At 44.0% G+C, this 72,089-nt stretch overlaps 2 protein-coding genes across 5 annotated transcripts; one reads left to right on the top strand and one right to left on the bottom strand.

Moving 5' to 3' along the window:
• Window positions 1-26,950: 26,950 nt before the first annotated feature.
• On the top strand, window positions 26,951-60,064 carry LOC127319552 (probable protein transport Sec1a). Of its 4 annotated transcripts, XM_071822622.1 has the most exons (21): window positions 26,951-27,142; window positions 28,495-28,550; window positions 30,280-30,361; window positions 30,816-30,894; window positions 34,436-34,486; window positions 34,606-34,702; window positions 34,807-34,839; window positions 40,313-40,441; window positions 41,702-41,893; window positions 42,001-42,084; window positions 42,175-42,273; window positions 42,349-42,422; window positions 48,101-48,197; window positions 52,865-52,990; window positions 53,073-53,168; window positions 55,018-55,131; window positions 55,216-55,293; window positions 56,225-56,421; window positions 59,396-59,486; window positions 59,641-59,730; window positions 59,808-60,064. In XM_071822622.1, the coding sequence occupies exons 1-21, from the start codon at window positions 27,073-27,075 to the stop codon at window positions 59,859-59,861; spliced, it is 1,989 nt and encodes a 662-aa protein (XP_071678723.1). In that variant the 5' UTR covers window positions 26,951-27,072; the 3' UTR covers window positions 59,862-60,064. The 4 variants fall into 4 exon arrangements, with proteins under 4 accessions (XP_071678723.1, XP_051205484.1, XP_071678724.1 ...); XM_051349524.2 differs by lacking the exons at window positions 55,018-55,131; window positions 55,216-55,293; XM_071822623.1 differs by lacking the exons at window positions 26,951-27,142; window positions 28,495-28,550 and having other exon boundaries at window positions 30,276-30,361; window positions 30,805-30,894.
• Window positions 60,065-69,343: 9,279 nt separating this feature from the next.
• LOC127319517 (mitochondrial outer membrane porin) lies at window positions 69,344-71,543 on the bottom strand. The gene is made up of 5 exons (XM_051349491.2): window positions 71,539-71,543; window positions 71,316-71,469; window positions 69,936-70,046; window positions 69,658-69,747; window positions 69,344-69,577 (listed from the first exon to the last, which is right to left on the bottom strand). Exons 1-5 carry the CDS (start codon window positions 71,541-71,543, stop codon window positions 69,365-69,367), a joined length of 573 nt encoding a protein of 190 aa, XP_051205451.2. The 3' UTR covers window positions 69,344-69,364.
• Window positions 71,544-72,089: the final 546 nt, after the last annotated feature.

Here is a 72,089-nt window from a genome sequence, read left to right as displayed (position 1 = left end):
GGTGGCGGTGGCGGTGGAGATCTCCGGCAGAGCTTCGCTAAGCGTGCGGGAGAAGAGGAGGAGAGAGGGGGCGGCTAGGGTTTGGGAGAGGGGATGGCCGGCCACCTATGGGTGCGGCCAAGCTATGGGCTTGTGGTGGTCAGCCCCCTCTCCTATGCCCCTCATTATATAGGTGGAAGCCCCAAGTGTTGGACTACAAGTCTTCGAATAAGACCCGAACCAAAAACCTTCCATGTGTAGGGAAACCTACCCAAGGTGGGAATCCTACTTGGGGTGGGATTCCCCCCTTCCATGAGGGGGGTTGGCCGGCCACCCTTGGGGAGTCCACCTTGGACTCCTCCCCTTTAGGGTTGGCTAGCCATGCAAGGTGGAGTCCCTCCGGGACTCTACTTTCCATGGTGATTTCTTCCGGACTTTTCTAGAACCTTCTAGAACCTGCCATAAATGCACCGGATCATTTCCAAACTTGGAATATGACTTCCTATATATGAATCTTATTCTCCGGACCATTCCGGAACTCCTCGTGATGTCCGGGATCTCATCCGGGACTCCGAACAAATATTCGAACTCCATTCCATATTCAAGTTCTACCATTTCAACATCAAACCTTAAGTGTGTCACCCTACGGTTCGCGAACTATGCGGACATGGTTGAGTACTCACTCCGACCAATAACCAATAGCGGGATCTGGAGATCCATAATGGCTCCCACATATTCAACGATGACTTCAGTGATCGAATGAACCATTCACATACGATACCAATTCCCTTTGTCACGCGATATTTTACTTGTCCGAGGTTTGATCATCGGTATCACTCTATACCTTGTTCAACCTCGTCTCCTGACAAGTACTCTTTACTCGTACCGTGGTATGTGGTCTCTTATGAACTTATTCATATGCTTGCAAGACATTAGACGACATTCCACCGAGAGGGCCCAGAGTATATCTATCCGTCATCGGGATGGACAAATCCCACTGTTGATCCATATGCCTCAACTCATACTTTCCGGATACTTAATCCCACCTTTATAACCACCCATTTACGCAGTGGCGTTTGGTGTAATCAAAGTACCTTTCCGGTATAAGTGATTTACATGATCTCATGGTCATAAGGACTAGGTAACTATGTATCGAAAGCTTATAGCAAATAACTCAATGACGTGATCTTATGCTATGCTTAATTGGGTGTGTCCATTACATCATTCATATAATGATATAACCTTGTTATTAATAACATCCAATGTTCATGATTATGAAACTAATCATCCATTAATCAACAAGCTAGTTAAGAGGCATACTAGGGACTCTTTGTTGTCTACATATCACACATGTACTAATGTTTCGGTTAATACAATTATAGCATGATATATAAACATTTATCATAAACATAAAGATATATAATAACCACTTTTATTATTGCCTCTTGGGCATATCTCCTTCAGTCTCCCACTTGCACTAGAGTCAATAATCTAGTTTACATTTGTAAAGATATAACACCTTGGCCTTCTGGTGTTTTATCATGTTTTGCTCACGGGAGAGGTTTTAGTCAACGGATCTGACATGCTCAGAAACGTATGTATTTTGTAATTCATTTGCGTCTCAACGCATCACTCATTTCCAAATGAGTCGGCATTAAATATGTTTGTTCTTCTGGTGTAACCTTAATTCCGCGGTCTGAAATATGTTACTAATATTGTCACACACAATATAGCTTCAAAGTTCTGACTCTGTCGGAACTACACCAAGTTCTCAAAGAACCTCTTGACTTTAACATCCTTTGTCATTGTCAAAACAATGACATATTCTGCCTTCTTTTGTAGAATCCGTCATAATATTTAGAACTCTTCTAAATCTAGCATAGACAACTTCTAGCTCATCGTGCTACCTTTTAAACAACACTTAGTCTAATTTGAGATTGAAATTTTATTTTCATATGTGACAAAACAAATATCGGTGCAACATCTTACAGCGATTTGTTTGTCATTTCCCATACAAAACTATATATATATATATATATATCCTTAGTTCTTCTAAAGTACTCAAGAATATTCTTACTGTCGTCCAATGATCATCATATGAATCATTCTGGTATATGCTCATAACACTTTATAGCACATGACATCTGATTGTGTACATATTATTCGTGATCTATAATCACTCATGTGTTTTTACTCATTGAGTGTCAGATACACTCAAGTCTTGTTAAAACTTAACATGACAAGAATATTTTCTTAATATTTTTATATTGAACTATTTCAATATCCATTCTATGTACTTTGACTTGAACATATTATGTGTTTCAATCTATCTTCATAGATCTTGACACAAAATTTGTTTCAGTCCATATCACTTTCATTGAAGTTAATTTTTCAATGAAACTTTTTAATCAAGTATGTAATTACATTATTTATAACCAACTATATGTCTTCTACATAAGTATTTTAAATATGTCTCAGCGCTCCCACTTAATTTCTTGCAAATGCAAGCCTCTTCATCGTCTCTGATGAAATCAAAAACTCTTTGACTATTTTTCATCCAGTGAAGATTCAAACTCCGTTATACTTACTTCATCAAATTGAAGTTTGTATACCTATCTAGTATTCCACGGACCAGCAAAACTCTTGGTTGTATCTTGTATACACCTTTTAATACATACTTCTGATAAGTAATGTATTTTGCCATCCTACTAGCATATCTCATAAAAGAAATATGTAGTGATTACTAGAATAATCCACATAGACTATAAGCATTGCTACGGAAGATCTAATCTTATCGTAGTCAACTCTTTGAACTTTGTCGTAAACAATTTTTCGACAAGTCGAGCTTCTTTAAGGATATTCCATCCAAGTCCATCAATTTTATAGATCCATTTACTTTCAAAAAGTATTTATCTATCTTGGATTTCATGGCATATAGCCATTTTAACGGAGTCAGGGCCCATCATAACTTCTTTGTTTGTAGTTGGTTTATCATTGTTCAAAATCAATCCTTTGTTCACAAATCATTTATTTGATCACAAAGTAAACCATACCTACAAGGTTCAATATGTACTTCGATCTCCATGGCTAAAACACTTTGTAGTCATGGGAGCCATGTTCGTCATGGTCGCTTCCGGAACCAATTTCCGATGCTGCGCTACTCTGATCATTATGCTCAGGTTCATAAACCTTATCAAGTTCTATTGTCCTCCCACTCAAATACTTCGCTAGAAAACAATTTCTTGGAAATAAGCAAGTAACATTAACAAACACTTTTGTCGTTTACTTCATAGTGGAAAGAATTCCCAATCAATTCTTTGGGATAACCAACAAAGACATTCATCCGATTTTGGTTGTTAACTTTTAGACCAAAATTTAAAGAAAGGACTATTAGGGTTTATACCCATGCCATAACTCGTATGGTGTCATTTCTATGGATCATGATGATGCTCTATTCAGTGTAAAAGCGGTAGTCACTAAAGCATAATCCACAAAAATATAATGGCGTCATAATATTTTATCTCATCATTAATCCAACAAGGCTTGGATACATCTCTCGGATACTATATCATCATTATGATGCTCCAAGAAATGTGAGTTGTAGAACAATTTCATGACTCTCTTAGATGTTCGCTAAAACTTGTAATTCAAATATTTTCACCATGATCCAATCATAGATATTTGACTTTTCTATTACGATGATTTCCACTTCATGCTGAAATTTATTTGAATCCATTCAAATGTTTCAAACTTCTTCCTTATTGAATATATCCACATATATATACTCAATTCATTGTTGAAAGTTTTCATGAAGTAGAAGAATCTCCCGCACACAACTATGCCCACTGAACCACATACATCATCATGTATTTTTCACTAAGTTAGTTGCCGTTCAACTCTTGGCCTATGAACGGTATTTTAATCATTCTCTTTAGAAAAGATTTGCAAGCGCCAAATGATTCAAAAATCAAATGACTCCAAAATCCATTTGCATGGAGTTCCTTCATGCGTTCCTTTCTAACATGACCTAAATGGCGGTTCCACAAATACGTGGAATTCAAATCATTTGCCTTATGGCATTTTAGCGTCAGTGTTATGTATGTGTGTTTCACCATTAAGATTTATAATAACTTATCCATTGTACATGGAGTAATGTCATAATTTGAACAACTCATTGTTTTCATTTGACCAGAGCAAAATAACAATTATTAAGTTCTTTATTATAAATTCTAAGGGCTAGATAGAATGCCAACGACGAACATAATAACACTTTATTTTGTTCCAGACGTGTATTCCTATCATATTCCTTGTCAGTCACTTAGGCCATTGTATTCTTGTATTGTGTTGTTTTGTATGACACTTCATACCAACCAATATAGTACTAATACCCAAGAATTTCATAGTGTGACCTAACTAGGAATACAACCATAACATGTATATCATTTATATACACCTGAGCTAGACTTTCTAGTCTTTTCTTTCTTTCTGCCAAAATATCTTTTGCAGTTTCTCTTTTAGCTTTCCTCATTATTCAGAAAAACACTTCAACATCAATAACTTCTAGGTTTGTTGGTCAAATACCAATAACCTTGAGGTTCTTACTTTGAAGTTGATCATCATATGACAAGTGTTCCGGATTTCTCTATTAATAACCTTTTAATATGATGAACAATTTCACTCATAATTTTATCCATCATATCATGACGAATTTTCGAGACCATGTCTGTACATGCTAGGCTCGTAAAGTTTAACCTTAGTATTCACATGTGCAAATCTGGCTTGTACCCGTTGTAAGCACACGTAGAATCTATAACACCCGATCATCACGTGATGCTTCGAAACGACGAGTCTTAGCAACGGTGCATACTAAGGACAATCACTTCATGGATATGCGAATATCGTTAGTGCCCCAATAGTTGGAGGATTGGGACGCCTTGTGTCTTCAACCTTCGTACATTCCCATAAAACTTATGAGTTTATGTAGTCTCACCAAAATATATTCTATCATCTTGCAATAAGGTCTTAGATATCACATATATCTCATACCTTGATTATTTCTGAAAACTAAATTTTCAAATTTCTCCTTATTTTTCAAACAGATTTGAACTTCAAGTTTTACGGAGACAAGATAACTTTAGGTACTAATTGAAACCACAACTCTTTGAATCAACAATGTGAGGTTTACTAAAAGTTTGCAATAGGACTTAATCATTTCTTGATTCTTTAACAATACGGTACCAGTCCATAAAGTTTCTTATCAGACTTAACAGTATTTCTATCTCAATTACGACTAGCGCATGGTAGAAAACGGATGCCAATACTACAAAATTAATTCAAAATACTACTCAGACTATGTTTATGATAATTAGTTCATGTTTTAATCTAATTACTAATGAACTCCCACTTAATACAACATCCCTCATAGTTGTTAAGTGGTACACGATCCAAATCCACTACACCAAAACCGATCATCACGTGAGATGTTGTAGCTTCAATGGTGAACATCAGCATGTTGATCATATCGTCCATATGACTCATGTTCAACCTTTCGGTTTCCGTTGTCCCGAGGCCATGTCTGTACATGCTAGGCTCGTCAAGCAAACCCAAGTATTCCGCGTGTGCAACATGGCTTACACCCATTGTATGTTGAGTTTATCACACCCGATCATCACGAGATGCTTCAAAATGTCAAACAATGCAACGGTGCATACGAGGGGAGAACACTTTATTATCTTGATATTAATGTGAGGGATCATCTTATAATGCTACCGTCGCGTTCTAAGCAAAATAAGATGCATAAAGGATTAACATCACATGCAATTCATATGTGATATGATATGGCCCTTTAGTCTTTGCGCCTTCGATCTTCATCACCAAAGCACGGACATGATCTCCATCATCAACGGGCATGATCTCCATCATCGTCAGCGTAGCGTCAAGGTTCATGGCGCCGTCTTCATGGTTGTTCACCTCATGTAGCAACTATTACAACTAATTTGAAATACTACTCAACATGAAAATTAAAGACAACCATAAGGCTCCTGCCGGTTGCCACAATACAATAATGATCATCTCATACATATTCATCATCACATTATGGCCATATCACATCACCAAACCCTGCAAAAACAAGTTAGACGTCTCTAATTTGGTTTGCATATTTTACGTGGTTTAGGGTTTTCGATAGAGATCTAATCTACCTACGAACATGAACCACAACGGTGATACTAGTGTTGTCAATAGAAGAGTAAATTGAATCTTCACTATAGTAGGAGAGACAGACACCCGCAAAGCCTCTTATGCAATACAAGTTGCATGTCGAACGAGGAACAAGTCTCATGAACGCGGTCATGTAAAGTTAGTCCGAGCCGCTTCATCCCACTATGCCACAAAGATGCAAAGTACTCAAACTAAAGACAACAAGAGCATCAACGCCCACAAAACCATTGTGTTCTACTCGTGCAACCATCTATGCATAGACACGGCTCTGATACCACTGTAGGGATACGTTGCATAGAAAACAAAAAATTTCCTACCGCGAGAACGCAATCCAAGCCAAGATGCAATCTAGAAGACGGGAGCAACGAGGGGATGATCAAGACTAACCCTTGAAGATTTCCAAAGCCTATAAGAGTAGGCTCTTATTGCTGCGGTAGACGATCACTTGCCGCTTGCAAAAGCGCGTAGAAGATCTTGATCACGGTGCCACAATCGGGCAGCACCTCCGTACTCGGTCACACGTTCGGTGTTGATGAAGACGACGTCCTTCTCCCTGTTCCAGCGGGCAGCGGAAGTAGTAGCTCCTCCTTGAATCCGGTGATGCGCACAGCAGCAAGTTTTCCCTCAGAAAGAAACCAAGGTTTATCGAACCAGGAGGAGCCAAGAAGCACGTTGAAGGTTGATGGCGGCGGGATGTAGTGCGGCGCAACACCAGGGATTCCGGCGCCAACGTGGAACCTGCACAACACAACCAAAGTACTTTGCCCCAACGAAACAGTGAGGTTGTCAATCTCACCGGCTTGCTGTAACAAAGAGTTAACCGTATTGTGTGGAAGATGATTGTTTGCAGAAAACAGTAGAACAAGTATTGCAGTAGATTGTATTTCAGTAAAGAGAATTGGACCGGGGTCCACAGTTCACTAGAGGTGTCTCTCCCATAAGACGAACAGCATGTTGGGTGAACAAATTACAGTTGGGCAATTGACAAATAAAGAGAGCATGACCATGCACATACATATTATGATGAGTATTGTGAGATTTAATTGGGCATTACGACAAAGTACATAGACCGTCATCCAACTGCATCTATGCCTAAAAAGTCCACCTTCAGGTTATCATCCGAACCCCCTCCAGTATTAAGTTGCAAACAACAGACAATTGCATTAAGTATGGTGCGTAATGTAACTAGTGACTACATCCTTGAACATAGCACTAATGTTTTATCCCTAGTGGCAACAGCACAACACAACCTTAGAACTTTCTCACATCGTCCTGTGTCAATGCGAGGCATGAACCCACTATCGAGCATAAGGACTCCCTCTTGGAGTTACAAGCATCTACTTGGCCAGAGCATCTACTAGTAACGGAGAGCATGCAAGATCATAAACAACACATAAGCATAACTTTGATAATCAACATAACAAGTATTCTCTATTCATCGGATCCCAACAAACGCAACATATAGAATTACAGATAGATGATCTTGATCATGTTAGGCAGCTCACAAGATCCGACAATGATAGCACAATGGGGAGAAGACAACCATCTAGCTACTGCTATGGACCCATAGTCCAGGGGTAGACTACTCACACATCACACCGGGAGGCGACCATGGCGGCGTAGAGTCCTCCGGAGATGATTCCCCTCTCCGGCAGTGGTGCCGGAGGCGATCGCCTGCATCCCCCGAGATGGGATCGGCGGCGGCGGCGTCTCTGGAAGGTTTTCCGTATCGTGGTTCTCGATGCGGGGGTTTCGTCACGGAGACTTTTTATAGGCGGAAGGGCAGGTCAAGAGGCGGCACGGGGCCCCACACCACAGGGCCGCGCGCCAAGGGGGCCGCGCCGCCTATGGTGTGGCCCCTCCGTGGCCCCTCTTCGTCTCTCCTTCGGACTTCTGGAAGCTTCGTGAGAAAATAGGCCCTGGGCTTTGATTTCGTCCAATTCGAGAATATTTCCTTACTAGGATTTCTGAAACCAAAAACAGCAGAAAACAAGAATCGGCACTTCGGCATCTTGTTAATAGGTTAGTTCCGAAAATGCACGAATATGACATAAAGTGTGCATAAAACATGTAGATAACATCAATAATGTGGCATGGAACATAAGAAATTATCGATACGTCGGAGACGTATCAGCATCCCCAAGCTTAGTTCTGCTCGTCCCGAGCGGTAAAACGATAACACGATAATTTCTGGAGTGACATGCCATCATAATCTTGATCATACTATTTGTAAAGCATATGTAGTGAATGCAGCGATCAAAACAATGTATATGACATGAGTAAACAAGTGAATCATATAGCAAAGACTTTTCATGAATAGCACTTCAAGACAAGCATCAATAAGTCTTGCATAAGAGTTAACTCATAAAGCAACAATTCAAAGTAAAGATATTGAAGCAACACAAAAGAAGATTAAGTTTCAGCGGTTGCTTTCAACTTGTAACATGTATATCTCATGGATATTGTCAACATAGAGTAATATAATAAGTGCAATAAGCAAGTATGTAGGAATCAATGCACAGTTCACACAAGTGTTTGCTTCTTGAGGTGGAGAGAGATAGGTGAACTGACTCAACATTGAAAGTAAAAGAATGGTCCTCCATAGAGGAAAAGCATCGATTGCTATATTTGTGCTAGAGCTTTGATTTTGAAAACATGAAACAATTTTGTCAACGGTAGTAATAAAGCATATGCATCATGTAAATTATATCTTATAAGTTGCAAGCCTCATGCATAGCGTACTAATAGTGCCCGCACCTTGTCCTAATTAGCTTGGACTACCGGGTCATCACAATGCACTGTTTTTACCAAGTGTCACAAAGGGGTACCTCTATGCCGCCTGTACAAAGGTCTAAGGAGAAAGCTCGCATTGGATTTCTCGCTATTGATTATTCTTCAACTTAGACATCCATACCGGGACAACATAGACAACAGATAATGGACTCCTCTTTTATGCATAAGCATATAACAACAATTAATAATTTTCTCATTTGAGATTTGAGGATTGTTGTCCAAAACTGAAACTTCCACCATGGATCATGGCTTTAGTTAGCGGCCCAATGTTCTTCTCTAACATATGCATGCTTAACCATATGGTGGTAGATCTCTCTTACTTCAGACAAGACGAACATGCATAGCAACTCACATGAAATTCAACAATGAAAAGTTGATGGCGTCCCCAGTGAACATGGTTATCGCACAACAAGCAACTTAATAAGAGATAAAGTGCATAATTACATATTCAATACCACAATAGTTTTTAAGCTATTTGTCCCATGAGCTATATATTGCAAAGGTGAATGATGGAATTTTAAAGGTAGCACTCAAGCAATTTACTTTGGAATGGCGGAAAATACCATGTAGTATAGGTAGGTATGGTGGACACAAATGGCATAGTGGTTGGCTCAAGTATTTTGGATGTATGAGAAGTATTCCCTCTCGATACAAGGTTTAGGCTAGCAAGGCTTATTTGAAACAAACACAAGGATGAACCGGTGCAGCAAAACTCACATAAAAGACATATTGAAAACATTATAAGACTCTACACCGTCTTCCTTGTTGTTCAAACTCAATACTAGAAATTATCTAGACCTTAGAGAAACCAAATATGCAAACCAAATTTTAGCATGCTCTATGTATTTCTTCATTAATGGGTGCAAAGCATATGATGCAAGAGCTTAAACATGAGCACAACAATTGCCAAGTATCACATTACCCAAGACATTTATAGCAATTACTACATGTATCATTTTCCAATTCCAACCATATAACAATTTAACGAAGGAGAAACTTCGCCATGAATACTATGAGTAGAAACCAAGGACATACTTGTCCATATGCTACAGCGGAGCGTGTCTCTCTCCCATAAAGTGAATGCTAGGATCCATTTTATTCAAACAAAACAAAAAACAAAAACAAACCGACGCTCCAAGCAAAAGCACATAAGATGTGATGGAATAAAAATATAGTTTCAGGGAGGAACCTGATAATGTTGTCGATGAAGAAGGGGATGCCTTGGGCATCCCCAAGCTTAGACGCTTGAGTCTTCTTGATATATGCAGGGGTGAACCACCGGGTGCATCCCCAAGCTTAGAGCTTTCACTCTCCTTGATCATGTTGCATCATACTCCTCTCTTGATCCTTGAAAACTTCCTCCACACCAAACTCGAAACAACTCATTAGAGGGTTAGTGCACAATATAAATTGACATATTCAGAGGTGACACAATCATTCTTAACACTTCTGAACATTGCATAATGCTACTGGACATTAATGGATCAAAGAAATTCATCCAACATAGCGAAAGAGGCAATGCGAAATAAAAGGCAGAATCTGTCAAAACAGAACAGTTCGTATTGACGAATTTTAAAATGGCACCAGACTTGCTCAAATGAAAATGCTCAAATTGAATGAAAGTTGCGTACATATCTGAGGATCATGCACGTAAATTGGCTTAATTTTCTGAGCTACCTACAGGGAGGTGGACCCAGATTCGTGATAGCAAAGAAATCTGGAACTGTGCAGTAATCCAAATCTAGTACTTACTTTTCTATCAACGGCTTAACTTGGCACAACAAAACACAAAACTAAGATAAGGAGAGGTTGCTACAGTAGTAAACAACTTCCAAGACACAAAATAAAAACAAAGTACTGTAGGTAAAAACATGGGTTGTCTCCCATAAGCGCTTTTCTTTAACGCCTTTCACCTAGGCGCAGAAAGTGTGTATCAAGTATTATCAAGAGACGAAGTGTCAACATCATAATTTGTTCTCATAATAGAGTCAAAAGGTACCTTCATTCTCTTTCTAGGGAAGTGTTCCATACCTTTCTTGAGAGGAAATTGATATTTTATATTACCTTCCTTCATATCAATAACAGACCAATGATTCGAAGAAAAGGTCTTCCCAATATAATGGGACAAGATGCATTGCATTCAATATCCAAGACAACAAAATCAACGGGAACAAGGTTATTGTTAACGGTAATGCGAACATTATCAACTTTCCCCAAAGGTTTCTTTGTAGAATGATCAGCAAGATTAACATCCAAATAACAATTTTTCAGCGGTGGCAAGTCAAGCATATTATAAATTTTCTTAGGCATAACAGAAATACTTGCACCAAGATCACATAAAGCATTACAATCAAAATCTTTAATCTTCATCTTAATGATGGGCTCCCAACCATCCTCTAACTTTTTAGGAATAGAGGCTTCGCGCTCTAGTTTCTCTTCTCTAGCTTTTATAAGAGCATTTGTAATATGATGTGTAAAAGCCAAATTTATAGCACTAGCATTAGGACTTTTAGCAAGTTTTTGCAAGAACTTTATAACTTCAGAGATGTGGCAATCATCAAAATTCAAACCATTATAATCTAAAGCAATGGGATCATCATCCCCAATGTTGGAAAAAATTTCAGCAGCTTTATCACAGCGCTTCAAATAGCTTTAGCAAGCCAGTGCTTTTTCGCGCTTTGCATTAGAAGTGGAAACATTGCTAACACCAATTCTTTTATTAGTATTAGTAGGAGGTGCAGCAACATGTGTAGCATTAGCATTACTAGTGGTGGTAATAGTCCAAACTTTAGCTATATTCTTCTTTTTAGCTAGTTTTTCATTTTCTTCTCTATCCCACCTAGCACGCAGTTCAGCCATTAATCTTATATTCTCATTAATTCTAACTTGAATGGCATTTGCTGTAGTAGTAATTTTATTATGATGATTCTCATTAGGCAAAACTTTTGATTTCAAAAGATCAACATCAAAGCAAGACTATCGACTTTAGAAGCAAGTATATCAATTTTCCCAAGCTTTTCTTCAACAGATTTGTTAAAAGCAGTTTGTGTACTAATAAATTATTTAAGCATGGCTTCAAGTCCAGGGGTGAATTCCTATTATTGTTGTAAGAATTCCCATAAGAATTACCATAGCCGTTGCCATTATTATAAGGATATGGTCTATAGTTGTTACTAGAATTGTTTAGGTAAGCATTGTTGTTGAAATTATTATTTTTAATGAAGTTTACATCAACATGTTCTTCTTGTGCAACCAATGAAGCTAACGGAACATTATTAGGATCAATATTAGTCCTATCATTCACAAGCATAGACATAATAGCATCAATCTTATCACTCAAGGAAGAGGTTTCTTCGACAGAATTTACCTTCTTACCTTGTGGAGCCCTTTCCGTGTGCCATTCAGAGTAGTTGATCATCATATTATCAAGAAGCTTTGTTGCTTCACCAAGAGTGATGGACATAAAGGTACCTCCAGCAGCTGAATCCAATAAATTCCGTGAAGAAAAATTTAGTCCTGCATAGAAGGTTTGGATGATCATCCAAGTAGTCACTCCATGGGTTGGGCAATTTTTAACCAGAGATTTCATTCTTTCCCAAGCTTGAGCAACATGTTCAGTATCTAATTGTTTAAAATTCATTATGCTACTCCTCAAAGATATAATTTTAGCAGGGGGATAATATCTACCAATAAAAGCATCCTTGCATTTAGTCCATGAATCAATACTATTCTTAGGCAGAGATAGCAACCAATCTTTAGCTCTTCCTCTTAATGAGAAAGGGAACAATTTTAGTTTAATAATATCACCATCTACATCTTTATATTTTTGCATTTCACATAATTCAACAAAATTATTAAGATGGGCAGCAGCATCATCGTAACTAACACTGCAAAATTGCTCTCGCATAACAAGATTCAAGAAAGCGGTTTAATTTCAAAGAATTCTGCTGTAGTAGCAGGTGGAGCAATAGGTGTGCATAAGAAATCATTATTATTTGTGGTTGTGAAGTCACACAACTTAGTATTTTCAGGGTTGGCCATTTTAGCAACAGTAAATAAAGCAAACTAGATAAAGTAAATGCAAGTAAACTAATTTTTTTGTGTTTTAGATATAGCAAACAAGATAGCAAATAAAGTAAAACTAGCAACTAATTTTTTTGTATTTTGATTTAGTGCAGCAAACAAAGTAGTAAATAAAACTAAGCAAGACAAAAACAAAGTAAAGAGATTGAGAAGTGGAGACTCCCCTTGCAGCGTGTCTTGATCTCCCCGGCAACGGCGCCAGAAATCTATGCTTGATGGAGTGTCTTTCACACGTTCGGTGGGCAACCCCAAGCGGAAGGTATGATGCGCACAGCAGCAAGTTTTCCCTCGAAAGAAACCAAGGTTTATCGAACCAGGAGGAGCCAAGAAGCACGTTGAAGGTTGATGGCGGCGGGATGTAGTGCGGCGCAACACCAGGGATTCCGGCGCCAACGTGGAACCCGCACAACACAACCAAAGTACTTTGCCCCAACGAAACAATTGAGGTTGTCAATCTCACCGGCTTGCTGTAACAAAGAGTTAACCGTATTGTGTGGAAGATGATTGTTTGCAGAAAACAGTAGAACAAGTATTGCAGTAGATTGTATTTCAAGAAAGAGAATTGGACCGGGGTCCACACTTCACTAGAGGGGACTCTCCCATAAGACGAAGCATCGAGGCAGAACAAATTACAGTTGGGCAATTGACAAATAAAGAGAGCATGACCATGCACATACATATTATGATGAGTATTGTGAGATTTAATTGGGCATTACGACAAAGTACATAGACCGCCATCCAACTGCATCTATGCCTAAAAAGTCCACCTTCAGGTTATCATCCGAACCCCCTCCAGTATTAAGTTGCAAACAACAGACAATTGCATTAAGTATGGTGCGTAATGTAACTAGTGACTACATCCTTGAACATAGCACTAATGTTTTATCCCTAGTGGCAACAGCACAACACAACCTTAGAACTTTTCATCCTTTGTCCCAGGTGTCAATGCAGGCATGAACCCACTATCGAGCATAAGTACTCCCTCTTGGAGTTACAAGCATCTACTTGGCCAGAGCATCTACTAGTAACGGAGAGCATGCAAGATCATAAACAACACATAAGCATAACTTTGATAATCAACATAACAAGTATTCTCTATTCATCGGATCCCAACAAACGCAACATATAGAATTACAGATAGATGATCTTGATCATGTTAGGCAGCTCACAAGATCCGACAATGATAGCACAATGGGGAGAAGACAACCATCTAGCTACTGCTATGGACCCATAGTCCAGGGGTAGACTACTCACACATCACACCGGAGGCGACCATGGCGGCGTAGAGTCCTCAGGAGATGATTCCCCTCTCAGGCGGGGTGCGGAGGCGATCTCTGGATCCCGAGATGGGATCGGGGGCGGGGGCGTCTCTGGAAGGTTTTCGGTATGGTGGTTCGCGGTACTGGGGGTTTCGTCACGGCGGATATTTGTCGGCGGAAGGGCAGGACAAGAGGCGGCCCGGGGGCCCCACACCACCGGGCCGCGCGGCCAAGGGGGGGGGGCCGCGCCGCCCTATGGTGTGGCCCCTCCGTGGCCCCTCTTCGTCTCTCCTTCGGACTTCTGGAAGCTTCGTGAGAAAATAGGCCCCTGGGCTTTGATTTCGTCCAATTCCGAGAATATTTCCTTACTAGGATTTCTGAAACCAAAAACAGCAGAAAACAGAATCGGCACTTCGGCATCTTGTTAATAGGTTAGTTCCAGAAAATGCACGAATATGACATAAAGTGTGCATAAAACATGTAGATAACATCAATAATGTGGCATGGAACATAAGAAATTATCGATACGTCGGAGACGTATCATCCGGCAGCACGACGGCATGGCGGCGGTGGAGATCTCCGGCGGAGCTTCGCTAAGCGTGCGGGAGAAGAGGAGGAGAGAGGGGGCGGCTAGGGTTTGGGAGAGGGGGTGGCCGGCCACCTATGGGTGCGGCCAAGCTATGGGCTTGTGGTGGTCAGCCCCCTCTCCTATGCCCCTCATTATATAGGTGGAAGCCCCAAGTGTTGGACTACAAGTCTTCGAATAAGACCCGAACCAAAAACCTTCCATGTGTAGGGAAACCTACCCAAGGTGGGAATCCTACTTGGGGTGGGATTCCCCCCCTTCCATGAGGGGGGCTGGCCGGCCACCCTTGGGGAGTCCACCTTGGACTCCTCCCCTTTAGGGTTGGCTGGCCATGCAAGGTGGAGTCCCTCCGGGACTCTACTTTCCATGGTGATTTCTTCCGGACTTTTCTAGAACCTTCTAGAACCTGCCATAAATGCACCGGATCATTTCCAAACTTGGAATATGACTTCCTATATATGAATCTTATTCTCCGGACCATTCCGGAACTCCTCGTGATGTCCGGGATCTCATCCGGGACTCCGAATAAATATTCGAACTCCATTCCATATTCAAGTTCTACCATTTCAACATCAAACCTTAAGTGTGTCACCCTACGGTTCGCGAACTATGCGGACATGGTTGAGTACTCACTCCGACCAATAACCAATAGCGGGATCTGGAGATCCATAATGGCTCCCACATATTCAACGATGACTTCAGTGATCGAATGAACCATTCACATACGATACCAATTCCCTTTGTCACGCGATATTTTACTTGTCCGAGGTTTGATCATCGGTATCACTCTATACCTTGTTCAACCTCGTCTCCTGACAAGTACTCTTTACTCGTACCGTGGTATGTGGTCTCTTATGAACTTATTCATATGCTTGCAAGACATTAGACGACATTCCACCGAGAGGGCCCAGAGTATATCTATCCGTCATCGGGATGGACAAATCCCACTGTTGATCCATATGCCTCAACTCATACTTTCCGGATACTTAATCCCACCTTTATAACCACCCATTTACGCAGTGGCGTTTGGTGTAATCAAAGTACATTTCCGGTATAAGTGATTTACATGATCTCATGGTCATAAGGACTAGGTAACTATGTATCGAAAGCTTATAGCAAATAACTCAATGACGTGATCTTATGCTATGCTTAATTGGGTGTGTCCATTACATCATTCATATAATGATATAACCTTGTTATTAATAACATCCAATGTTCATGATTATGAAACTAATCATCCATTAATCAACAAGCTAGTTAAGAGGCATACTAGGGACTCTTTGTTGTCTACATATCACACATGTACTAATGTTTCGGTTAATACAATTATAGCATGATATATAAACATTTATCATAAACATAAAGATATATAATAACCACTTTTATTATTGCCTCTTGGGCATATCTCCTTCAGATGATCCGCGTACTGAGTTACGATTATTCAGGGTTGTCCCTGGCGGATGTAATCAAATATTGTGGCACAAGTGTGCAACCTCTGCAAAGTGTAAATCTATTCGAATAGCCGTGTCCACGGTTACAGACGGTTGGGATGGCCATACTGTTCCATTGTCAGATGTTTTCTTGGAAAGGGTTGATGAATTGAAGTGTGACTCGACTTGAATCACCACTGAGTTGTGGGAATGACACTAATGTTCCCACTTGAGTTAGTTAGCACATGAAGAGTCTTTTATTAAATGCTTATGAACTAAAATTGGCTTTATGCAAATAAAACTAGAGCTTAGCACCCCCTTAATAGAATTGATAGTACTTACACTAGTATTAGTTTGCGAGTACATTAAAGTACTCACGGCTGTGTCCCTGGCTATTCCAATGGTCAGACTATGAAGATGAGCCCCAGTACCAAGATGAAGGACAGCAGGACGTCTACGACAACTAGGACCACTCCTGACGTCAGCAGTTGCCTGTGGAACAGATGGACCACAACCGCTACTTCGCTTCCGCTATGTGTTTTGTAATTGGATCTCTAGATCCACTATGTTGTAAGACTGGATCATGTGATCCTTTTATTGTAAGACAATTATGAGTTGTAATGAATGATGTTCTGTGATATCAATCTGTTATGCCTCGCAAAAATAATATTCCTGGGATTGCGATGTATGGCATAATAGGCATTTGGACTTAAGAATCCGGGTGTTGACAATGCAACACTTCAGGGATTGAAGGAAATACTCGTCTCCACACCTATTCTAGCAGCTCCGAAAGAGTCTGAGCCTATGCTCCTCTACCTGGTAGCTTCCAACAAAGTTATTAGCCTCGTCATCGTGGTGGAGCGAAAGGAAGAAGGTCACGAATATGGAGTCCAGAGGCCAGTCTATTACATTAGCGAGGTACTGATGGAATCCAAACAAAGATATCCTCACTTTCAGAAGCTAGCCTACGGCGTATTCCTAGGTAGTAGGAAGCTGAGACACTATTTTCAAGAGCACCCCATGACGGTCGTGAGCAAGGCTCCACTGTCAACGATTCTTAACAACGCTGACGCAACAGGACGCACAACAAAGTGGGGCATAGAATTATCTACCTTCGACATCAATTACAAAGCTAGGACTGCGATCAAGTCCCAGATTTTGGCGGATTTCGTCGCAGATTGGACAGAAGCTCCAGATGCCGAACTGGAGCCGGAACCTGAAACTTGGGTCATGAACTTTGACGGATCCAAGCAGCATCAAGGCTCAGGAGCCGGAGTCACCCTGAAGTCCCCAACCGGAGAAGAACTGCAATATGTTCTCCAGATTCACTTCAAAGCTACAAACAACATGGAGAAATACGAGGCTCTACTACACGGTCTGCGCATCGCTAAGGAAAATGGGATCAAACACATCATATGTTGTGGAGATTCCGACCTGGTGGCACAACAAGTAGCCGAAACCTGGAATGCCAGAAACTCCGTTATGGCGGCTTACAGAGACGAAGTTGATGAGATCGCCAAATGCTTCCTCGGATACGAAGTCAAGTACGTCCTGAGAGATGATAACATAGCGGCTGATATGCTATCCAAGCTCGGATCCGGCAGGAAACCCATTCCTCCCGGAATTTTCCTTGAGCACCTACGGATACCCTCGGTAAAGGACGCTAACCCAGAAAACCCAGATATGGCAGTATCTTCGGCTAAGGAGGTCATGGTAATCACTCCGGCTTGGACTAAGCCTTTCCTGGATTACCTTTTGGACCGCAATAAGTTGCCAGAGGATGAGGTCCTCGCGCGACAGGTCGTCAGACGAGCAAGATCCTACACAATAGTTGATGGACAACTCTACAAATGAAGCGCAAACGGGGTATTTATGAAATACGTCTCAAATCAGGATGGCATCAAAATCCTCCGAGTGATTCATGCTGGTGATTGCGGGCATCACGACGCTCCCAGATCCCTCGTTGCAAAAGCTTTTCGGCAAGCATTTTACTGGCTCAAAGCTAAAGAAGATGATGAGAAACTAGCGAAAACCTGCCGAGGCTGTCAGTATTACGCCACTCAACCAAATGCTCCAGCTCAGGAGCTCAAGACCATCCCTATCACATGGCCGTTCGCGGTCTCGGGCTTGATATGGTTGGGAAGCTGAAAAAATCATCTCCTGGCGGTTTTGAGTACCTCTTGGTCGCTATTGACAAGTTCAGTAAGTGGATCGAGGCAAAGCCAGTGAGAAAAGCTGATGGTGCTATGACACTAAAATTTGTCTGCAGCCTCGTAGTGAGATACAACATCCCGCACAACATAATCACAGACAATGGCACGAACTTTGCTCAAGGAGAACTGAACGATGATTGTCATGACATAGGGATCCGGCTTGACTTAGCATTTGTGGCGCATCCGCAGTCCAACGGGCAGGTCGAGCGAGCCAATGGCCTCATACTAGCCGGAGTCAAGCCTCGCCTTGAAGAACCGCTGTGTCGCGCAGCTGGAGCTTGGGCAGAAGAGCTAGATGTTGTTCTGTGGAGTTTACGAACTACCCCTAATAGATCAACAGGGTTTACCCCTTTGTTCCTAGTATACGGATCTGAAGCAGTGCTTCCCTCTGACATCATCCACGACTCGCCGCGAGTTTCCGCCCACATCGAAGATACAACTGACGATGCCAGACAGCTATCTGTGGACCTAATCGAAGAAGCTCAGAATTTAGCTGACCAGCGCTCCACCATTTACCAGCAGAAACTCCGACGCTATCACAGCCGTCGAGTTCGGAATCGCTCGTTTAGGGTGGGTGACCTAGTCCTCCACCTTCGACATGTGAAAGAGCATAAGCTGTAATCTCCATGGGAAGGACCCTTTGTCATCAGCAAAACGCTACACAACAGATCATACTACCTCGTCGATTTCCACGAGAAAAAGGATAGACCCACAAATTGGTACTGGAAACGAAAACGAAAGGATCCGGATGACATCTATGATAAGACAGATCGTCCCTGGAATATAGCACAGCTACGTCCTTTCCACACTTAGCAATTTTTTCGAATTACATACTCTGTAATAGTTATACATGATCAATGAAATAAAGCATATGGTTCACTCTTCGAGTCTTTTACCTCCTTTACTTTTTCATTTTTAGATCGTGTATGTTTTCCGACTAAAACCGCAGAGCTGGATATTTCCGCCTAGGCGTGTATGAAAGTTATGATTTTTAAAATCTTCCTTTAGGACGTAAGCTTAAGTTTTCTGGTGGATAAATTTTCCGTTGCAAACTCATGGATTCCTGGTAACGACTTCCGGCACCTTGACTGGGGGCTTGTTTCCGCGTTTATTGAACGATTTCCATTGGGCTTCGTCGCCGCAGGCTACCGTTTCCGGCTAAAGGTCTTCCGGCTCGTGGAAGGTCAAGTGAGCAAGTCGGAAAACTTAAAAACTAGCACTTGCTTTTTCAAAGAACGAAACATGCATTCATATAATAAAAAGGATCACAGGATAAGTTTTCCGCCCACATGCAGTTGTTTCATCCCTAGGTACTTAAGAATATTTAAGTTATATTACAAACCCTCGATGGGGCCAAAATGATGCATTGTTTTATCTTCCCACATGAATAAATTTTTCACTGGCCCTTGGCCGGAGAGGAATCGCCCTAAACATCTGGTTCAGTTTCGTTCTTTTTTTCAGTTTGATGCTGAGAACATACGTCATCGTCATCACTCTCTTCATCCTCTTCACTCAGAGACGCTGCACCGTCTTTTGACTTGCCCTTCCTGGCCTCCTTGGAGCTAGTCCAGGTGTACTGGCTTCCATCGCCGGATCCGGTAGGTCGCATCTCCGCCTCACGATTCCTTATGAAGCTTCGCTTCAAGAGGCTCATCGGCAGGAAGTATCACCTTGTCATAAAATTCTTCATGGTGGATCCTTCTGGCAATGCGGTGTCAGAGCCGCTTACTACATTCAGCAGCGTGTTGACATCCGAAGCTGGAGGTACACCGGAGGTAACCCTGTCAATATCAAGATCCGGATGGTGAGCCAGGCACATGGCCAGGGACATCGCAGCAGCGCCTCGAGCTGATGAAGCTTGAAGATCTACAACCAGCTCCGGAAAAATATCCATTCTATGAATAAGCTTGCGGATGTCGCAAGTACGACTCTTCTTCATCGCCAGATTATGGCAAATCTTCCGGCAGATGGAGATAAGATCCTTGAAGTCATCTCCGGCAAGCTGGAGAAGATCATCACAAGGAAACTGGCTCCGACGCTCTTCGTTATATCCGAGAGGCTCTGCATGAGATAATCAGAGATAAGCATAAGATTGAGTGCAACGGATAAGTTCTATTTGGTAAGGTCCGGATACGTACCCATGACATCTGCGTTGAGTAAGTCCCAGTGTTTCTCCGCAGTGTCCATGTACTTCCGGAGCCCGCTGATTTCTTTCCGCTGCTTATGGATAGTGTCGCTGTCAACTTTTCTCTTCATGGCGAATTCGCCCTCTTTCTTGATAAGTTCGGAGTTTTTCTCCGCCAGCTGCTTTTCCGCCTGTTCCCGTTTTTGTTCCGTCTCCGCGAGCTTCGTCTCTAGAGCTTGATAAGAGGAGCGCAGGTTCTTGAGTTCAGACGAAGCTGTGGCGAGGGAAGAAGATGCGCCTATTCAAAGTTAAGTTAAAAATCAATGTGACAGTCGGAACTTGAATTAATGGTAAGAGTGGCTAGAAACCAACCTTGAGCTTTTGCCAGTTGTTTCTTCAATTCCGCGTTCTCTTCCTTAGCAGCTTGGATTTTCTCCGCCTGGCTCAGTGTGACGTGACATTGTAGTGCAATGTTCTTGTGCAGCTCATAGTGCAACGCCTGCTGTTCCTGTAAATAGAAACATAGCAGGAGTAAATTCCGGTTACATTATACAACAGTGGATCCTTTCGAAGCATTATTGCCGGAAAATTTTCCGCCATAACGCTTGGGGGTACTACGACACTTTAAAATCTTTTCCAGTTTGAGTTTTTCTAAGTATTTAGGTGCTAACTATTGACTAGTTTCCACCTACATACTTGGGGGCTACTGGGAAGTACCTTCTGCTTGCAGAGGAGATGGTCGCAGAATTGGCCGACCTCCTTTTTGAAGTTCTGAATCTCCGACGATTCAGCATCAGGCTTCCCCCAGGCATTGCTCAGCATGGCGTTGAGTAGATCTTGTTCCAGATCCCACTTTTCCGCCTCAGTAAGCTTGTTGAAAAACTTGGTTGCGTAAGCCTTGGGGGTGAAGGTAAGGTCGGTCGGATCACCGAAGTTCTTTGGAAAATCGACGGCATCACTAGTCGCAGCTTCAGCCTTTCCTGAAGAGTTAACTTTCGCTTCTTCCTGGCCTTGTGCCTGAGCTTCTTCGGGAGCAGGTCGCTTGGTTCCGGAGCTTTCTCCGCCCACCTTTTCGCTACTCACTGGAATTATTTACACTTGAGTTTCGGTAGCAGGAGGGGGAGAAGGATCAGCTCGGGGCGGAGACAGTTGGGGAGTGGCGTGTGAAGTGCTTGGCGGAGCTGGCGTAGGAGGACCAACAGCTGGAGACTTTTGGATGGATTTGGTGATAGATTTTTGGATGTTGGTCCGCGTGGTGGTGGTAGTCGGGTTCCTATAAGCAAGTGAAGGAAATAAGTAACAAGTTGTACAAGTTAAAAAAGAAGCATCAAGCTCGGAAACTTACGCAGCGCCGGGAATGATCGGACGCGACCTTTTCCCTCCCGTGGACAACAGTTTAAGGCGCTCGCGCTCCACCTTCCTGGAGTCGAGTGGAGGGGGCTTGGTCTTGGCTTTTTTGGCGGAGCCTCGCCACTAGCTCCGGCTTCGGAGCCGGAAAGCCTGGTGCGGGGACGCTTGGTGGGTCGAGGGGCAGCCTTCTTGGGTGCTTGCTCCTCTTCCTCATCATCGTCCTCCGGATCCTCTTCTGCCGCTTCGCCGCTGACGGGGACTCGGAGTATGGTGCAGAAATCCTCCTCCGCCAAAGAATCGAGCTAGAGAGGAAAACAAGAAAAAGTTAGAACACTTCACGACATGAGAAGTTAAAAATAGCAAAGTACAAATGTTTACCGGAGGGCACTGGTCGTTGGTCTTGATATCCTTCACTAATTCCGCGACCGGCTGGCCCTATCCAATCTTCACAAGTGTCTTGATTCTCCTCTTGAGAGAATCCGCTGGCAAGTCGTGGCGGGTAACTCGGAGAAGATCATCCGCCCCGGTGTACGTGCAGATTAAGCGTGCATTATACCGCAGCGGCTGGATCCGGCGAGAAAACCAGCTCAATGTAAGCTCAGTTCTGGTTAGCCCATCATGGACTAACCAAGAAATCCTTCGCGCAGCCTTCTCTAAGATTGGGAAGTGGGCGAGGGTGGGGACGAAGCTCCAGCTGTCACGCCCTTCCAGAGGCTTGTTGATGAATTTGGGCAGCCCTTCGTGGACACCCGGAACTGTGATATTCTTCACGTAGAACCATCCGACGTTCCAGTACCGGACGGACTCGTGGGAGGAGTGAGGCAGATACATTCGGCCAGGGTGGAGCATGAAGGTCATGCTCCCGCAGTTCACCATGGCTTTGTCTTTTGTTTCCTTCTTTACTCGGAAGAAAAACTGCCATAAGCGGACGTCCGGACGGATTCCGAGATGCCCTTTGTAGAGCATCACGAAGTTCGAGAGGAGCAAGTATGAGTTCGGGTAGATGTTGTGAGGCTGAAGTCCGTAAGTGGAAATGATGGAGAGGAAGAATTCCGAGCAGGGGAGCGATAGACCGCGCTCTACCCAGGCTTTCGTCAGGACTCGTTCGTTCGCGTCTGGCTTGGGGGTGACGGAGTCTCGCATGAAACTCTTGTGCGGAGATATCATGCCCTCGCTTTGGAGGTCCCTGAGTTCCGAATCCTTGGTCTCGCAAGGCCACCACTGCCCTTTCTCGCCCTCTCGGATCCGGGCCTTGGAAGCCTTCTTCATTTCCGCTTCCCGCACTTTGGCTGCCATCCTTGCTTGGCCCTCGATTTCTTCTTGGATCTCTTTGAGGGTGGGGATCCGGCCTAGTGCGCTGCTGGAAGATGCGGAGAAAGGTTGAGCTAAGTGTGTGTCCGGAAACATGCGGTGGTAGGAACGCTAATGGTTCCGGGAAACTTGGTTCTTTTGAGCTTGAGTCCGGACTATTTGGTGAACTATCGGTATATCTAGGTGGACCAGTGGTCATGTTTCCAGCTGCATGCATATGATAAAACTATTTGAGTAGCCGGAAACTAAGCTAATCTATGCTACTTCATCTTCTACGAGTCCGGCGAACGTACCTTCAATGGCGTGGCGGTTCCCCGTCGTGCCGGCGAAGATGAGCTCGTCGGACTTGGAGCGCTGGGCTTCAGATGACCACGGATCGGAGGCGGAGACGATTTCTCGGTCAAACGCGCGCGGGTCGGGTCGAGGGCGACACTGGAGCGGCGGCGGGTGATGCTTCTCGAGGCCGAGTTCGCTGGAGTTCAGATTTGAGGGGCGGCGCAGTGTGGAGGAAGAATACGATGTGAAACTGCGGTGAAACGAATGAGAAGTTACCGACGCGGCGGGTATTTACAGGCCACGCGCGAAGATTCGTGAGCCGGATCCAACGGTGGAAACGACATGGTCACACCGTTGGATGACCGCCACATGTCTTAGGTTAAAATGGTGAAATCGAGGCAGCGGTAACTAGAACTGGGCAAGCTCCGAAATTTCCGGCAGAAGATTTGCATCTCCGAAAATTTAGCGCGGGAAAAAAGGAAGTTCAGTTCAACGCGCGCGAAAGATCCGCTGAAGATATCGTTATAGAAGGACAGTGATTTCCGGTTGAATGAAGTCGAAAACAAGGAAGTTTTGGAAGCTCTTCAAGATTCTCTTCGGATCCGAGTTGAATGAAGTCGGAGGAATGATGAATCTTGGAGAACTTCGGGGGCTACTGTTGTGGGTATACTTTATGGGTATATCAACGGCATGGCCTAGATCCGGCAAGCCCGGGTGGCCCACATATGGTGATGTGGCATGTGGCCCATCGGGCAGCCCAATTGCTGTAGATCACGATGGATGAAGTCCAGCCCAGGAGCAAGGAGCCGGATCTCGACCGACCTACGAAGGAGGCCGGATCCGTGAAGGCCATGAAGTATCCGGATCCAGTACGGCCTTGATAGAAGGCGGATCCTTGACGTACACGACAAGATATTGTACCGTAGTTAGGTAACTTGTATTCCGGCTAGGACTCTTCAATGTAAACTCTAGATCCGTGTGCCTTTATAAGCTGGATCCTGGGAGCCCAAGCGGCACAACCACAACTCATTGTAACAACGCGAAAGCTCCCAGATAATTCTAGACAAGCAGCATTAGGCCCTGTCTTCGAGCAGGTGTTCCGAAGCTGGGTAAATGGCGTACCACCATCCCGAGGACTCTCCGCCCTATGGCTCCTACTTCTTCTCCCCCTCGTGAGGATCCCTCCTACGAGGTACCGTCGATTAGGCAACGCCATACAGTGAGGTTGTCAATCTCACCGGTTTTGCTGAAAACAAAAGGATTAAACGTACAATGTGGAAATAGAAGTTTGTTTGCAGTGAAATAAAGAGAACAATGTTTGAATGTGAAAAAAAGAGCTATTGTCGTAGGATTTGGCAATTAAAAGAACAAGTATTTAAAGTGTAAAAGAAAGGACCGGGGTTCACAGTTCACTAGAGGTGTCTCTCCATAAAGATAAATAACATGTTAGGTAAACAAATTACAACTGGGCAATTGACATAATAAAGACCATACATGACAAGATGATCACTATGAGATTCATTTGGACATTACAATAAGATTCATAGACCGTAATCTTACTACGTGTATAACTAATAATCCACCTTCCGGTTAGCATCCGCAACTCTTTCAGTATTAAGTTGCAAGCAACAGATTATTGCATTAAGTAAAGTGTGTAAAGTAAACAAGAGAATTATCCTTGGATAGAACATTGCTGTTTTCTCCCTAGTAGCAACAACACATCTACAACCTTAGAAGTTATTGCCACTCTCCTAGATTACTAGAGGTATGAGCCCACTATCGAGCATAAATACTCCCTCTTGGAGTCACAAGCACATACTTGGCCAGAGCATCTACTAGCAACGGAGAGCATGCAAGATCACAAATAACATATGACAAATATACAATCAATCTCAACCATAGTATTCAATATTCATCGGATCCCAGCAAACACAACATGTAGCATTACATAAAAATAATCTTGATCATGATAGGCAGCTCACAAGATCTAAACATGAAGCATAAATTGGAGAAGACAACCATCTAGCTACTACTATGGACTTGTAGTCCAGAGATGAAATACTCACGCATCATTTCGGAGGCGTGCATGGCGATGTAGAGGCCTCCGGTGACGATCTTCCTCTCCGGCAGGGTGCCGGGAAGAGCTTGAGAACCCTCCCAAGCTAGGGTCGACGATGGCGGCGATGACGAAACTTTTCGTGGATGTAGGCTCGGTTATTTAGGTTTTTCCCGATCAGATGAATTTATAGGCGGAAGGGCGAGGTCGATGGGCGCCCGAGGGGCCCACACCACCCTAGGTCTGGCGTGGCCGCCTCCTGGCTCGTCTCTGTCTCTCATTTGGACTCCGTCTTCGTTACAGTAAAATAGGAACTTCGGCTTTCGTTTCGTCCAATTCCGAGAATATTTCCTGTACAACTTTTCTGAAATACAAAACAACAAAAAATAGGAACTGACACTATAGCATCTTGTCAATAGGTTAGTTCCAGAAAGTGCATAAAAGTAACACGAAGTGTAAACAAAACACATAGCATGGAGCACCAAAAATTGTCACGGCCCAACTTTGAGAGCCATGGCGTTTGAGCGAGGAAAGAAAAGGAAGGGGAGCATCTCGAGCTCCAGAACTACAACTTCTTGAAAAAGGAAGGAAATGTTTAATATGGATTGATCCTCCCGTCCACCCACCTGTTCCTTATAACATGAGATAGGTTCAGGCCTAATACTTCACCTCCGTTTCAAGTAATAAGGCGCACACATATTTTAAGACGAATTTTGACCATAAAAGTTAAGCAACAAAACCTTAATTATATTATATGTATATAGCATCATTGGATTCGTATTGAAAAACACTTTTTAGTGATTCTAATTTCATACAAACAATCTTTATCTATTTAAAGTAATTCTTGATCAGACAAAAAACTCGTAAAACGAGGGCACCTTATTTCCTTGAAACGGAGTTAGTACAATAATAGTAGCAATTCATCAATTAACTCATATACTATTACTTAAAGCTAAGATATCACTTGGACTGCTTCATGTGGCCGTTGGGTCCTCACAGGTCCACTGTGAATGGCGCTAGAAAAAAAGGCCTAGTTTTTAAATTTTCAAAACAAGGTTAAATCGTGCTGAAGTTTTAAAAAAGGGTTAAATTTGTCTAAATCGACCCAACACGCGTCTAAACAAGCGCTCAGCGTTGTACTTGGGTCAAATGCAGCGTTGGGTAGTCTGGTAATTTCCTGGGCTGGTGGCGGCCGACGACCTCTTCGTCTCGGGAGACTCCTCTACTCCCGATTTCTTCTTCCTCTCGCACGAGGTCGCTGCACGTTCTACCTCGTCGGTGACCTCCGATCGCGGCCTACTCCAACAAAGTTAAACCCGACGGTTGTCTCTACCTACGATCACCAATAGAGGCGGCGTCGACGGAGGGACTCGGTGAGATCCTCCCGGCGCCATGTCGTTGGATTCGGACTCCTCGTCGCAGGGCGGCGACCACCGGAGCTTCCGCCAGATCACGCGGGACCGTAACCACCCCTTTCCGCTCTTTCCCCTCCCACTTTTGCTTTTGCTTTAGATTTGCTTGCTTCCTGTTACTGTTACGGCTGTACTGCTGGATCTGGTAAACTGCTTGTGGGATTCGAGAAAATCGGCATGGTCGTGCGAGCTTGTTGTAGCCTAACCTTCCTTTTCCAGTTGTAGCCTAACCTTTTGATATGTTTATGTATAACGATGATAAAATTTACTAAGAGTTAGTCAGAAATGGTAGCACTAATATAGGCTGCACCCTATGCCAAAAGACTCATTATGGGGTATGGATAAGGAATTGTCGGCAGCCTTTCCTTTCATCTTTTTGCAAAGAAGGCTGGTTTTAACCAGGACCCCAGGCTACAAGTGGAATATTCTACAGCGTGCTTACATATCACTACACATTATGATTGTTTCTGCCATTTCACCACGAATTTCCAAATTGGATATATGTATGTACTAGCAAGGAACTCGTGCATTGCAGAAAGGGGGTGGGGTGCTGGTGGAGGAGGTAAAATTGAGCATTCTGCATAGGAGCGTTGGTGTTACATGCAGGGAATGATAACCCAAGATTCTGGTGGGGGCAGGAGGAACTGCTGTTAGCAGAGAAGATCACCGTTCCTGCTTGGTTCCCACTGACGCGGCCCTTCGGTTGCGGCGGAGAGGAGGGAGTATGTTGAGACTTGTGGCCTTGGGTGCGTCATTTGGAAACCCATACACTCACCCCACCCCTCTTGTACAACAATGTGCACTGAGGCGCTAATCCCTTTACCACTGATTAGGCAGGCCTTGGGAATATATCTGCCATGCAGATGAGGTGGATGGTGGACAGTTGTGCCTAGGTGTGGGTTACATGGCCAGCCCATTGTCTCTACCCTAACGCTTGATTTCATGTTCACCCTCGCCTTTACTTGTCAGCTGCCCGGATCTGCTTCCCTTTTTTCTTGTCGCCTGACTCTTCCTTTGCTATTCTCTTCTCACTTCCTCTCTGCTTCAGTTGTCCGTCTAAGAGAGATGGTTATGATAGCGAATCCTAAATGTCTACTAAGGTTGATGTTTAGTACACAGATCTTGTTGTTTTCCATATTGTGTTGAAACGGTCATGCATTGTTGACGCGGCCACAAAGGAAACTTCCTCTCAATTTTGGATAGTGGGAACCTGCAATTTTCCTGTCAACGACCACCACTTCAATTTATGTATATATCCCCCGAATTCTGATCACTATTGCTCAAAACATCATTTATTCTTTGTTATTTCTATTCCTGGTTTTGCATTTGTAGGTGCACCTTTAGAACCTGGTGCTGTGGTCTATTATATTCATTCAAATGGTTTAGTTTTTTGATTATGCAGGTTTGTTATTTGAAATGCTCAGGTCGACTAGGAAGGATTCAAAATCAGCATGGAAGGTATCATTTTCCATTGTACATGTTAATCTATCTTTTCTATGGTTTCCTGCTCTATCAAGTATTTATCCCTGAGTTTTTTCCTGATATTTTAGTAACTACACTTATTATTGTTTACTGTTCATTATACTTTTGTATCACTGTTATGATAATTATTTTAATGGAAATGTTTCAATGTTATTTGCTTGTTATGCTTAAACCTTTGGCAATTACTTCTTCAAATGGATGGCTTAGGTGTAATTGAGCCATTTGAAATTTAGTTTCTCATAGCGATTCAAATAGGAAAACTATAGGTACTGCTCTCAATTTATTAATGACTTCTTCAACATCAACCTAACTAGGTTTAGCCAGATCTGCTAAAAATTCAAAGGCCACTAGAAATACAAATAACGAGGAACATACTCTGATGAGTACGGGAAGCTATACAAATTTTAATGAACTGCATCGTCCACTATTCATATGCAGTGCATGTGCTGCTTATCATTTGACATTGATAATTGGCAGGTAGGCAAGTGCAACATTCACTATTCTGTCATTTCGTACTGGGACAAACAGGGCATGAACACCTATTGGCACCAAAATCATATTCCAATACAATTGTTCACATGTGCTAAATACATTATATATGTTGATGCAATGCATATATGCACCTATATAATAAGGTTTTTTTGTATGGAACCTATATAAAAAGTTTAGAGACTAGATATATGTTTTTTTTAGTGAAATACATCGGACGTGCTCGAACTATTCAGAAAGTAACACTTGGCCCTAAACTTTAAAACTTAACACTTTCGTCCTGATAATTCATCAAACGATTATCTTAGGTTCTTTTCGCATCTGACTGGTGCCATGTCGGACCAGAGTCTTTGGCGGCATTTATTCCTGCCAGGATCAGTGGGGCCTTTTACAAAATACCCCTTCAATCTGTATAAGGCCCCAAATGGCTTCCTACCTGCATTTGGCCCCTCATAGTTTTTTCTCCAGATCCCAGCTGCCAAGTTGTAAGAGATTGCTTTCGCTTGAAACTAGCACATTGCTTTAGTGAAATTAACTGTGCGGAGAACAATGAGTCAAATTTGGATGCAATGGAGAGAAATAATTTGTTCTAGGATTTTGCAAGGCATAACAAGTCAAATTTGATAGAAGCAATCTCATTGGTTCATGACAACAATAATTCTTAAGAAACAGCATAATATCCATCACGAAATTGCATCACATTGTGCATCCTATCACTTTGCCTCTTTGCCCCCTCCGATTGTTTTCACTTTCGAGGGGTAATAACTTTGGAAAGCTGTGGAGTGTCAGTAATAGCTATATAATCCAGATCAATATTTTTAACGCAATCCTTGTTGTGCATAACTGCATATAGAATGTGAAACACCTGAACTTGGGCACTAGGCCACTAGTGTTGTCATGCAGTTTGTCACAGCATCACAGTCAACAATTCTTGACCAATCACGTAGTTCCTTGCTGGGCAGAAGCAAATACACCTCAATCACCCCAGTTTTCTTAAAGTTTAGGGACATAGGTGCTGCTTTCTTAACAGTTCGGGGACCTCCGATGCATTTCAACTTTTTTTTTTTTGAGGAATCAGACCAGATATATGTTGACATTTGGTAATGATCTTGATAACATCGGATCGTTTTCCCATATTGTTTTTGTACGTTCTCTAGAAAATAACCTAATAAATCTGTGTACTACTGTATACATAAATATTTATGATGTCTTCTAGGTTCTTATCATGGACAAGTTCACAGTCAAGATAATGTCATACTCATGTAAGATGGCAGATATTACAGAAGAAGGAGTTTCATGTAAGTTGGCATATGCTTTTTTTTTTTTTGCTGCCAATTTATTATTTGCAAAGGCAAACATTTCTTATTTTGTCGCTTCTTCGAAGGTAGGGGAAGTATGGGCAACATATTTCAACACTCCCCACTTACATCTTGGGTACTTCAGGCCTTATATGTGGGATCGATGTAGGTCACAGCTATTTTATTAGTAGCGCCTATGTTATGTTCTGAACTTGGGACCTCTTTGGCTTTGTTACCATATTGAAGTACATGCACCTAACTAGTTCACCCAGAATCTGAAGCTAATGGGAAAGGATGGGCACTATATTTCAACAATTTTGAGCTTGAACCTTGAAACCTTTATATTATGTCAAAATGTGGTTTCTTGAGTCATTATTCACTGTACATGAACTTTCCATTAGATGCATGTTCTATCATCTAATACCAAGTCTAAGCAATGGCAGTTCTCTTCCAGTGGTTGAAGATTTATACAAACGGAGGCAGCCATTGCCTTCCATGGACGCTATATATTTCATCCAACCAACCAAAGAAAAGTAAGTTTTTATTTGTACAACTATTTATCTTGCTTGAAGTAATATTTGTTCGGTACAATCCTATCTATTGAAATACTAGAACATATTGTTATCTTCAGAAAATGTTGGCAAATTAGTATTAGGGTATAATAAGGTCAGGTTGTATCATCTAATTCAGTGCAAGTGAATACTCTCTTATGAGTCTATGTTGGACATCGATTGGCAAGTTTGTATTAGGGTATGTACAATTTGCCTAAACTTATTTCCTCCTATCCACACATATGCTTGTATAAAAAGAAATAAAATAGTACTTCCGTTGCCTGCTATTACAGTGAGGCGCCCTGAAGAGCAGCATGACAGGCTAATCGTGAAAAGGAACGCAATGACGTAGTAGCCATACCGCAGGATCCACAATAACCTTGGTGGTCCCTTTACATAGCTTGGCCTTTCCCTAATCGTACCAGGAAGAATGCTTCGGATGATATTTCACGAATGAAATTACGAAAGATAATGCAACCTGCGATGTAACCCTAGGTCTTAGGCTATGAGTTTGTCCCAATCCGACCAATAATCGGCCTCAGCATTTTTGTACAAAATCAGACTGATCATGACAGTGTATCAGTCTAAAACTCACTGACGGCCCTGGAAAAAGGACTGCAACCATTTAGAAACTAGATGATTTCCCGCGCATTGCAGCGGTGATATCTGGAGACATTTAGCCATAGAAAAATGTTAATACACAGTATAAAAATTACATTATTGATAGCCAACAACTTAACTGCATTTAGTTGAAATGTGAGCTAAAAAACAATTAGAATATGTAACATTGATGAAACACATCCATATTCCAAAAAAAGACATGTGGAGCAAGTAAGGGAAAACAAAATATGCCATCCCGATATTTGATTATCATATATGGATCAAACGTAGAAAATTATTTAAGTTGGCTAAGCCAGAAGCTTGCATAACATTGACCATTACACCAAAATCTGGCAAACTAAGATAGACTAACACATTGAAGAAATTTGACCCATCGAAATATTGTTTCAATCACAATGGCTGATATAGTCACTATAGTTCAGTAGCAACTGATGCAAAGCATGATAAATTTGATAAAATCAACCATTCCTAGCATGAACGCGTTGTGGTGGAACAATATCAGTCAAGATTTGCAAAAGGGGTGCACAATAAGATAAATAGAGCCATTTATGTGGAAATCATACAAAAAAGGCCATTTATGTGGTAAGTTGTCATACTCAACAGGTTCAGTGCATCTAAGTACAACCAACATTACTAAGTAAAAAACAACTGACATTGTTAAGCAATGTTAAGCACAATCACTGGTATAAATAATGCAGAAAATTACATTAGTCAAAAGCACGCTAGATGCAATTCATAAATAATCAACAGAGCTACATAAGTATCTGGTCCGTAGGCATCACAATGGCTAATGGAAGAATGCAAAAGAATTATCATATTTGGAATGGATAAACACACAACTTCTGCAAAAAAAACCTGTAGTACATGGTTTTAAAGGCGTCGCCTTGGCGCTGCCTCAGCGTCCAGGCACTCCCCCTCCGCCTTAGAAAAACGCTCGCCTTAGGCGCCTAGGCGCGCAAGACGTCTGCCTAGGCATCGCCTAAGCGTCAGAGTGCCCCCCTTCGCCTTGGGACGCCTTGGCGCCTTTAAAACCATGCTGTAGTATGTAGACTGTGAGAACATGACTGAACATTCAGAGCATATTGCAAGATGAGATTGTCGAAGTGAGAAATTGGATGTTGAGTTGAAGCACTTAATGGAATTGATGTTGCAGTAGAAGAGCCAAGATAGACATCATAATGTAGCTCTCAGTTGGAGAAAATGTTCCGCTAACAATACTTCCTCTGCCATACAGTTATGAACTTCTGAGTACTTTTTTGCGATGGTTGGTTATACACTACCCTGGCCTGCTTCTGATTAATTATTTTTCTATATTTCGTAATGCTCATAGCCCGGTCTGCTAATGGAGAAGGAATGGATAAACTCACAACTTTTCTTGTTGCAGCATAAAAGTTGATGCTTCAACCAAATTGGTCACAATTAACATTAGAGCGAGAGAACCTGATGTCCTGATGCATACATTCTTGGCAGGGAGGAGGATACGTGGTTCAGAAAAGAATCCCCATTGACGATTTCTCACAAACTTGGATGCATTGCTGTGGGTTATATTCTGAAAATTCGAACTCACTCTCTTGTGGCCAACAAAGATGATATATAATAGAGGAGAATGTGTACTGCTGGTAATTACTTACTGTCATATAGATCAAAGAAAACCTATCACAAATCAAAATACACTGCTTGTCGTGCTCATCGTCTATAAACCAAATCCAAATCTGTGTCATCATTTAACACCCCAACCATCGGCAATAAACTGAACCCAAGACCCCTGTAGATGTGAGTGATCCTTGCTTAGGAGTTAAGCTAGTACTAGTAGTACTAGTATGTTCTAGTAGTACTATTCATATGTAAGCCTTAGGCAGCAGTAGAAAGCTGTAGATGGTTTGTAGAAGAAAGCTCTAGAAGGCTTTAGAAATCTAGCTGTTGTACCTAGCTTGTATCGTATAAATAGCACTACGAAATACAAGCTGCAGTAGCTTTTTGCAGCCACAACTAGACTACTTCCTACACAATACATGTGAACTAACAAGACTAATAGTTGGTATCATAGCATTGGTGAAGATAGGATCATGAGAGATGTCAGCTCTGGTTCAAGGTGTTGCCGGAAGTCCGCCTCGCTAGCGGTGGCGCCGTTCCCCTTCACCGCCACCGAGACGACCACCCCACCGCGATGCAGGAAGGCACAAGGTCGTGGTTGAGCGTGTCGTGAAGGCGCAAGGTAGCACCATATTAAGCTATGGATGCATATTAAGCTATGGATGAAATTATGAAGTATAATCTTGAATATTTTGTTCAAGTCTTCAATCATCATTATGGTGGCTTCAAAGTTCGGAAATCTCCACTTTTGGCGTCCTCTTCATTCCTCACATGCTTGCTGCCATCTCCATGCACGATCATGCTCCAATGCTTGTCCCTCTTGTCCATGTTAGGTCCATCATTCCTAAGAGTAACAAACACATCTAATTTAGGCGGCATCGTCAGGAATAGTTCTGAGAAACGAAAGTACCTAATAGTTAAGTTGTTTGGCACGAGCTCGAGTGATAGGTCTTTGTATTTGTATAGTTGTCGGTACAGCGGGTGTACCAATAGATGGAATGTCTACATAAAAAAGTAAAGAAGATCCGCACCTTGTCTTGCGTGTGATACACCATGGAACGTATACATAAGAAAGTGAAGTGCGGAAACTTTGGCTGCACCCTAACACTTGACCTTGGAAACTTTGGCTGGCGCTAACGGATTTTGATCACATGCTGTGTACGTTCTTATGTAGACATTCCATCTATTGATACACCCGCTGTGCTGCTTTGTTATTTATTCGTACCTGGTTATCATAGTTTCACTCTGAATTTTTTTTCATGCATTATTGTTGATTCATTGTCTAATCATCATGTTGTTGTGATTGCAGCATTGTTATGTTCCTCTCTGACATGTCAGGAAGAAGCCCGTTATATAAGAAGTACGCCTCAAACTAACATGAACTACTACCCACAATCTTTATGGGAACTACCACCCACATCGTTTATGTACAATTCCTTTTGTGGTTTATTTATTGACACATTGTTGCTTGTGTTGTAGGGCGTATGTGTTTTTCAGCTCTCCAATACAGAAAGACTTGGTTTCTCAAATAAAGAAAGATTTAAGTGTGTTACCTCGTATTGGTGCACTTAGTGAGGTTACCTTAGTTTTCTTGTTCATTTCTGTCTTATACTTAAGTATTTTAAAGATGAAAAAGTGTTATGTTGACCAATCACTCTTTGTTCTCCTTGGCATTTCCAGATGAATTTGGAGTACTTTCCTATTGATTCCCAGGTATCAATAGTTCTTCTAAAAGATTATGGGTTTCAGATAGAATATGTTGCTTGATACATGTTCCAGAAATGTTGTTTCTAATAAGTATTTCCCAATAGGTATTATTTCACACATGATGGACTATACTCCCTCCGTCCCAAAATATAAGGCGTCTAAGGTTTGGTCAAAAGTCAACGTGTTTAAAGTTTGACCAAGTTTATGCACAAAAATATGAACATTTACAATACTAAATCATTATCGATAGATTCACCCTAAAGTATATTTTATTAATATGTAAATTCGATATTGTAGATGTAAATATTTTTTCCTAAATATTTGATCAAAGTTTGTAAAGTTTGACTTTTGACCAAACCTTAGACGCCTTATATTTTGGAACGGAGGGAGTAATTAATAAATTAACATCAGATGGTGGTCTGACTTTGATGCTTCAAGCTTGCTCTTTGAGTCTTGAAATTGTCACAAATAAAAAGGGGAAAATATTGCTCTTTAGATTATGGCGGAATTCGATTAGTAGTCTTGGATAGCTCACACATTTTCCTTTTAATTCTTTGGTCCTGCTTTGTCAGTTGCATGAAATCATCAGTGCTTGTGAAATGACCCATAAGCATATCTCTAGGTGTGTTTATGATTTTCCTACTATTTGTTCTAGCATTAAATTGGAGATGCTCCAACAGGATCACTAGGATCAAATGATGGAGTCAAAAGACCTTTGATTAACATAATTTCTATAGCTTTGTTGGGAGTGTAGCGACGTCGCCCACACCCCTAAACCCTTGAGTCCTTGAGCTCGCGGTCCTATAGCGACGTCGCCCGCACACCTCCCCCTCTCCGGCAGACGCGCCGTCCCACGCCGCCCCCAGTTCCGCCGCGGCACCTCGCGATGTGCCTCGTGCCGCGCCCAGCTCTACGGCGGACATGCGCCACGCGCCGACCAAGGAACGCATTGCCTTCCCTCCGAGGTGCACCGCGTATCTTGGGCGGATGAGGTTGATACGCTTGTTCCGCTGCCTCACTCGCCGCGTCCTGCTTCCGTTGCCTCGACCCCGGCCACGCCGTCCGCGGCTGCACCAACCATGTGCGCTGCCGCATCTGCCTCATCTTTGGGGATGAGTCTAAGGATTGCGAGGATCGCAAACGTGGCTGGAGCCACGCGCTGGACATGAAGAGTTCTGTGCCTCGCCAGGGCACCCCGCCACGTGCTGCACCAAGGGAGCCGCCCAGGCCCGCTCCTCGTTGCGAGGCCACTCCGCCACCTTCACCGCCGCACCGCGCCGTCGCGGACACGCTTGACCTCGACGCCTCCAAGCCGGACCAAGTTGCCGACACACTCCAACTTCACAAAGGACTTCCTTATCGTCTTCACCTCCAAAGCCACCATGGACAGGCTCAATGGCGAGCACTTCATCAATGGGCGCGGCTTCCCGCTCATGGTGCAAGTTGGCGCACGCCGACACCTGCAGGTTCGGTCACCACGTCGAGCTCGAGCTCCTTGGCATCCCTGTGTAGGCCTGTCACTTGTCCACATCGGAGCACATCTTGGGTTCGAGCTGCTGCTGACGCGGTCGCGTGCTGACCTCGCTGTCTTCTGGCTCTCGACGGGCAGTCGAAACCTTGCTTGTATTCGCCCACGTTGGAGACTGTTAAGCTCGGGGCGTCCCATCACGCCTCCGAGCCACACTCACCACGCTCACCTACCCCATCTCTGTTCGGCTTATCTCGGCCGAGCTGGATGGAGAGCTGCCTGGTGCCGTAGGACCTCCCGCTGATCGCGACGAGCACGGCAACTGCAATTCTTAGGACGGGGCACAAAGGGATCGCCCTCGCCGACGTGGCCGTGGTCGCAAGCGGCGGCGCAGCGACCCGGCGCCAGAGGGACATGCAGACCACATGGCCGTCGATGCTAGCCGCACGGATGGCCTCCCTGATGATTCTTCCAGCTGGTCGTGCACACACCGTGCTCCGCGTGCTGATGGTGTGGCCGTGGACGCCGGCTGGACCTTGGCCTGTGCTCCCCGCTGGCGGCGCCACATGCGCCACTGCCCTTGCCATGGACCTTTCCATGGTCCCCTGGCCCATTCCATGGTCCCCTGGCCCAGTCAAAGCAGGTCCACCTGTGGGGCCCACCACTCACGCCGTCACTCTCCCAAAGTGAGGGGACAATGGGTCATGCAGCAAAAAAGAGCTGCTGCTGATGAAGCTGATATCCTAGGCAGACAAACCTTGCTTCAAAGACGTTGGCTTCCGATCCAGCCGTAGCTGGCAACAACTCGTTGGTTGGTAACGAACTACCACCAGTCCATGATAGCGCCGATGGCGCCGCAGGTTTGAACTAGCCACCCTTATGTGCACGACAACGAAGACCCGAGGTGGTCCACCTTTAGCCGATGCAGCTGCGGCGACCGTTGTCGCGACCTGGCTGATCCACTTTTGGAAAGTGAGGTTCCCGATTTCTAACCTATCCCGTGAGATGCTGTGCCTGAGGCGGATCCGCTGTTTGGACAATACTCGACGCTGCCATTCTCTGACTTCGCTGCTTCTGGAACTCCTGCTGAGTCGCCCATGCAGAGCACTGGATCCGAGGCTGATCACGCCAACATGGCACGCCACAATGCTGGGCCTTCCTTCTCCGAGACCAATCCCACTATCCAGGTCGCCAAGCCCAGGAAACGACACGGCATGCCGGCACACGAGCCTTCGCTATGAGATCGCCAAACAGATTTGTGTCACCTCTTGACGCCGCTCGCCTACATCGTGGACACTAGGTGACTTCTTGATCGCGTCAAGGAGGAGGCCAAACTGTGGGCGCAAGCAGGTGTAAAAGGGCTCCGGGTGATCCTGCCAACAAGATGGGACATTCATTAATAATTTGGTACTTGTAACTCTCACCTCCTAGGGAGGCTTGTAACAAACTCTTTCTATGCAATGCAATGAAATGCAAAGGTCCTTTGCGTTTTCTCGAAATAAAATAAAATAAGAGTCTAAGCTCGTACCTGATTCTATCAGTGATACATATTTTCTACAATTTACTGTGTATTTCAAGAGTGATACAATTTAATGTGTATTTTAAGAGCCTCAATTTAAAAGTTATAAATTATATGTGTATTCTAAGAGCCCCGATTTAAAAATTATAGCCCAAATGAAATATATGCTGTTATTTATACAATATTCTAAATAATTGGACTTGATATAAATTGATGAAAGATGAACTTTCCACTCAAGAAGACATGTGCCAGTAATTATTAATAGTTAAATATGCTGGGGTTGGTAGGGCTGGATAGGATCATATGTGAATTAAATTAAATGTTAGGGTAGGTAGAGTTGGATAAGATCATATGTAAATCACATATGTGATTTTGCAGTTTTTTTTTTTTGCTAGAATCACCAGAATATTAAGATTCTACATAATTAAGATACTACCTTGGTTCGAATTGGTCCAGTGAACCTCAGATCATAGATTTTAGTTATGTATCTTGTGTCATTTGTCATAGCTGTGCTGTACTTCTCTTATATGGGGTGTTATTTGCTTATTGCTATATTTTTTTCGAGAATACACCCTGGGAGGTGTATTGATCACATAGAAGAAAAAAAAGCCAGATGGCTCACACCACATTGTTCATGCTGTCAACAAGGGTGACAGCTCCCTAGCAAAGACTAATCTCCATCCCTCCACGAGAAAGGAAAGGGGTCAGGAAAACCAAAGGACTCGGAGCGGAACAACCTAGCTAGACGCCAACTAAGGGACTCCTCCTTGATCCTACTCCTCCGGTGCCGCGCCGTTGAACACCACATCGTTCCGGTGCCTCCAGATACACCAGAAAACAAGGATAACCGCCGTCCAAAGATCCCGCCTGGATCCCGGAGGACAGGTCAAGGAGGACCACCACTGGAGGAGGTCGGTGTCTACTGAAGGAAGCCACTCCATCTTCCCCCACTGAGCTAAGGCCCAAGCCCAGACCTCGCGCGTGACCACACAACCTAACAGAAGGTGCTGGATGGACTCCGGCTCCTGGTCGCACAGAGGGCAGGCTGCGGGATGAGGAAGACCACGTCGCTGCAGTCTATCTGCCATCCAGCACCTGTTCCGGGAAGCTAGCCAAGCAAAGAACTTGCAGCTGTAGGGGGCCCGCGACCGCCAAATCTGGGAAGCCACCGGCGCCACAGTGGTCCCGGCGAAGAATGCGCCGTAGGCCGACTTGGCGGTGTAGCCGCCATCCGCCGTCCATCGCCAGCGAAAGGTGTCCTCCTGGTCAGGCAACAACACGACGTCGGAGATGGCGTTCCACAGGAGGAAGAACTCCGGGACCGCGGCCGCCCCCAAATTAGGGCCACAGTCGCGCAACCACTCTCCACCGAGCCCTTCCTTGACTGAGCGGGAGTTAGCGTGGCGCTTGCTGACCAAAGCCAGCAAGTTAGGAGCAAGGTCCTCCACCCGCGCCCCGTCAATCCAGCGGTCCCTCCAGAACAGGGCGCGCTCCCCGTTGCCCACGGTGACCACCATGGCAGCATCTACCAGCGCACGGGCCAGAGGGGTACCTTCAGGTCAAACTCGGCCCACGCCTTCGTCGGGTCCGTCCGCTGCAACCAAGCCCACCGACACCGCAGCGCCACGTTGAAGAGATGAAGGTTAGGGATGCCTAAACCGCCACACCTCTTGGGAGAGGTCACCTTATCCCATGCCACCAGACAGTGACCACCACTGATGTCAGCCCGCCCCTTCCACATGAAACCTCGGCACAGCTTAGCAAGAGCTTGCAGAGTCTTGGGGGGCACGTCCAGGGACATCATGGCATGGATAGGCAAAGCACTAAGCGTGGTCTGAACGAGGGTGGTCCTCCCACCGCGGTTCAGCAGCCGGGCACCCCACTGGGGCAGCCGCTTGGCCGCACTCTCCACAACCGACTGAAGCTGGGCTGCCGAAGGCTTATTGCTATATGGTGTTATTTGCTTATTGCCCCCATTGCCCATCGCAAATGCATACACCTGCCTGTTCTGCCCATTAAAAAATTCATGGTCCACTGTACAGTAGAATCACTAGACTTCCAGATTCCTCCGTAGATTCTGACAACATTGGTGTTGGACAAGAATGGTCATTTTTATACTAGATTGAAGTCACTTACAGAGTTACTGTAAAATTGAATGCTTAAGAGTGTTCAACATTGGTCAAGTGGTTGGTTACCAGTAGTAGAAAACATCACCAGTGTTCAATATTGGTCAAGTTGGTTGGTTACCAATAGTAGCTACACTTATTTTGGAACGGAGGGAGTAGAAAACAGTGACTAACCAACTTTTAAATTGCTGCATGTTAATTATTGGCCATTTTGTAGTAACAGTCAGGAGTTAGTACAAGTTATGTGTTGCTAGTTGTGTACTATGCGATTATGCATTAAAATTATTCTTACTTGGATGGATGTGTCAACTGTTTTGTGTTAAATCCTTTTGTCTGGTATCACAAACTCACAGTGATTGTGTGCAGGGTTTCATAACTGACCATGAAAGGGCATTGGAGGAGCTTTTCTGTGAGAGCGCGGAAGGCTTTAACAAGTACAATGCTTGTTTGAACACAATGGCTACTCGTATATCTACAGTATTTGCGTCAATGAGGGTATGTATATATCTGTTACATGCAAAAGCTTCTGTGCTTTTGACCTGGTCCTTGTGTTATGAGGATTGGTACAAGAGCGGAACAACTGCCTTACCACATCTGAGATGGTTGCCTAAAACTAGGGATGCAACTGGGGTGGGTAATCTGCTTTCCTGCCGTACCAACATAATTTATTTTAAAGTGAAGAGTGCCCGACCTTTCAGATTTGCACACCACTCGGGGTTTGGACTTGTTGTGGAGGCGTTAACAAACATCTGGATGGGTTGGGCCATTGATAGGGACAGTAAAAGAAAAGTAAAAAAGATAATCAGAAGTCAAATCCTTTTTGACTTCTACAAACTTCTGCTCCATTCTAAATTATCTGGTCTTATTGTCATATGTTGTACTCCCTCCGTCCACAAAAGGATGTCTCAACTTTGGTAACATATGCATGTATCTAGAAGTGTTTAAGTGTGTAGACACATACAAATTTAGACAAAGTTGAGACATTCTTTTGTGGACGGAGAGAGTATTTGTTTTCTTAGCCTTCAAGTATTTTGTAGAGTCTTCTAGCTATGAGTAGAGCTGAGTGTGAAGGCTCATGAAGCCTATAAATAGAGGTGATAGCCTCTGGTAATGAACTCAGACTATGTACTCACTACCTATCAATGAATAGAACTTTCTGATTCTGTCTTAAATCTCTCGTGTTCAGAATAATTTTGGACCAACCTCTTGCTGCTCTGGGCAGTCCCTCGCCTCCAGAGCGATATCTGAAGGAGAACGTTGAAGTAGTTCCTTCAACCTTTGTGCTTTCCATATTGTAGCAGGAAAGTATAGTTGTTCCTCCACAACCTTGTGCAGCTTCAGCCATGATGAGCGGTTCAATGTGTGAAACTGGCAACGCAGCACATGTTGCCCAACACATGCTCCACAGTTTCTTTCGTCTTCTCTATGGCCTTGATCCTGGGTCGTCCCCCATCCTGCCCACATGGATCAGTACTTGAAATAGCATCTCTTGATGCATGGGAGACTAATGTAGTGAAAGTAACAACAGATAATCTTGGTGATAATTGATGCACTGAGAAGGGAAAGGGGCAGGCAGAATATGTGGATGCTCCACCAATTGTTTGAACTGCGTTACTGTAATAACTATGTTACGATCCTCATTTCTTTGCATGTTTGGTTTCTTTCAACTTAAACAAGAACTCTAATGCCTGACATGTTGCAACTTGGTACAGAGCAACTGTGCACTTATTATTTAAATTGTTCTATAACCTATAGGAATTTCCCCGTGTGCACTACCGCGTTGCCAAGACCATTGATGCCTCTACAATGACAACACTTAGGGACATGGTGCCCACAAAGATAGCTGCTGGTGTGTGGAATTATCTCTCCAAATATAAAACGTCAATTCCTGAATTTCCGCAAACGGAAACTTGTGAACTGCTCATAGTAGACCGTTCGGTTGATCAGGTACATTTGAACATACATGTATATCTGAGTTCAACTTCTAGATTCATTCTACATGTAATACAATGCTATTAATTCTGCTGCTTCATCTCCTTTTCTGTATGCTGCAGATTGCACCAATAATTCATGAATGGACTTATGATGCCATGTGCCATGATCTGCTATTCATGGATGGTAACAAGTATGTACATGAGGTGAGCATGCAACCAGAACTTTTTTAATGTGGAATTCTTTCCTGCTGTTTCATTGGTTGATTACCGGATCTTTATTTGTGACTGAAAAAGGTCCCAAGTAAAAATGGTTCAGCCTCGGAAAAAAGAGAGGTCTTGTTGGAGGACCATGATCCTGTTTGGCTTGAACTTCGACATGCCCATATAGCAGATGTGAGATTACTTCTCAGTCCTTTCTATGTGGTTCTAGAATGTGACAGCTGTACACTTAACGACCATAATTTCCAGGCAAGTGAAAGACTCCATGATAAGATGACACATTTCGTCTCGAAGAATAAAGCTGCCCAACTACATCAAGCAAGGTTTGTCCATATATAGTTTTAAAAAAAGTACAGAACTAGGTGCGGTGGCTCTTTATTAATCAAAATAGGTTCACATTGGTGCCGTTATTCGTATGCGTTTCTTAGACTTTCATTTCTGCCTCATGAACAAACAAGTTCAAATGAAATGCCTTGACAACATTAGGTTGATTGTTGAGAACTCATTATTAAGTATTAATTGCAAAAATATGTTTTTTTACCAAACTATCTGGTCTGTCTGTATTGTTTTCATAACTGTAAACTAAGCAGGTACTGTAGTGCAATATGATGTGCCTAGCTACAAAAGAAAGGATACAAAGTTAGTTTTTTAGTTAATTGAAATAACTTATTTCAAGTGATAACTTAGTTCCCGCAACAAACTTAAAGCTGTCTCTGTCAACTTAATTCTGTTAGAGTACTACTTGTCCTCCTAACCAGCTGGATCGGGAAACTGTTGGCAGCGTAAAACTGCGAATGGTAATCGCTAGATAGCTCGTCCTGAGGTTTGACAAGGCACAGGAAGACAAGGACCTATCGCTGCATGAGACGTGGCTACACAAGGAGCTCAAGGTTGCCTACTTGGGGTTGCCATCACTTGATCGCACCATTGCCCGTTAGCGTGCACGGATCGCCTGCCTCTGTGATGGCGACACCAATACGGCATTCTTTCACTAGCAGTGCACCTACCGCAGGCAGAAGAACAGGATCCACGCCATCCGTGTCAAGGGGCAAACGCTTACCGAGCTCGCGGACATTGCCGAGGCTGCATTAATGCACTACGACGGCTTGCTGGGCACGGACATCAGCCGCGACTGCTTGCTGGACTTTGCCCAGCTGATCGACCCTGTCGATGGCTTGGATGCTCTAGAGGCTCACTTCTCCGCCGATGAGATCTGGAATGCTGTGAAGCGCATGACTACCCGCAAGGCGCCGGGCCCCGACGGGTTCACTGCCGAGTTGCGTGTTGTAGTCAAGCAAGAGTTCCTTCGTGCGTGTTGGAGTCAAGCAAGACTTCGTGGATGTCTTCCAGCAGCTGTATGATCTCCGTGGCCAGGGCTTTCATCGCCTCAACCAAGCCTTGATGACAGTTGCTCCCCAAGCGAGCCGATGCGAGTGCTCTAGGTGAGCCTGATAAGGGGTGGCCCGATTTCTCAGTAAGCGAGGTGGATGGTGATGGTAGTCGATGAAGATAACTTGTATGACGTTGATGAACTTTCTCGATCGATCCCTGTCGCCAATGCAACAACTCTCGACCCTACAAATATTTGCAACTCCACACACTTGCACGCGTAGCCGCCGACCTCCCAATTCCCAATGGAATAGTAGATCACACAAACTTTCAGTAGCAAAACACGAGATCGATGCGCGAATTGGTGTGTATAATTTCAGCTGTATGCAAAGCAAACAAGTCTGGAACTAGTGTTTATCTTATACATGGTCTAAACCTAATTTGAGGACACCCGTGGATATTATATAGTAGTTCAGGGCGACCTGGAACCTAAAAGTTCGACCAAGACCTGATACAAACCGACCCGAATAGGGTTCGGCCAATATGGTTCGCGGAGCCAGGCTGGAAGTGCCGCCGGCACAGGCCGGCAGTGCCACGGGGGGTGGCCGGCAGTGCCGCCCTGCCTGGCCAGCAGTGCTGCTGCGTCAGGGCGGCACCTGGCTGGCAGCCTGTGAAGGCCAGCAGTGCCGCTGGTGCTGTCTCCTGTTGACGCGCCTGCCTCCCTCTCCTCCCTCGCTCATCCGTGGATTGTCCTCCTCCATCACGCGTCCGTAGATTGTCTTCATGTCCAGCACCTCGTGCAGCAGCTCGTCTTCTTCCCGTGCAATGCTTGAATCTCCCTCGTACCTGATCATACATAGGTGCAAAGACTTAGGCAGTATAAAGTTCTCAACATGTACATCACCTGTATCATTTAGGGGTGAATTCACTCTAGTAGCTTTGACTGTTTGGGAATATGCAACTTGTATTCCACGGGGCCAAAGGCCGCAATATATAGTGCATGTACCGGTGTGCAATATGCATGAAACCCCCTAACTAGTGGGGAAAATATAATATATACAAATAGCTCACTAACACCCCCTCAAACTCATGGTGGATCCACAACACTGGGTTTGGAGAGTAGAAAACTATGCTGCGCATGAGGCTGGGCCTTCGTAAAGAAATCCCCCAGCTGCAACTCTGAAGGCACATACCGAAGCGCAATAACCTGATTCTGCACACGGGCACACAGGCATGGATAAAAGAAGCATCAACACAAATATGCTTGTTAAGCTCATGCTTCATAAGATCACGTGCAATACTGATAGCACCAGACAAGAGAGTCGTGGGTACCACAAACAACACCACGAAGAGAGTCGAGTTGGCGCCAGATAGCAGCACTGTCGAAGAACATCACCACACGGCTGATAACGCTAACGAAGGCGAGCCCACATGTCGGTGACAGTACCAAGGCCCATAAACTTAGAAGCAAACTGCGGTAGAACCAGCCGGTAGGTCTCAAGAGTGGCAGAATACTCGTGGGCCTTCGGATCATACGCAACAATGGCCGCATCATCCGCACTCTTAGCTTTATCCTGGCCAGCCTGAGGAGCATCGGCAGCAAGAGCGGGTGGAGTCGGTGGAGTAGGAGCCGTAGGAGCAAGCACGGCGGACAGGAGACCTCGCTGGACAGCACACCCCAAAGACGGAGACCACGCATATGAATGCGCATAAAGGCAGCGAAATCAGAGTAATTCACGCCATTAAAAATCACGGGGCAGCGAGGAATTGCAACATAACCAGATGAGGCAGACATTCTCTCGCTTTTTTTTGGATTTTTTTTTGGATCGGGTCAACTCCCGATGGAAACCAACCAAACGAAGCAAATCAACCAGACGTCCTTGCGGGCGCGACGACAACGAGTGCCGAGGCCGGGTCGTGGGGGCGGCGGCCCGACAGGGAGGCGGCGGCCGACGGGGAGGCGATGGGGCGACGGCCCGGCCAGTGACCAAGAATATGGGGAGGCGGCGGTGGCCGAAGATAGGACGGCCGGCGAGGTGGCGGCGGCGGCGGCCGGAGACGGTGAGGAGGGAGATGAGATGGCTGCCACGGACGACGACAGCGGCAACACGCGGAGGAGTTGCAGCGTCCAAAAGAATTAGCCTAACCCTAACCTGGCTCTGATACCATGTTAGGGAATATGCAACTTCGGGGGCCAAAGGCCACAATATATAGTACATGTACAGGTGTGCAATATGCAAGGTGTGCAATATGCAGGAAACCCCCTAACTAGTGGGGAAAGTACAATATACAAATAGCTCGCTAACATGCACGAGCCCTTGTAATGGGTTCAATCCTGACATCATTGGACTTGAGTTTCATAGCAACATCTTGATCATCATGAGCTCATCAGCCTCATCCACCTGGTGGCGAAGCTCTTCACGAAGACACTCTGCGCCGCGCCTCGACGAACTTGTCAGCGCCAACCAAAACGTGTTGATACGCTCGCCTGCTACATCAACTGGGAGCTCCACGTGTCTTCCTCAAGCTTTATCGAGCGCGCGCTCGATTTCATCTTGTGGCCTTTCCTTTTCAAAGTGATATGTCAGTATGGGTTCGGAGATCGCTTCCTGGAGTGGCTGGCGATTCTTTTGCCATCGGCTAGCACACAGGTGCTGATAAACGAAGAGTCAGGCCCCCAATTTGGCACTGCTGTGGACTTATGCAGGGTGGCCTGTTGTCGCCCCAGCCCTTCGTCCTTGGCGTCGATGCCCTGGGGCGCCTCTTCCAACGCGTGAGGCGTGACCGATGCTGGCATCCTACAGCAGTTGCACCCACGGCGCACCGTCCCGGCGTTCTCACTTTATGCCGATGACGTGGTCATGTTCTGCCTGCCCACGATGGATGTCATCGTGGCCGTGCGCGAGATCTTGCTGCTGTTCGGCCGCATGTCAGGGCTGCAGGTCAACTTCGCGAAGAGCTCCGCCACGCTCATTCACCGTGACCTAGACGACACCACGTCGGTGGTTCAGGAGTTTGGCTGTCCCATCGTCGAACTGCCGATCACCAACTTTGCCATCTCACTAAATTTGCAGCGCCCAACTTCTGCACAGATGCAACCTCTGGTTGAGCGTGCCGCAGCTGGTCTGCCCACTTGGAAGGCAAAGCTCATGACCAAGGCACGACGAGTGGCACTCGTCAAACCGGTGATCAGCGCTATCCCGATCCACCAGTAGCTTGTGTTGGGGCCTCCCAAGAAAACCCTGAAGCTCATTGATAAAATCAAGAGGGGATTCCTCTGGGAGGGGAAAAAAGAGGCCAAGGGCGGCAACTGCCATGTCAACTAGCAACGTGTTTGCAGGCATATTGCTTATGGAGGGCTAGGCGTGCCAGAGCACACCAGTCTTGCCCTACGCCTGGTGCCTATGGTTCTCTCGCAGTGACAACAGGAGAGCATGGAGCGACCTTGACTTGCAATTCATCGACGAGGAGTGATCGCTATTCTTCGCTCCACCACTATGGCGGTTGGGAATGGGCAGAAGGCTCTCTTTTGGGAAGACCGATGGTGCAGTCTGCGAGATGGCACCCATGTTATATGCCTGCATCCTAGAGCGCCATCATAAGAACTGGGCCGTTGCCCAAGGACTGCAGGGGAATAGCTGGGCTCGTGACATCCACGACATCCTCGGCGTCCACGAGATTGGCCAATATCTGCAGTTGTGGGTGGCCATTGTGCACACGACCCTATCCCAGGAGCCTGACAGGCTCATCTGGAAGTGTACCGAGAGCGGCATCTAACCGCCAAGTCATGCTATCAAGGGTTGTTCTAAGGCTTGATCATGTCTGGTTCATGGAAGCTCACCTGGAAGACGTGGGTGCCGCTCTGCGTCAAGTTCTTCTGCTGGCTTGCAGGCCTTGATCGCTGCTGGACCGCGGAGCGCCTGGCTCGGAGAGGCCTGTAGCACCACCCCAGGTGCTTGCTGTGGGATCAGGTCCCAGAGACCATGCGCCATCTCATCCTCGCATGCCCATTCTCTTGGCAGGTTTGGCATGAGGTGCTGGCCCACCTGCGCATGACGTGCCAACCGCCTGCTAACGACGATGCCGACGATGCCACCCTCAACGGCTGGTGGCGCAAGGCTATGCAGGACACACCGAAGCCACTTTGCAAGGGCTTGGACTCCATCACTCTGTTAATGCCATGGCTAATCTGGAAGTACCGCAACTCTTGTGTCTGAGCCCGGCCCTTGGTTCGTGATCTGGTGACAGCCATCTTCGATGAAGCAGTGCTCTGGGCAAGAGCTGGAGTGAAAGGCCTGAGGGTTGTGCTGCCAACGACATGGGACATACACAGATGTAATTCAAAAACATGTACCTTGCTCCTAGGAGGATTGTAACAAACTCTATCTTTTCAATGAAATGAAACACAAAAGTCTTGCGTTTCCTCAGAATATTTACCACAAGGGTTGTGTATTTTCCCCGTTCTACAAGGGGCTGTCTGCATATTTACCACAACTGTACGTGTATATGTACTGGCCCATGGCCTTCAGGAAATACAAGTTGCATATGTCCTAACAAATTCTATGTATTGATTCAATTTTCTTTTCTTACGCGTAGTTGAATGTGTCCATTTTTGTTTGTTTTGTCTGGACTTCTCTAGCTAGTGCTCATTTCTTTCTGTTTAAAATTTCAGAACTGGAGCAGAGTTATCAACTAGGGACCTGCAAAAAATGGTTCAAGCTCTTCCACAGTACAGTGATCAAATTGACAAGCTTTCTCTACATGTCGAGGTTGGTTGTTATGTTGTACGTGATATTGTTCAAAGTCTTAAGATCAGTACTTGTCGACTGTTTTTTTTTTTTTGTATGAACACAAAACAATGCATGTGAATGTATTAGCTCTAGATTTTCTTTCGAGTCTGGTGTTCTGTGGCCCTACTCATCAACTACTTAGCACAAAGGAACTGTTAAAGTATATGTGGATTGCCCATCTCCTCTCCATCAGTTCGGACTTTTTGGTTTTACTGATTGGTGCATGAAATATATATGGTATTGGAGCAGAGGTCTTGAGTTCAAGTCTCGGCTTTGGCAAACAAACGAACAACATCAAAGCCTTTTTTCCCAAGCAAGTTGGGGTAGGGTAGATATGAAACCCAACAGAAATAAAAGGAAGCCGAAACAAGAAGGAAAAGGAAAAAAGAGAGTAAACTAAGATTCCGGCACATATATCGCTGATCTTCATGCAGTCCTATCAAGAGCCAAGACTTTAGGTACATTCCAATCCCTCAAGTCTCCTTTTACCGTCTCCGCCCAAGTCAACTTTTGTCGTCCTCTACCCCTTCTAGTCTCCTCCATACTCTTTAGAATTCCACGGTTAACTGAGGCCTCCGCTGGATATGCCCAAACCACCTTAGTAGGTGTTGGACTAGCTTCTCGTAGACCGGTGCGACACCCCTAGCCCATTGCGAATTACCCCATTCCTAATCCGGTCCTTTCTTGTATGACAGACATCCATCGTAGCATGCGGATCTCCGCGGCTCTCATTTGTTGGATGTGTCTTCTGCCCCATATAGCATCACCGGTTTGACTGCCCTCCTATAGAACTTACCTTTTAGCTTTTGTGGGGCCTTTTTGTCACATAGGATACCAGATGCTTACCGCCACTTCATCCACCCTGCCTTGATCCCGTGGGAAACATCCTTGTTGATATCTCTCAGTTTTCGCACTTTGAAATATAAATTGCTCTTGCCCTCTTTCTGTCCACGTGTAGGCCTCATCGAGTCACAGTGAGAGGGGGTGTTAAAGTACATGTGGATTGCCCACCTCTCTTAATTTGCACTTTTCGTTGTACTGGTTGGTGTATGAAACTTAATAAGAACGATGTTACTAGAATCAATGGTGGTGGCACATCTACAGTGTAAATGTGTGTGGTCAATAGAGCACGATTTCCTTCATCAAACTAGTTGAAATAGAGTTGCCACTTAACAAACCTAAGAAATGCTGAAATCAAAAGATTTATGTCATGAGCATGGCAGGATATGGCCTATTCGAGGTAACCCTGGACACAAGAGGCGGGCACTGCCAGCTGCACGTCAAGGGGATTGAGCAGTTTTGACTTAATTTGAACTGATAGCAAAGGACCTTTTTTCTTTTCTTTTGGAATGATAGACATGGATTCCTTAAAAAAATTAGTTGGTCCTAGGAGGAACTAGAGACCAAATTCAGTTAGGTGGGAGTGAGGCTCGAACCCTGGCTAGCTAGCTCATCACCTCACGTCCTCACATGCTAGCCAGTAAGATGCACGGCCTTTCTCAGATATGAATCCCTTAAGGATAGCAACTGACAGTTAAAGATACCAACTAATGACCCCAATCCTTAACTAGCGGCTGGATAGGCTTGGTGCATTTGGCTGCTGGGAAGAGTATCCCTGGCCCATATGAATGTGTTGTTCACCTAATACGGTTTGTGATATCAATGGAAGGTACCGGTGGCAGTTGGTTGTCATTTTTTTTTGAAAAAAACACAAAAAAGATTGTGTCTCGTTTCATTGAAAAGGAAGAAGAGTATTTATAAGCCTATGCAGGCTGGGTACAAGTTGGTCCAAAGACCCAACTAGTGTACATCCGATGTGTTTGGCAGAAGAACCCCAAGTCTTAAGGCTCCTGCCTGTGCCCAAAGACTGGCTTCAGCCTTAATCGTACTAATCATGTGCAGTTTGGACATGCCTCATCGAGGGTGCATTCATTTTGCTGCTTCCAAATCAGCCAGGAGGTGAGCAGCGTCAAGGATGCCAGACCTTTCCTCAATGGTTTGGGTGTTGCGCTTGGTGCCACCAGTCCACGAGCTTGTCCACGAGCTTGGTGCCTTGCAGTGGAGGGGAGCAAATGGCGTGCACCCAGGCTAGAAACTTGAACCACACTTGCTGAGCAAACGGGCAGTCAATGAGTAGGTGCTGCATCGTTTCAGGGCATTGGTCGCACATAATGCAGTTGTCCTTGTGAGGCAGACCATGTCGCTCAAGGCGATCCGCAGTCCATCATTGATCCAGACCATGTTGCTTGTCATTTAGGGCCACTGCTGCTGTTGGCTGGCTGCTGCATCATATTGAATGTGCCGTTTTTGTTGTATTAGAGATGTATATATAGTTTCCAAATATTAGGTTTGTACTATCCTTGTATATAAGGGGTGTCATGCCTATTCCTTATTGGAATCCAAGTTGTGTTTCCCTAACAAGGTATCACAGCAAAGTTAGGGCTTTCAGTGTTGCTCTCCTTTTATTTTAATCTTGCATCGCCAGCACCTTGTGACTGACCTGCTTTGCTCGCTGCCCCGCGCCACAACTCATGCAATCCTGCCAGTTTGCCTGCCATCCTCGCCGGTACGCTACTTCTGCCACTGCTGCTCTTCATCCTGAGCAGACGTCGCCGCGGTTGTCCATCACTGCACATGAGTTCTTTGTTTTGGATGCGGTTGCCGTGATCTCCTGGACTCGTCACTGCTGTGTTTTTTCACGTTGCTGTTGCTCACCCTTATATGTCACCACAACCAGGCTGACATCCTGACTTTAAAAACCATTTTTCTCAGGTATTTTATGCTCCCTCCGTTTCAATGAATAAGGTGCCCTCGTTTTACGTGCTTTTTGTTTGACCAAGAATTACTTCAAATATATAAAGATTGTTTGTATGAAATTAGTAGAAAGTGCTTTTCAATATGAATCCAACGATACTAATTACATATGATATAATCAAGATTTTGTTGCTCAATTTTTATGGTCAAAGTCCGTCTTGGAATACGCGTGTGCCTTATTCCTTGAGACGGAGGTAGTAGGATTTACGGTTGCCAAAAATTTTGGTCTGCATTTTGGCTCAAATATATTTTAATTTTTTTATTCTAGCACTTATGCAGCATATATTTTATTTGAGGAAACACAAGGCATCTGTCTATATTTCTTGTGTATATAGATGGAAAGGTTACTCCCTCCGTTCCTATTAGTTGTCACTGATTCACATTGTGTATAGGTACATCCGAATCTGCGACAAGTAATATGGAATGCAGGGAGTGGAAAATAGTTAGGAAACCCCCAAGAAGGGGCTCAGTACAAGGCAACACGGTACATGGGGGTTTAGTTGACATCTCACTTCCCAGGCAAACACACCCTAAGCCCTAGGGCGATGGTGCGGGCCCAAAGTTAGGCTTCTTTCTTGAGCAGAACCTTTGAAAGTGCAACTGTTGCGATGCTTCCACAGCATGCAGGAGGTGAGCAGGACCATCAAGGCACCATTGCGAAGATCCTTATGTGAATGGGAATTGGCATTAGGCCACCAGTCCACACGGGGCTCGCTGGGGTAGGAAGGGCGGAAGGGGAATCTGATCCAGGACAGGACTTCGTCCCACTCATGCCTCAAGAAGGAGCAGTCAACCAGGAGGTGCGCCATGGTCTCAAGTGATGTGCTGCGAAACAAACAGGCCGAGTGGCGAAGGAGGTCATGGTGTGCTATGCGTTCGGCAGTCCAACACCTCTCAAGGGCAGCGAGTAGGAAGAAAATTTAATATTGCGCAGTGCCCAGGAGCGCCAGGTAAGCTGCCAAGCTCTGTGTCTAGCGGAACCCTATATGGAAGCTCTGTAGCAAGATCGAGCCGTGTGGTGCCGTTCTCAGTCCAACGCCAAACAGGGCGGCCGGGTTGGTCATTGAACTGCACTTGGGACACGGCACATGAATGCTCCAGGAGCTGGATGAGTTTTTCCAAGCTAAAGTGATCCACGTGTGTCGATGACACAAGAATGGTTTTGCGCAGCCATGGCCACCAGTGGCGGACCTAGAACCAAGAGGAACTGGTGGACTCGTGTAAATCAGATGTATCCTTCATTTAAGTTGGGTCTCATACACTACACATGAGACTAATATGAAGGAAAACATCTTTGGACCCTATATCCCATGCACCATGGTAGGACTACCTAGGTACGCCCCTGATGGCCACCGCCCTCAGCTTGCTGAATTGCTTGGTCACATGACCATATACCCCAGAAGGTGGACTTGGTGCTGTTCCCTGCGCACATGAAGGTGGAGGCAAAGAACATGGTTTTCTTCAACGCCGAGAACTGCAGCTCAAGGCCGCCCCAGGATTGCTCATTGTCTGTGTGGCTAAACCACAGCCAACAGAGGTGCAGAGCAACTCCGGCGCACTCCAGATCTTGGGCACTTAGCCCGCAATACTCTACTGGCCGGCACGCACGCTTCAAATTGACGAGGATGTTACCCCATTATCATCTTTATGGCCCTCCTGTATGAATCCCTGATGCACTCATGTTGTGTTTATCGTGTGAAACTGAAATGCTTTTGCGCTATATTGTATGTTTCATAATTAAATAGTACTACAATTACTATTTGATTTGTTATATTTGTGTCTATATTTGAAGCATAAAAAAATAATGTGTCTATTTCTGTTTCTTCATTCAGATTGCAGGAAAACTCAACAGCATAATAAGGGAGCAATGTCTTCGAGATGTTGGACAGCTAGAGCAAGATCTTGTTTTTGGTGATGCTGGGACAAAAGAATTAATCAATTTTTTTAGGACGCAATTGGTATTTTTTCATTTGAACTACATGGAATGACATATTGGATTTCTTTGGACATTATATTTAGATATTTACTGACTCAATGCAGGGTGTAAGTCGTGAAAATAAGTTGCGTTTGCTGATGATTTATGCAGCGATCAATCCAGAGAAGTTTGAAAGTGATAAGGGTACAAAATTGATGCAGGTAATCTTTGGTTCTATATTTATTGGCCAATCTCACGATGTTTTGTGCTTAATTTGTGTAACCTCTCGGTTAAATGCATTCTTATGTTTTCAGCTGCTGTATCTCTTTTAGTTCCGATGTAAATACTCCTTTTCTATTAGATATATACAGCACAGGTTAATATCTTGAAATATTATGTTTGGGACGTGCTTTGCAGTCATAGTTAGGTAACTGGTTAGACCTTCACTTTAGTGTTGCGAGTTTTTGTTTTGTCTTTTCTCGACATCTGCAGTTCTTGTAATGAGCCGAAAACATTATTTTTATGATGTGATAAATGTTGGAGGAAGTAGGCAGATCCATCCCATATATTTGACATACGACATGAAAGAAATAGTGAGATGATGTAGCACTCTCTTGGGGCATCCTTTTTATGTAGCTCTAGGGCATGTACAACGCAAGGTGCTTCTGCACAAGTGCTTGTGGAGGCAGAACTTTGCCATGTCACTAAGCACTTGTCTAACCAATATTACCGATTCTATGGAGGTGCATAAATTCCGGAGCACTTGCTCAAGTTTTTTAATGTCCACGCTAGCAAGTTATACTTGTGATGTCAACGTCCACACATCATCCATGTGATTTGGATTACAGCAGTCCTGTAATTGCATAGAGCAGTGGACTCATGAATCCTTATGCTGTATGTGTACCATAGTGCTGCAATGACCCTAATTTCTTGCAATTGTTTTAGCTTAGGAATGGTTATGTATTTTTCTTGGTATCGATAATCTGATATGGTTCTTCAAAAGGGTAGTCTGCTACTTCTGTTGGAGTTACTAGAACCTCCCAGTCCCAAACCCAAACAAACAGTACAAAGGTATAGTTATTCTGTGGTCTAGTAGCACACGTGCAATCACCAGCAGCAGTTCAGCCGTGATGATTATCTCGGGCACCAGGCTAAAGCACCTTACGGAAAAAAGTCTTTCGAGAGCACCTGAGCTACACCGAAGCAAAGTCAGGCTCTCCTGACCATGTCTAAGCACCCTGTGAGTCTGATACAACACCATCAACAACATGAAAGCCTCTTTTTCCGAAGCAAGTTGATATGAAACCCAACAGAAACACCCTGTGAGTCTGATGATGCAAAATAAAAAAGGCTCTCCTCACCCTGTGAGTTTGATGATGCAAAAAACCGTGTTCTTTTTCTAGCCACTCATCTAACCACCTGCATTGTACACTCTTAATGATTATAACTTGGCATACAGTTACTGTAAAATTTAGCATTTAGCAATGCATACTGTAATTTAATGCCTACAACAGAATGGTGATATTTGAGTTAACTCTTGGCTAGGGAAGTTTTTAAAGTAATTTATGAGATATGCTAAATCTGCCTCCTATAATATTGCTAAATAAATAATAACACTTGAATATATGACACTATCATGCATGCACATGCGGTTTTCATACTGGACAAGTATCAACGCATAGCTGTCCTGGTACTCCTTCCTTCCGAGTTTATAAGGCCGGTACATACGTTTAGGTCCTCAGTTTGATCTCAAGGTACGTGCAGTCCTTATGAACTTGGAAGGAGGGAGTACCATGTATTTGGTTGATTACAGGTGAATAGTAAGGAACCGTGAATCTTAGCATCTGTGGAATCTTATTTCAATGACACATGATTCGGGGTACCTCTTTTAATCTTACTGTTAAGCAAAACTATTTTCGGAATCACATAACTGGTCGTACCTGAAATGACAATGCAGTGGTATCAACTTGCATATGAGTGGTAGTTTTTGGAATTCCCCTATTAATATCAATGCTGATTCTATCTGTGATCATTTGGGATGAAACCTTAAGCTATTATGTTTGTTGGCAGTTGGCAGGATTATCCACTGATGACATGATTGCTGTGAATAATATGCGTTGCTTATGCGCCGATACAAAAAAGGCCTCAGGAGGAGGTTTTACTCTAAAATTTGATGTTCACAAGGCAAAAGCTCTAGTTTCCATCGTAACTTATTTGTATACGTAATTTGAATGTCAGAGTTTGCTCATTTGTTCATTTTGAGAACAGAAAAAACATGGACATAGAAAAGAGCGAACAGGGGAAGAATCAGCATGGGCATTGTCCCGATTTTATCCAGTTTTGGAGGTATCAACTTAAAATTTTATCTTTGTATCTACCCAAACATGTTCATTCCGTTTCTGGGCATGGGCTTTGTATAATTGTTTCTTCATGTACAAGTTCTTATTTATGCACTTTCTACTGCTGGTGCTGGTTTCACCAAGATCTGCTAAGCTATCTGTTAAAATTTTGTCGAATATGTGTACAAGTTGTGCTATAGGGACTTGTAACTGGGTGAGGGTTAGGTATTCACGTCGAACGTGTAACCCTGGCACGGCAGGGTAGCAAAATTAGACTAAACGAAAGCTGGTAGGATAGATATAAGGTCACAAGAGGGACGGCCCAGGGTGCTGGTCATAGGGGTAACCAGATTGGCCGTGGCGTGGTGGTCGAGATGCATCTGATGGCCCTGCCAGTCTTTGTCGTCGGTTGTACTATGTCGATTTAGTACATGGGGAGAAGCGCCCATAGTCATGCCCTGGGGAATTGGTGAGTTCACCAAACCTTGTGAACAAATCTCGGTGTTGTGCTTGCGTAACCTCGTTTGACCGAACATGCACCTTGGATTTTGACACTATTTGACAAAGAAAATCCTTATACCGCTTATCTTATATTCTCAACTATTCTATACGGCTGTACATCGTGCTGCAAGCCTCACTTTTAACCATTTTTTTTATTTAGTATCATGGTGAAGGATCAGTTCAACAATACAAAGATTTGTACATAACATATCAAGATAATGTTCAGTTGTGTTTGATGAAATTACAAAAATGATGCAGAGTATTTAATACAAAGGCACACCAAAAGTTTGTATTTACAGGACTTATTTCACAAATCTCTTGCTATTTCAAGATTTTTGTAGGGCTTATCTTGACACCTCCTTAGCATAGACATTGAATGTCTATGTGCAGTTCAGTTATCATTTTTGTGCATATAAAATGAGCTTCCTTTTGTACAGGAGTTGATTGAGAAGCTCAGCAAGGGTGAATTACCGAAAGATGAATATAACTGCATGAACGACCCTAGTCCCAGTTTCCATGGACTACCTAGCACTACCAGCACCTCAGCCCGCACAAGCCCAGCTCACTCGATGAGATCCAGAAGGACGGGTGGCTCATGGGCTAGGCCTCGTGGTTCTGATGATGGATATTCCAGGTCAGTGGTGGATACTCTCCAAGTCGAACCTTGTTAGAACTAATCTAGAACTCTGATGCTCGTGATTATCTGTGGATGGATTCCTGTCTATGTTTGTGTGAATAGCCAGGAGTTCTGTTCCTATATGTGCACCGGCTGTAGAGTTTAAAGAGTCATTGACTACTGATTGTTGGCCCTAAAACTACGATTCTCCGACTCGGATGAACTGGAGAGCGGTGGAGAGAAAGGGGTGAATGAAAACAAGTGAATGATTTGCCACACTTTCTCATTTCTCAACCCTATATATATAGGGGTTGGTTGACCACAAAGTCAAAAGGTAACGTCCAGTCTGACACTGAGTGGACAGGTTGCTGAGGTCTACCACGGCCGAATCACTGTAGCTACGTCTAGCACATCCTACTCACTCTAGCTGACGCCTAACACGTCCTAATCTACGTGCTCTGTACCTGGCTGTACAGATGCTGACACACTACTCGGGTCTGAGCTAACTGCTCATAGCCAAACTCACACTGCTGACTTTGGGAGCCAGCTAATATCAAATCGACTTGGGACAGGCCCCGAGTCAGTATGCTCCTAGAAACACAGGCCTATTCTAACAATCACTTGCTAGGCTCGAGTTCTGCGACATCTCCACTATGCCGATGCTTGACCGCAGCTCTGCAACGCGGAGTCAACGAAGGAGCTTGCTCAGCATTTTGGCGAGCTGGTATTCGGTTTGCATGAACTAGCTGATGTCCGGTTGGCACGAACTCCAACTCAATCTTCTTTGTTTCCATGGAGTCCTGAATGAAGCGGTAAGTGAACTAGATGTGCTTGGATCACTCGTGGAACATGTGGGATTCTTGGCAAGCGTGATAGACGACTTGTTGTCGACCTTGAGCATCACTTGCTCAGCTTCGCTGTTGCTGAACTCGGCCAGCAACTGAGCCATCCAGATCCCTGGCAAGTTGCTGTGGCGGTAGCCACGTATTCCGACTTCTAGCACCCAAGCCTCTTCCATACCTACACCCGTGTTGCGTGGACCCGATGATGTAACAAAGGATGCGCTTTACTGCCGCGAGGTGATCCTCCATCGAGTCTCCATGAAGCACGACACAAATCCTACTCCGAAGGTCAGATCCGGTCGGTTGTGCACTAAGGCTGGACGTACCAAGTTTTCTTGGGCTCGCCCCGAGCTTGGCTCGGCCCGAGTTTTCTTGGGCTCGCCCCGAGCTTGGCTCGGCCCGCTAGACCACTGGACCGAGCCGAGTTCATTTTGTTGGACCGCAGCGAGCTCGGGCCGGCTCGGTCCAGCTTGTTTGGTTCGCACTTTTTTTTTTTGGAATTGATTCTGTGCAAACTGGGCTGTCTTCCTGTCTACTCCCGTCGGTGCTCGAGTACTCAGCATCACTCGCAGGCCCCATGTTGCACTTGGACAGCTTGACGCGCGGCTCCGTGGGCACATGACAGGGATTGGTCCTGGCCATCCCTGCCTTCTCCAGCAACTTCTGGGCATATGCCGACTCGGAGATGTCGATCCTGCCTAGCCCTTGTTGCACCTCAATGCCGTGATAGTAGCTCAACAGTCGGAGGTTAAACATCTGCAGCAAGGTCTTCATCTCCAGCTTGAACTCATCGATATTGCTGGAGTTGGCGCCAATGATCACCAAGTCGTCGACGTAGACTCCGACTAGGAGCTGAGTCATCGTCGTGCCTCGCGCGTGCATGCCATGCTCCGGCTTGCATTGTGCGAAGCCGAGCTTAATGAGGCACGCGGTGTTCCATGCCCTTGGCACCTGCTTGAGGCCGTAGAGCACCTTATCGAGTCGGAGCACCATGTTCTCCTTCCCTGCCGCAGCGAAGCCGGGTGGCTACTGCACATACACCTCCTCCAACATGTCGTTGAAGAAAGCCGACTTGACGTCCATGTGGCGGGCATCCCACCTAGCACTTGTGGCCAGGGCCAGCAGAAGCTGGGACTTACTCGAGTCAGGCCATGGGAGCGAAGATTTCGTCGTAGTCGATCAGCACATAGCCCTTCGCCACCAGGCGAGCCTTGTGCCTAAGGACCACGCCATGCACGTCCTTCTTCACCTTGTGCACCCACTTCAGACTGATCGTGGTGGTTAGCTTGAATTCTCCTCGATGGCCTCCATCTCTTCCTCCAGCGCATGCCTCCTCCTGGCGTCCGGCTTCGCCTCATTGAACAAGTCGGGCTCCTCAGCGGCGAGGAAGTGTAGCTCCTCGTCTGACTCTGTAGCCAGACTAGTGTCAAGTACGATCCGCAAGGTGCGGAACCGGTGCTCAAGTGCCGAGTTGTTTTCTGCATCAAGCGTACTCGCATACCTTAACAGTGGCGTTATGAAATCAATGCCAGTGGCGTGATGAAATCACTGTAGCTGATGTCTAGCATGTCCTTATCTACCTACTCTGTACCCGGCTGTACAGGTGCTCGGGTCTGAGCTGACCGCTCATACCTGGATCCACATTGCCAAACACAAGCCTATTCTAACACTGAAATCACTAAATAATCTCTGCCAGTGCAGAAAATACCCATGCAAGAACTACTGTGTCTAGAATAGGAAAACTGCACTTGCAGTCCTTGTACCTCCGTAAAATGAGTATCTATGTCTGTGCTTTCAGAAGTGTGACTTAAATCCGTATGCTTAGTAACCCTTAGGTTCTGCTAGCCAGTGATGTTTTAATTTAATTTCTTTCAGTTTTTGGCCTAACATGGAAATGATTAATGCCAAACTAACCATGACATGCCTGTGTATAAATCTTATTGCAACTTGGCAAGTTATCGTGAACCCGTTAATGATAAGATCAAATAGATCAAATCAGTACACCTTGAAGTGTATTTGACTGATTAAGTTGTGTTCACTGATCGTATTTGGGAAATTGAAGATGTCTATATTTTCTGCTATGTAGTACGACCAGTTAAAATCCTTATATAAGCATGCAATGGCTACTTGACATTTTGAGCATTTTGCAGTGATTCTGTATTGAAGCACGCGTCCAGCGATTTCAAAAAGCTTGGCCAGCGAATATTTGTTTTTGTCATTGGTGGTGCTACTCGATCAGAGGTGTGCAGTAATATTCTCTCACTTGCTCGTCACTTCTGTATTGCCGTTGTGGCTTTAGGTTCATTTATGGTTTACTCTAGTCAATTTTCAACACCCACAGTTCCGTACGGGCATACTAATCTGCATGCAGTAACCAATGAAATGCAATTTGCAGTTACGGGCTGCACACAAACTCACATCCAAGCTGAAGCGAGAGGTCATCCTCGGTTCGTCCAGCCTTGATGACCCACCCCAGTTCATCACAGTAAGTAGTTTGAATTGTTGTTTATGTCGTATTGAATGCAAAGACCTTGCGATATTGATCAAGTATATGGCCTACAGAAACTGAAGATGATGTCAGCCGAAGAGCTGACACTGGATGACCTTCAGATATAAAAGTACCATGCTTCATGCACATGGGCTGTGGTGCCATCCGCCCGATTGTACTCATTTTGCTATTAACTTTGTGATCGTTAAGCCAGTTTACACGCTAATTGCATCAAACCACATCAATACATCAAGCTGTATCATATTCATTTTGTACGGAATGGCTTCCCAAAACTGGCTACTCGTAATTGAATGTGTACATAACAATGCCAGCAACTGTAACTATGCGAGGATTGTTTTAGGACAAAAACTGTAACTGGATGACCTCTGGGCGCCCTATAGATAGCCAAATTGACAGTGCAGCTCTCACTCTTCTCTAGCCCATTTGCATGCATGAACTAAAAAAAGTTGGTGGCATCATTAGCATTTAACAACATACCAACTTTTCAGTGAGACTTATATAGTAGGTAACTTATGTCAGGATGAGTGACTTTTGGGTTACAAGGTGAAAAAAATCTGGAACTGGGGATGGTTCCTAAGGGGCCTAGAAGCTTTCATTGAGCGGTGGAGTAACAATTACAAAAAGGCTCGAAGGGAAAAAAGAAATTACAAACAAGCCCTATCATTTTTGCACCGAGGATCCTAAAAGTTACTGAAGAAACGCCATCGGGTCTAGCTCCAGAGCCACCACTTTGCCACATCACAACGCAGTAAGAACCTCGCGCTGGGGATATAACCACTTGGGGCGAAGCTCCGGGTGCTAGAGCAAGAGGCCCCCAGTCTTGGCATGTAAGCTGGTTGTTGTTAGCCTTCAATCACCACTTTGGAAGAGACACATAACTTTGGTAGCTCAATGCCACTTAACCTTGGATTAGCGTCATGATCACTAGGTAGTGTATAAGAACCACATAGGAATCTAGGTTTAGTAGTAGAGGCTATATAGGATGTACTACGAAAAATGAGTTGTCAATAGGTGGTACTATGAGAAAGCTTCCAGCCTTCAAGTTAAAAGGTGGAATAATTGGATTGTGGGGATTAACAAGAGAGGATAATAGTAGCGACAACTCAAAGAGATCAATGCGATCATTAAGAGATATTTAGGAGAGTGATGATCATAGGATCTCAAATAGGTTTGTCTAGTAATCTAGAACCCCTACTCAAATAAGTGGAGTGATCATAGGAAGTTAAACTAGTAGATCACACTTGATAGTAAGACAAGGGAATATAAAAGGCTTCACTAACAAGAGGGAGAGAGAGAGGGAGAGAGAGTGTGTGTGTATAATTTTATATTTATTGATAATACTTTTGATTAAAAAATGAATTATCACAACTCAATAACATATACTCCCTACGTTCCTAAATATAGGGTGTACAATTTTTGGCATGAAGATTAAGAAACACACATTGAGGGCAAGTTACACGAGTTTTGGGCAAGATTACCCCTGAATTATTGCTTTGAGAAAATATAGGAGTTTGCATGAGCTAAGAAAATTCAATCGAATCCGTAATAAAATGTCCAACTGAGTACGTAATACACCTTATATTTTAGAGTTTTTTTTCGGAAAAACCTATACACCTTATATCAAGGAATGGAAGGAGTAGTTGAGTACATAAGAATTAACAGAATATGAAAATTACATTCTCATGTTCTAAATCATAAATCCATAAAAGTAGATGTGCCGCGTAAGAAATTGACAATAAAAGGGCATGGTATGGGTATACCCGCGGGTGCGAGGTTATACCCGTGCCCTACCTATAACTTAACGGGTAGGGTATGGATACTACCCATGGTCATAAAAGTGTGCCCATGCCCTGCCCATGCGGGCACGGTATCCACGAATACCCGTACCCGTGGGTAAATTGCCATCCTCAAACCCAGCCGCCATTTGACCCTATAAATAGCAGCCCGTACCCTAGGACCGAACCCTAATTTATTTGCCCACGAGTTGGCTCTCAAGCCAAAACCCTACTTAGTGGCGGAGCTCTCGCTCACCACCGATTGGAGCCACCCAGAGCTCCAATAAGTAATCTAAGTTGAGCGCCATCGTGAGAGGGGCGTCAGCGAGTGAAGAAAGGTCGTGGGGAGGCGAGAGTCTGGAGAATCGTGTCGTTCTTCTTCGATACTGGCGACCAGAAACCTCGACGACTAGATCGTTTCCGGCCACCTCCGTCCAAGAAAGGACCACCATTAGATTCCTGGTAAGTTTGCGCGTATTTGTGTAGGAGTAGTTCTTCCGGGGTAGCTCATAGCGACGTCATCGTCTCCGGCTGGTAGAACCTCACCGTGGTCGAGAATGTCCCTCTTGACTGTGACCACAACAGGGCTCACTTAGTGTAAGCTACCAAGTGGATTACTACAACGATGAACCAATTGCCCGAAGGAATTCGAATTCTAGCTTGTTCCTCCCCACCGCCCGCAAGCTAGTTCAACATTACACGGCATTGCCGTCCGGTTCATCCAAAATCTAAGCCAAACCTAAAAGCTACCGTAACCTCGCTTATAACAATGGTTCAGCTCTCACTAGGTTACAAGGCCTAGCGGGCCCATTCATAGCCTGGAAGACGAGATGGAAGTTGGGTAATCCTCTTGGGTCGTGTCTTGGGCTTGTCGGTGCTTGTACCTTCTTGGGCCTTGTCATGGGTCAGGTCATGGTCGTTGACATTACCAGTACCTAGACGATGTGCGAAGGCTCTATGGTCGCACACAGCTGATGCATGTAAAATGCATACATGAGTTTGTACTTTATTGTATTAAAATCTTTGTTATATTGCAACATTATTATATTTATTAAGACTAACATATTAATATTTGCAAAAGTGCACAATTTCTTGTTTTAAACTTTGTTGCGTAGGAAATAGACAAATATGGAAGGAAACCGGTCATTATGGTGAAATCTGGAGTTTCCTGAAATCTGTCCCCGTAGTATACTTTTTAAAGATCGCCCAAATCAGACCCGAAGACAGCGTCAAATGGAAAAGTGCCGATTGAAAAATATGTGGGAAATTTCCATACATTCAATTTGACATAAAGAACGACCTAAACGGAGTTCGTATGCGAAATCTGGGTACAAAGGCAGTTTTGGAAACTGAAAAATTGGTGACCTGATTGACACAAACTCTTGCCATATTTGATGGATTTGGCCAAGCCACGGCTCCATAAAGTACAAAGGTGAGTCCTAGCAAGGTTCTAGAGGTGCCCAATTGCTCTGGCTGCGCGTTCGGTTAATATGGTTACTTTAGTTCGGTTAATACGTTTTTTCAGTAAATACAGTTTCAGTACATCGGTAATACGCTTTCGTATAAAAATACGTTTCGGTTTCGGTAATAACCATGTAAATTCGGTTCGGTTTCGGTAATAACCAAATTAACCAAAATTGACGCAAATTTTTAAATACCACCTATTTTTTATGGACATATATTTTGTTTCTATATATTTAAGGACTAAATTAATTGTGTTCTGGGAGAAAGAAATGATAGATAGTGAAAATGCGGCCAAAATATAAAATTGCAGCATTGTTAGTCTATTAGGAAATTGAACTCAACGACCTGTCCTCAAATGAATGTATAGTAACTAGTTCATACCAACACGTTGGAGTACCTTCGTGGTATAATGGGCCCTTCTAGCCGTATATAAAATGTTAACGCGCATGTGTGATCGGCCTGGAAAGCGAAATTGTTTGTTAGGCCAGGCTATTCGGTTTTGTTTCGGTTAACTGCGGTTATTTCGGTTATTAACTAAATTAACTAAGTTGTATATGGTTAGTACTTTCACTAACTGAAACCTAACCAGAAAACCATAAAAACTGAAATTCGGTTATGGTTAGATTTTTTCGGTACAGTTTTTCAGTTTCAGTTCGGTTATGTGCAACCAGACCAATTGCCCTTGGATCAAAGGGGCATCCATCACATGGCCAAGATTGCATCTCAACCACTATATATTGAGGGGAAACCCTTGTTTTGGAGGCATCCATCCATCTTGACGAAAATCCACCTCCTTGGCAGCCGCCAAGGAGGGGGAAAACCTCCTCCACACCAGCACCAAGTTCAAGGAAGAAGAAGGGGCAAGGGGCCGCTACCTGTAAGGGTACATTGCTCCTATGTGTGGTTTTGGGTAATTAATGACAACCCCTATGGACTAATGTTTACATTGAGTTTATATGAAGGAATACTCCATAGGTTCTACTTGTATTCCATGTGTTGGATTCAAGTATGGATGCGATGCAAATAAAGATACATCTTGTGTATTGGCATCAAGATCATCGGTTTGAAGACATATATGTGATATGATCAAGAAGAAGAAATGAAGATGTAGCTGACGTATGCCGGTACGCCGTGAAGCACCGAGTACACGCGGACCTACTCTAGTCCTCGAAAATCATGCGCGTGGTCCCAGGAGCGGCGCGGTGGATTCACATGGTCGCTCTCCATGGACTCCTGTGGTAAACTGAAATTCTTCAGAGAAGGAAAAAGAACTTCGACTGCAGGACAACTGAACCGCACAATGCAAATGAAATGAAGTGTTGCAGAAGCAGCCTCTTCATTGCATCTCCTCGATGGGGAAGCTGAGCGGCGCCCCAGGCCAGTCCCTCCCACTCTTTCAACTTCCTTCTCTGACTAGCAGGCAGGTTGCGCGGGCGCCGACTGGTATCTCACCTGCATCTCTCCCAATCCAGTAGGTGAGGCCACAACCATCTCTGACATCTCTTTGTTTCTTCTTCTGAAGCCTAAGAACAGGAAAGATCCTAACAACTTCAGTGACAGTAGAAGTCCCTATTTTTTTGCTTTAAATTTCCTAGTCTACAGTTTTCATCACACCCATAGACACTGGCTACTGAAACAAAACAAGAAGGATCCTAACAGTTTCAGTTAGAAGGCTGTACATTTCATCACAGACTTAGTTGGTTCACAAATCTTCCTCTGCCCGTACAAAATACAAGAAGCCTTCCTGAAGCTGCACCTGCATCCCCAGTTTGCTAACAGTATCCACCCAAGAACTTCTGATGAAATCACTTTTTCCTAGCCCTAAGTCCCAAAGTAACGATCCCACGAAGCAAAAATGCACCGGATTTGTATGTAACTGAAGCCACCCGCCGCAAATCGGGCACACAGGGTTCATCGGACAATCGACCACAGGATTACTTACTAGCGCGACGAGAGAAGCCGGAGCACGGGTCCCTGATGGGCGGCGCCGCCACGAGCGGGGCGGCTAGACGGGCTCCAGCGAGATCACTCGCGCACTCGGGTTTGGCTCGCTGATCACGGATCGGATGGCGGGTGGCGCAAGCAGCGGCGGAGAGGGGAGGAGTTTGGATCTTGAGGAAAGCTTGGGGCAGCGCCCCGGGGAAGAGGAGTAGGTGAGGGCGCCGCCCGGTTGTGGGGAAGGTGCGCCGGAGTGGATGGGGTCGGGCGGCGCACCGGGGAAGAAGGGTACGTGAGGGCCGCCCGCCGGTGGGGATGGGGTCGGGCGGCGAGCCGAAGAGGAAAGGGTGGGGCGCGCCAGAGAGGATAGGTTGGGGGCGCGCCGGAGAGGACATGGTGGGGGCGCGCGGCAGGGGAACTACAAGGCGCCGCCGGCCGCCGGGAATGTAGGGGATGGGGGAAAAGGTCGGGAGAGGAAGATAAGGTCGGGTGGGGTGGGGTGACGACCCGGTTCGGTTTCTTCCGTGCCTGGGGTCGGGGTTGGTTCGGGTCGGTAGAAAGTAAAGCGGGAATAGGGGTTCAAGAATAGCTATTCTAGAACCCCTCTTAAGAGGGGTTCAAGAATAGTTGGGCTCTATATGTATGCTATTCTCGAACCGGTTCTCGAACCCTTTCTGAACTTCCCGGTACATGTATGTGAACTTCTTCTTCCCTAAATCTGAACTTCCCGACGGACTTCAATATTGTACAGGGCGAACTTCTGAAACTTTAGTCTAGTTTGAAGTGAACTTCAGAAAATATAGCGAACTTCCGTCACATTTGAACTTCTCTGGACACAGATCTGAACTTCCCCTTATCTGCATCTGAACTTCCAGATGGACCTCAACATTGTAAGGAGTGAACTTCCGTTTCAGATATGAACTTCTATATGGGGAGTAAATTCCCGTACAGAGGTAAGTGAACTTTCCGCTGCAGGGAAGTGAACTTCCTGGCGGAATACTAGAATTTCATGTTTTGGCGAACAGTGTTTTGCAGCCAATTTTCGAACCGCTTATCAGAATGACGCATATGATATGGAGTTGGAAAGATATACAAATTGCGCATATTTTTTGTTTATATTTGTTTTCAAAATTCTGTATGATTTAAAACTAATTTTAAATATACCAAACTATGTTTTCATGAATTTCTCGATTTTACTAGACTTGTTATGCTCTGGTTTTTAAACCGTTTGTCGGATTGATGGAAGTGATATGTCGTTGGAAAGCTATTACCTAGACGAAATATTTTCATGTTGAACATTTTCCCCAATTCGTCACGGTTTAAGAGCAGATTTGAAAACGGTTGTTCCCATTTTCCAAACTTCACGTTTTTTCAAAGGTTTCTTAGGTTGTAATTTTTAACCGCTTGTCAGATTATTGCAAATGATATGTCGTTGGATAGATATTGATTAATAGAAACTTTTTCATGTTGAACATTTTTCCAAATTCCAAACTGTTTAAAATTAATATCAGAAATACCCACAATCGGATGCAACGCCGACTCGCAATGTTTTAAAATTGTCTCACTTAGATTGGTTAGGTGTGGCATTTCAGCACCGTGGAGTATGAGTATAGTCATATCATTGCCAATTGCATGGGGTGGCGGTCAATTTGGGAACCCGGAGGCTGTACACACGATTTTCATGCATATGATTTCCGCCTAGAAAATGCAGACTAGTTGAACTACCCTGAATATGAGAGTGAACTTCTCAGGACATGCTAGTGAACTTCCTGACGGAGTATGTAAATTGTCGATTTTGCTTTCATTTTTTGTGATAGTTTTCAAACTTTCGATCAGAATGGTACAAATGATACGTCGCTAGAAAGTTATGGAAAAAGTGCAAATTTTCATATTGAATATTTCCAAAAAAGTTATGGTTTAGGAGCAGTTCAAAATATACTAAAGTATGGAATTATCTAACTTCTCTGTTTTTGTTCTATTTCTCTTAGTGGACTTCGATCTTTTGTATATCAAACCGCGGAAGCCTAAACAGTGAACTTCATTTGTTTTTTAACATTTATAGGAAAAGGATACATGTGCTTAACATTAGATATTTTCATATGAAGCACATGGTACCAGGATGTGTAGTACAAAGCGTAGACTGACATACACACTGAACTTTCACATATACATAAAGTGAGCTTCCAGAAACAAATTCGACAAAAATCTCTACTACTTAAAAAGACTCAATTGGTTCCTTATTCTGCCAATACGTTTGGTCGTCCTTGGTCGTCGGCGTCCTTCGTTGCCCACCCGCCTGGGCCAGGCGTTAACATGGGCCGACCGCATCCCATCGCCTCGCCAGGTTATAAATACTGCGCATGGAAATAAGGAATCACGCAATCTCATTAATGGAATCTAATCGTGCACCTGTTATCACGCATGGAAATAAATCAAGAAATAAATGACCATGATTCACCCATGACGCATGGTATGTAATCTCCCCATTAATCCTTCCCAGTAATCACGAAATCTCATTATTGTCAATTAAAGGACGCCGGTATAAAAGTAGGACTTGACTAGGTAATTTACCGAGTGACCATGCCTCGGCAACTTAGCCTCGGACGCATGTCTAAAGGAATGAAACCCGAACGATATTAATTACATTAAATTACAAGGAATGAACCATCTTACCATAGCTCAGTTCTTTTCCGAAACGTCTACAAAACTCCAGGCTAAGGTCATCTTCATCTCAGTCCAGCTGATCCATCTTCAATCTACCACCATGCTGAGTCAATACCTTCTCAGTCGCCACGCCTCCAAGAGGGTAATGGCACCAAGGTAAGTTCCAGCATCACATTTTACTCATGTTCTTAGCATCACGTTTTACTCATGTTTCTCCGTTTATAATGCAGTCATGTTACATTCTGCAATGTGGAACAATTTCATATCTACAACAGATCCTGGGAGGCAACTGCGAAACTTATTTCCTGTCGAATAAAAAACAACAGACGAGGTGATCTAATCTACCATGCTATCCTCGCCGACGAAAATGTAAGTATTCCAACAATTATGATATGTGTAAGAGGTGAATAATGAATTGGCACCAAAATATTAGGCATTCAAGTAATCAGTTTATAGTAGCTGCATTACCTATTTGGAATTCAAGTACATGATTAAAACTTAAAAAATATTATAACAACACCAGTGTTGTGCATTTGCTTCTTATAGACCACATATATTATTAGCAGATAATAAATAGTAGCTGCATTATCTATTTGGAATTCTATGAATTAACCATGATATACCTCATTTTTGGACAAAATGTTACGCTGGAAGCCTGGAAGGTAGTGTATCCCGATGACTTTTGGACAAACGCCCAGAAAATATGGTAATTGAGTTCCCAAGACAACCACCACATGGTGCATCTAAGAAAATACCAACCTTTTCTTTTTCTTTTCATGACTGGCTTCCACCGGGGCCAAACACCAGTTTTCCCGTGGTTTTATGTGGTGCGGTGCTCTGTGATGTGGAGGCTGAGGTTGTTGAGGGCTGCACACTGTTGGTCGCATTGGCTTGCCGCTTTGCAGGCGAGGAGGATGAACCTTCCAGATCTTTAGGGGCCTTCCCATCCAGGCGCCTTCCAGGACCTATGAAGGGAGTGAACTTTGGTTCCTCTTCAACTGGGGCCTCTGCAACAGGAACATGAAGGTCCTTTTTTACTAATGAATGGCAAAATAAGTTAATGTATCCTAACAGCTACTCCCTCCTTGCAATAATATAGAGCGTATTATATTGCGTGAAAGTCAAACAAAACTAACTTTGACCAAGTTTGTTGAGAAAACTATCAATACCCAACATATATCATATTAAAATACATATATACCTACTTCTTGATGAATCTAGAGTGATATTCATTGGATTTTCCAGATGTTGATATTTTTTCATATAAATTTGGTAAAAGTTGACCTGGATTGACTTTTCAAAATACAAAATACGCTATATATTTTGGCATAGAGGGAGTACTAATGCCCGTGCATACTCACTTCGTTCAAAACATAAGACGTAGTTTCACTGCTCAAATCAATGATTTGGCCAATAATTAAACCAAAAGCACTCGGTTATGATTGGGAATTTTGAACGATTAACAAATATTGTACAAAAGCTTCATGGTCAAAGTCCAAATATGGAGAGCCAAAATATGCCCGACATTTTAAAACAAAGTAGTATGAGTTGGCTGCCAGACAAATACTACACCCTACACACTTCAAAACAAAGTATGAGTTTAGCAACATAATGGACTGCAAACAAGATAAACATATTGGTGACTGATTTTAAGGGTATTTTAGTTACTTGACTAATACCTACGTATGAAGATGTCACATACATCGAATAAGCAAAGAATTGTAAAGTAAAACTTAGAAATAACAATTACATAGCTAGATTTTAAAAACTCACAAGTTCAGGGATGCAATAAGATCTTTATTGGTGTAGCTAAGCCCAGCATTGTATTTGGTCAGATTCTTGGTGGCAGTATCAAGTGAGACATCAGCACCAACAGCTAGAGCGCTATTTCCAAATGCAGCAGAGAGGTTGACAACAGGATTAGCAGTCAAACCAATGCTTGCATTAATACCAGCGTAATCATGCAAGTACTGGAGCTCGACCTGCAAAGAAAGGGTAAAAAATCAAACTAAGCAATAAATTTCCAGTTACGATACGAATACATCGAGGGTCAGAACACTACCTTTCCAGATTTCTGATCAGGAACAGCAAAGCTGAAGATGGTCTTCAGCCCTGGCGCCGCATACTCATCAGCGGTAATCGTAGTAATGACCTGCCAAATAGATCAGCAGAGTCAGTACCAAGACTTTGAAGTCACAGCAAAATGATTACAATGTTAGTCAGCCAGACAGTAAACTGGTCACATTTATCTCACCATAAGTATGGATATTGGAGGAATTGTTTGCACAATACAACATATCAGATACAAGTATATAGAGAGAGACTGAGAGAGGGGTGTACATTTGAGGCTGAGTTGGCCTTCACATCTACAGTGATTCCCTTGTTCTTGATCTGTGACGGGATCTCACCGAGTATCAGATCACCCTTCTTTGTACTGGTAGCAGTAATTGCCTGCATAGAGAAATTCAAAGGAATGTAAAAAAATTATAGAGCTTACATATAGGTATGGCACTGTTACAAGCATCTATCAAAATAAGTGATACAAGAAAAAGTAATATCAAGGGGAAACTAAGGCATGCAAAACATTATACCAGTGAAGCATATACTATACTATGTTACTTTTTCATTATAATGACCCTGCACACAAAGGTTGTTCTAAGAATCGGGTGCATCCACCACGCTAATTTGCAAAATACATCATAAGTTAAAGAGCATGACATTGATGAAAGCATAATTTCAGATGTAGATCACTACTGGATCAGACCATATCTTTAATATCAAAGCTCAGACTTCTTGCAATAATATAGAGCGCATTATATTGCGTGAAAGTCAAAAAAAAACTAACTTTGACCAAGTTTGTTGAGAAAACTATCTATACCTACAATACCCAACATATATCATATTAAAATACATCTATACCTACTTCTTGATGAATCTAGAGTGATATTCATTTGATGTTCTAGATGTTGATATTTTTTCATATAAACTTGGTGAAAGTTGACGTGGATTGACTTTCAAAATACAAAATACGCTATATATTTTGGCATAGAGGGAGTACTAATTAAGTGCAAGAAAGAAAGCTACCTGTAGTAGGATCGGCGCTAGGAGGAGCAGAAGGTTTTGGTCGCTCAGGCTCTATGTAGTCAAGTGGTGGGGCAAATTCAACCTCACAATCAGTCTCAATTATGCTTACATCATTTGTAGGCTTTGTTTCAACTATATCGATGTAGTATTTCTTGTTATTATATGCCACCATAATGTTGTCACCAGTGGTTAGACAAGAGTAGTTCCGCAGAGTTTTCTCCAATCTGCAGGAATAACAGGAACAGGGAATTAGTATTATTCTAAGGTCACTCTATTCATACCACGAAACTCCAGTCAAGGTATGACATACAATAGTCATAGCAAAATAAGAGGAAAAAAGTTTGGCAGTGAAAAGAAAATAGTTTTATGAAAAACGGAGGCCCATCCCAACAGTCAGCCCGCGCAACAGTTGTATCATTCGAAGCACTGAAAATAACTCCTCTGGTAAATTCTTCACGTAGCAAAGCAAACAGAAAGAGGACATTTTAGGAGGCAATTCTCAAAGTTAAACTGTACCAAGGCAGACATCGTTTGAATACCTAAGAGTTTTCAAGTAATAAATGGAGGAACAACAACAGATCACATTGGTCTTTCATGTTTGGACTTTGGACAAATACAGATAATGCAGTCGCATACCTCTACTGCAACTTTAGTCAGTGAAGAATCTTCAGCAAAGGGCGAGAGAACGGTTACTCCAGGTGGTAATCTTGTATCAAACATTCTAAGAGATAACTCAAACAGTTCTTCTAACTCGTTGTCTACTATACTCGATGTTTCCAAACCAAGTTCCCTGAAATATTTTATGAATACATCAGAGAAACAAGAAATATACCAACAATAATTCACCAAGATCCATTACTCCATCTTGCCCTTGAATACAACCGTTTGTTTAAAAAAAATTATCTTGTCATAAAGTATTATGCAGCCCAGCATTGTTCTGTTACAAAGTAGTACATTGTGATGACCCAGCGTACCACTGCATGGTGTAGTACACAAGTCGTTGACATAACACAAGTGAAACACCGTTCCACTCATATTACATCTCTCAGAGTGGTACAACAGAAACATATGCGAGTCCAAGGTATGTCTATAGACGTACACACGAACTGTTTACATAAGATCAACACAGCCTCTTACTTTACAGTGAGGTAAAACTTCAAATAAAGCTCCAGAAGAACGACTCGTAGTCTATCTTATTGCTAACTCAAGTTTAAGAGCTACTTGGCTTGCTATAGAATTCTAGCTACTTAGGTGGTAGGATCAGGGAAAGGTTCCCTTCTATTACTAGTCTAGGTTTCCATTATAGCTGCTGCATAAGTTGACTCCATTGACTTCTGTGACTGGATTCTTCATCTTGTTGAAGTGGACTTCTTTGTCTTCGAGTTCCATGGTAGTTTCTCCTTCGGTGCC

The sequence above is a fragment of the Lolium perenne genome, chromosome 6 (assembly GCF_019359855.2).
Source record: "Lolium perenne isolate Kyuss_39 chromosome 6, Kyuss_2.0, whole genome shotgun sequence".
Classification (NCBI taxonomy): Eukaryota; Viridiplantae; Streptophyta; class Magnoliopsida; order Poales; family Poaceae; genus Lolium; species Lolium perenne.
Note: the sequence above shows the minus strand (reverse complement) of the source record. Positions and strands in the feature narration are given on the sequence as shown.

Coding starts and splice junctions, on each gene's coding strand:
- LOC127319552 (XM_071822622.1), top strand. CDS start 27,073: ATGTCGTTGGATTCGGACTCCTCGTCGCAGGGCGGCGACCACCGGAGC. Junction 55,132..55,215: donor TAAAATTTGATGTTCACAAG/GCAAAAGCTCTA, acceptor TTTTGAGAACAG/AAAAAACATGGACATAGAAA. Junction 59,487..59,640: donor GTGGTGCTACTCGATCAGAG/GTGTGCAGTAAT, acceptor TGCAATTTGCAG/TTACGGGCTGCACACAAACT.
- LOC127319517 (XM_051349491.2), bottom strand. Junction 70,047..71,315: donor TGACTAAAGTTGCAGTAGAG/GTATGCGACTGC, acceptor TTCTCTATGCAG/GCAATTACTGCTACCAGTAC. Junction 69,578..69,657: donor CTGATCAGAAATCTGGAAAG/GTAGTGTTCTGA, acceptor CTTTCTTTGCAG/GTCGAGCTCCAGTACTTGCA.